Source organism: Helianthus annuus, chromosome 7 (genome assembly GCF_002127325.2).
Source record: "Helianthus annuus cultivar XRQ/B chromosome 7, HanXRQr2.0-SUNRISE, whole genome shotgun sequence".
In the NCBI taxonomy this organism is placed as follows: domain Eukaryota; kingdom Viridiplantae; phylum Streptophyta; class Magnoliopsida; order Asterales; family Asteraceae; genus Helianthus; species Helianthus annuus.
The window spans coordinates 127095304-127167392 of NC_035439.2; the positions used below are offsets into that span (position 1 = coordinate 127095304).

The window sequence follows — 72089 nt, forward strand, 5'->3', positions numbered from 1 at the left end:
CTGGTTGATGCATAAAATTTTGGGTCTATATATGGGTATAGACAGAAGATGGGGGACTAGTAAGTAACAGGATAGAGCCAAAAGGACAAGGCCATGAAATTAGGGTTAGCTGTTGTCTCCCATCATACCACGATACTCCAAAATGCATCAAATTAATATATGTATATTTGCGTGTGTGTATGTATGATCTTTTCACTATTCCTTGGGAAGTAAATACGGTCGCCTTGGCTCCAGCAGTGAACTTTGGATGTAGTGATACGGTCGCATGAGCTCCACTCACACACACACACACACTTAATCAATTATCACCTTCTTAAATTTTCTTCTATTCTTCCATGCGTATTAAGGCTATGTCTTACCATCATCACCCTAACACATATTTATAAATGGTTGTGAATACACTTAGAGCATCAATATTCGTTTTGCGAGGATAGTATATAAGTTCAAGAGTAACAAATTTTGAGCATTTTAACTTAGATTGTCTTAGAAAGAATTAGAGAAGTCATATCCAAATGATGATTTTTTACTATATTTTGGTCTTTTAAAACTATATTGAGGTTATTAGCTTTTAAATATTTTGATAAATCTAACTGGTAAAATTATATAATCCAGTTGAAACTTAATAAGTTATTTTATTTATTTATTTATACATTTATCTTTTTGAGCGGCAAAGGATTATTACTTTTATAGAAAAACCCATGCTAGCAAGTTTCTAAAACATGGATACCAAATGATTTTTGTTAAGGGGTAGAGTGTTAAGAAGATTTTACAAATGTAAAATAAAGCTACACCAATCATTCCAATCAACCAAACTATAATTTGCTCTAAATTTTGTTCAAGCAAAAGAGCTCGCCTTGATCTCCTCCGAGATTTTATCCGGCCTCCTTTTGATGTTGTTGAAAATCATGTCGTCTCTCGCCCTCCATAAAAACCATAACGTAACTAATGTGATGTTTTGTCTCATTTTCTTGTAAGCCTTGCTTCCATAAGTTTTTCTCCTTAAAATGAATCTTTTCTTTCACCGAATTCCCTATTGCAATTGCCATATTACACCAAGAAGATACAAGCTGCCAAAGCAAGACCACAAGGTCACAATCAATTAGCATGGTTGTAAAAATCTCGACAAGACGCTGATTAATCGCTAGTCTCCACCCCCATCGGCCGACTAGCGATTTCTTCAACCATGTCAATTAGCAAGTGATATGTAGTTTCCAAGGTTGTCCCACATCGGTCATAGATTGTGATTCAACATACACGTTTTGTCTTGCTAGCGCAACGTTGGATTCTTTTTAAATATATAACCCAACAAATGAAACATCATATTAGTCACCTTATGGTGTTTATGGAGCACGCCAAAAGACAGGGTTTTCAACAACCTCAAATGAAACAAACATATTAACCAGAAAATACAATTGTATATAGAAACTAGGTTAGAAACATGTGTATTACAATGATGAATAAAAGACATATAAAATAGTTAATGATGAAGATTTAGGAGTTATAAAATGATATTTCAGAGATAAAATCTGATTTATAAATTCAGCTTTTTTAAATTAAGAAATATAATATTATTGAGTGAAATAAGATAAGCTAGAAAAAGAATCTTAGACTTACAAAATTTTAACACGTAATGCAACCGATTACTTATTTATTAGGTATAGATAATAAGTGAAAAAATACACATAAATATATCTGAATTGCAAGTGAATGTACACATACACGATATGAGGGGCGTAGAAACTTTAAGAACATCTAGAGACGCATAATACACTTATATCTTTTCCTGTAAGTTTGAAACCAAAGGAGGTTACATATATGCTTACCTCATATCTCATTAAATAATCAGTGCAATATGTACAAATGATTTTTGAGGTTCTCATAGCTCTTAACATAAAGTTAACTATTTTGTAATGTAATCAAGTTTTATTTGCTTAATCAATCAAATTGTATATGTGTATGTATGTGTATACATGTAGTAATTAAATATTTTGTAGAAATTTACTACAGCGAGATAACGTATGTATGACTTTTGTCATAGAAATTGACTATGTAGACATTCATAAATGGAGGATGGAACTTGTTTATATGTTAATAATGAGATTTATAGTTTATTGAATTTTGATCATATTAGAAGCCAAAAATATAGTAACAGGAACAGGTTTTATATGTTTATAATGTAATCAAGTTTTCTTTTCTTAATCAATCAATAGTACATTATGTATGTAAGAATTAAAAACTAATTTGAAATTTGAAGAACTTGTAACAGAAAATCTAGTGATAGCATACAAAAACTAGCCGCCACCTAATTTATGTATGACACATCTAAAATGAAGCTAATTAAACTTATAATTATGTCACTACATAATAAATTATATCACACGACAAAAATTGGTTTTTCTAAGTATTTACTGATGATTCAATAAACAAAAGTGAATTGTGCTCTAAACAATGTCATATGATAACGCTCATTCAAAAATTGTTTATAGTCACGCAATATATGTTGTGATCATTCGGTAATCACATCACACAATATACTCCAAGCACTTAGGACAATTACAACGCCCCCTCGTCCTGTTAAAAATAAGGGATATGTGTACTTATATTACTGTATCGCGTAATATACAATTATATAGATATACACACAAAACAAACCAGACTTAATCGTTCAATACTTCAAATCATTCAATCCAAGCCATCGAATGCTGTCAGCAAATGATGACATATATGCCAAAAGTAAGTTTGAGGTATGCACATGAATATCTTGAACTTCTTATGGTAATCTTCTGCGGTGTAAAATAAAATACATTTACTAAAGTACATATGCAAATTATACATTTGAAATAATAATACACTGCCTACAATTTTCTGGAATAAAAATAATAATGCATACTCAATAAAAATCTTAGTTCGCCACCTCTTGAAAGTACAACTATTTGCTTGGAAAAAAGTAGTTGGGTGCCTAATATCAACCATCATATATAAGCGGAGGATTGGAGATGAAACGTAAGGGTAGCTTAACGGGGAGTAAAATAACGCAAGGGTTTTGGGTTTCCACTTCCTAATGGTCTCGAAATTCTTATATATATATATATATATATATATATATATATATATATATATATATATATATATATATATATAGGCCGGTTTTTGGACAATAGCCCTAATCGTACCTTATGTACGCTATACCCATAACCGTCGGATCATCCTCATTTAAACCCTGTGCTTAACTAATTTACATAATTAAATTAATCAATTTAAATATATATATATATATATATATATCAAACCGCCAAGGTTAAAATTGTCAATTGCGAAATCATAATCCCTGATAATCAGCAAAGATATTCACAATCATACCGTAAAAACAATTTCGAAAACATTACATTCTTCTTCCCCCAACTTCCGTTCCACTTTTCTGGTGCGATTCAACGAGGATTAATGGGTTTTGAGCAAAGGAGCAAGAACAACAACGATAGACCATAATCAAAGAAGATGAATCCAGGTATTTGCTTAAACATGCGATTTTATAATGTGTTTTTATAAGGGTTTTGTATGACATATGCGATTTTTTATGATTAGCTTTGTTTGGTAAGGGTTTTGTCTGATACATGTGATTTTATAAAGATTAGAGAGTTTTAGTAATGGTTAACTGTGATACATGTGTTTTGGTATGATTAGGGGTTTTGAGTAGGTGAGGTCTTCGTTAGAATCCTTATAGTATGCGAAATAGATAAGAATTAGTTGTGTTTAGTAAGTGATTTGTCTGAATTTGATTATACAATGCATGTAATTGTGTTGTGAAAAACAGGGTTTAAACTATATGCGAAAATAGATGTAAGAATTATTTATGGGTTATTCTAATATGCAAATTCTGTTAATAGATGGTTTTATAACATGCTAAATAGATGGTTCTATAACATGCGAAATACATGTGATTAAGAGTTATTTAAGGTTATTGTAATATGCGAATTCTATTAATATATGGTTTTATAACATGCGAAATAGATGTGATTCTTATAACATGCGAAGTCTTAATTATGTAACATGCGATTTTGTAGAAATTGAGGATGATGATGACTTTGAAATGCCTATATCAACATTGAAGAACATGATAAATTCATCGGTCAATGGGGAAACAACGCGAGAATTACCCATAGCTTAATTGCAACAATAATGGAAAATCAAAGAGAGGGTGGAAGCCTGTTTAGAATCAATTTCCTATTGTATTGGATGACATTTTTTGCAGAGATTACAAAAGCTACAACTGCAAATGATAGATGTTTGCTTGGGCTAGAGGCTGTTGAGGATATACCGCATCTAGATTGGTGCTCATATCTACTGGACACGTTATGTCGTACAAGAGCGGGCTGGAAAAACACAAAAATACAGTACGTGGGACCAGTTGCCTTTCTTACGGTATGCTTTACTACATTTGTTAACATATATATAAGAAAGATAAAATAAATATGTATTCTAAGTAAAAATTACCTCCTTTTTATATTTAAATAGCTTTTATACACACATGAGTACAACAAGAGGCATCAGCTATTCGAGAAAGTCATGGAGATACCGGTTACTCGTTATATCACATCTATGGAGATTGATAAAGTCGAAGAACATATTTCGGATAACGGACCTCTGTGGGTTAATGAAAATGAACAGGGTCATTCAACGAAGGAGTATACAATACGACCCGTTGACAACACAAAAAGCTACAGAAGAAGAACTGCACCTGTAGTAGAAAACGTAGAAACCGAGGAGGACCCTAACGAGCACACTGATGATATGATGGATTTCAGTTTTGACATTCCAGAAACGTCTCAGTTGAACCTTGTGATGGGAGTTGGGACACAAACATAGAAAAAGCTGGACTATTGCAGCACTCCTGTTCCACTTTCACCCACTGTAGTCTACGGTTCAGACCAGCAACAAAATCGAGAGGCTTCGAACATCAATAAAAAGGTAAGCCCATCAAATATTAATTTCATTTTATCCATTTATTTTAACATTTAGATTGATGATATTTTAACTTAAAAATATTACAGAATCTGTTGAAAAGAATGAGGATCAATACAAAAAAAATACATTGAAATGGTTCAAATTGTTCAAGAGATTAACAACTTAGTTTCAGATCCAAAAACCAAGTGTTTTGGGATCCGGAGATTATGGAAGTCTTTAAGCAGTGGGATGACACACTTCGGAATAATCCAGTTTGTGTGCCGCCTGATTCGGTTCAAGAGCCTGAAACTGCACCTTCTGATGTTCATCATGAAGATAAAACAAATGAAGAATGTAGAGAGAATGAAGAAGCTCAACAAGTCATATCCAATGTTGTGGACAGTGTCAGACAAATGGAATCAGAAGGTAAACATGTGATTTCAAATTCACACATGTGATTTTATATAAAACATGGGATTTCATATACACATGCAATTTCTTAAATACCCATGTGATTTCATGCATGCAATTGATTTTATATTCGCATGCCATCTCATATATAACATGCGATTTTGATTCTGAGTTATTAAAATTCAATAATTTGTTTATAGGGATACTACAGCCAGATGATGAAGGATTAACAAAGACAGATGATGGAGGAATAACAAACACTCTTTTTACAGATATTCAAACTGTGGAACCGGGTGTATATGCTTACAAACCACCTGTCCAAGGTAAACACTTTATATTAGAAAATAAAATAAAAGAACAAAATCTTATATTTTTTAACTTAAACTCGCCTGTAGAAAGTGGTGAAACTGAAACTAGGATGGAAGCAGCAGTGAACTTAGCTGAATCTACACAAAAACATCCAGAAAAAGTTCCAGAAAAACATATTTCCACTGGTACAAAAAGTCTACTCAACTCAAAAAGGATAAACTTTTGACATGTTATACTAAAAGCATTCGAAACACACTTGCAGATCCTGGGCCAAACAATGAGGACAAATCTGAAACTGAAGTGGAAGCAGTTAATTTAGGAGAAACTACACAAAAGGAACCACAACAAACTGATTTAGGTATCGAAATTGAAAAGGAGACAGAAATGGTATGCCATCAGGTGACGGTTAAAGAATTGCAATCAGTTGAGTCACTTTTGAGCCTGGCACCCAGCCTGGTAGTACATAAGGGAAGGAACATAGGTAGGGGGAAAAATCTCAAAACCAGCTCAAAAACAACCACCTGCAAAACAAAAAGCCGGTAAAGAAGAAGGTGGAGAACAAAAAAAAGGAGGAACCAAAGGGGTTAAATGAACTCCTTTATAAGACAATAGTAATGGTAAAGATTCAAAATGAGAAAAGGTATGTAGACCTTGGAGATGCATTTTGTTCCCCATTCTGCAACAGAGTCGTTAACATGCATGAAGCACTCCTAGATCGTGAATTGAGTGTGATTTGATACACATTTGCTACATTTAAGGGAACAGAGTAAGTAAACAATTAGATCAACTAAAAACATCTATATATATGCTCAAAATATTTAATTATGTAATGTTTGCCTAGAAGAGAAGTATTTTACCGATCCAAAACTGGGGTTTACACATACAAAATATCTTCGAAAGCTTCTTCAGAGGTCAGTATGTAGCATCAAACGGAATCGATGCATTTGTGGATGTGCTCAACCTTGAAGAGAAGAAGAGGGATAGAAAATCATCACCATACAGACTCTTCTTGTTTAGCACAATGCTGGTATGTTTATGAATTTAGAACAATATGATTTAGCATTTGCATGTTTATCTAAACATTTTTGCATAGCATATCAAACAAAAAATGCATATTCAGTGATTTCGCATACTAATATAAGCAAATCGCATGTAAAACAGTTCAGACATTTTGCATGCACAAAATAAACATTTCTCATGAACAATTAAGCATTTCGCATGTCCAATAAAAAAATGCATACTCAGAGATTTCACATACAAATATAAGCAATTCGCATGTAAAGTATTTTCAGACATTTCGCATGAAACAATTAAGCATTTCGCATGTAAAACATTTTACATGTAATAATTTCGCATGTATACTCATCTTGTAATACATTACTTAACCTTGCTTATAATTACTTAACATACAGCCAGATGCCATGTACAAGGATGGTTAAACTGACAACCAACAGCTAAACGTATTTACCTCAAATTTTGAAGACATGTTACAGAAATATGAGGTAAAAAAACTTGAATCGGTTGACCTCGTGTTTATTCCGGTACTTCAAGGTGACCACTTCTATGTCTTGTGCTTCCACATGAAAACCGACAAAATTGAGTTGATTGACAATTCAACAATTAAACAAGATTTTGAGGAAAGATACAAAGGGCTTCCAGACACCCTTCTTCATATACAGAGAAGGGTGCTGGTTTTATACCTATAAAAGGCCTTAAAACCAACACCAGCTATCAAAGCACTTGAAAAATCAAAGATAGAAAGAAAAGAGATGGAATGGAGAACACTTACTAATGGTATAGATTGAGGGATGTTTACAATGCGTCATATGAAAACATACAAGGGGAAAACACCGTGGTTGTCTGAGAAGCAGTTGAAAACATATGAGAAGCAATTTCCCCTTGCATCCGCCAACTCTTTCAACTGCTTCTCATCCCTCTCACCCAGATCAACCATGAACATAACAGCAATTTCTCGAAGACTACTCACTTGCATCTAAGAGAGCAAGTTCACAATTTCTTGTCTTATCTTCATGTTTTCTATTACACGAGAAATATGGGTTTCCAACATTTCTTGACATGATCGATCCTCTTGAATTTGTTTCTGAATCCTTTTTCTCAAAGCCTGTTTGATACTTGAGTCAGAAGAGGGGTGGGAGGTATGCCATTTTTTATAAGATAAGAAATAAGTGGTTTGAGATTGTGATATAAAGAGAAACTCTATTATTGATATCAATTATTGAACTGAATTATAGAACACTATATGCGAAATTACATGTCATTACTTTTATAGCGTGCGAAATGTTTTATATAAACATGCGAAATTGACATTTTGATCCCATGATTTATATGTGCAATTTTTGGATATAATAAAAACATGCGAAATCACACTAGTAAACTATCTAAAAACATCTTAAGACTTTATAATGCGCGAAATGTTGAACAATGCGAAATTAACCTTTTGATCCAATGTTTTGTGCATGCAATTTATGGATATAATAAACATGCGAAACCGGTATTATGAAAATTCAACACATGTGATTTGTTAAAATCACCAAATACGAGTTGAAACATTTTAAATTCAATCTCATTACAATCTAATAACAGTAAAAACCTTCAAATCAAATATAAATGACGAATTTAGCATTTTCGGAATCGACATATGTGTTTCATCTGATACGAATCAATCAAACCCTACTATCGAACTGATACGAATCATAATTAGAGAGATGGTGGTGTAGCGAACTCGTGATCTGCTTGCTTGTTGACGGAATTCCCTAATTTTCGCTCGTATGATTGAACGGAATGTCTGGATATACCCTTATCTAATAAAAATGAATCAGGGACACGTGTATGGCTCTGGGCATCGTGTACGTAATGTTAGATTAGGGGATTTGTATTCTACACTTCCTCTCTCTCTCTCTCTCTCTCTCTATATATATATATATATATATATATATATATATATATAGGGTAAGGTTCATGCGAGAACCACCTTTATTGCGAGAATCGCGAGAACCAATGTGAACACAACCTAAAATAGCTAAAAAAACCTAAAAAAAATAAAAAATAAAAAAACCTAACCCCCACCCCCCCACCCCAAAAAAAAAAAAAAAACCTAACCCCCCCCCCCCCAAGCTAAAATGCTAAAAACAAAACCCCCAAAAAACCTAAAAAAATAAAAAAAATCTATTTTTTTTTAATATTTTTTATGTTAAAATCGCTACTTTTAGTAGCCAAAGTTTTTTTTTTAAATATTAAAAAAAAAAATTGCTTGTTTTTTAGCTATTTTTAGGCATTTTTGGTTGTGTTCATATTGGTTTTCGCGGTTCTCGCAATAAAGGGTGGTTCCTAACGGATCTTTGTCATATATATATATATATATATATATATATATATAGGATTAGGTTCAAGAGTGAACACTAGTGTAGCTTGCGAACTGAGTGAACTAATCCTGGCCATACACGTGTGTAGATCAATGGCCAGGATTTGATGTTGAAATACACTAGTGTATTTTACGATTTGATGATGAGATCCTGGCCATACACGTGTGTAGATCAATGGCCAGGATTTGTTCACTCAGTCCGCAAATACACTAGTGTTCACTCTAGAACCCCACCCTATATATATATATATATATATAATGCAAACCATCTCGAGTTGTGCAAACCGTGCAAACTCTTGGTTCTGAATGTTTTTTTTTTTTTTTTTGAAAAAAGTAGGGCATGTAATATACATAATTTTAAGCATTTCGAGCCAAAAATATAAAAAAAGCGCAAGTAAAGATAAAAGATAGTGATTTTTAGTGTAATATAGGGTAAAAATGGAGGTTGGATGTGAATGCTCTAAATAAACAATTCTTTTTTTATGAAAATGGACCTATTTTCATTATCCGCAAGCGCATTGGGCCTTGAATAGGTTGAGCCGGTCCTGATGACATGTTTAACCAAACCTCACGGTTTTACAATAGTTGTACATGTTGATACTTGATACTTACATATATGTACATGTCGAACAGTTCACATGCATTGTTTGCTAGTACAATTGTATGGAATGACAATCAATTTGTAGCTGAATATACTCACGAGTTATGTATCTGTGCAATGTGCATAGGTGCAAGATGACAGCCATTGTTGACTGTTCACACACACATATATACGCATTATGTCACATAATAATGCAAAGACACTGATTGTTGACTGTTCATACCGATAGAAGTACGCAATACTTGATTGTACCAATATGCAAAACGACGAGTTGTTGAGCATGGGAAAATAGTGTTGGGTAGGCTCCACCTGAATGTACCCTTTGGGCCTATTCATTTAATTCCACACAAACATTTAACACCTAAACCGCTCCACGATACCCAAATTGAGCTTCCAACATTATTATTTACTACTTTTACATGTTTTTTCTTATAGATATGACATTTATTCATTTTCACAGTCTGTGAAAGTTATTTATTTTTCAAATATAGCTTTTTTAACTGCATATTTCAAATATAGTGTTTTTTAATGGCTAGCACTAGAGCCAAGAACAACAATAATTACACAGAAAAGTTATATTAATTTCTCCATAGGTATAGGGTGAAACCAACATATATATCGTGTGGGTCAATGAGCTTGTGGTGAAGTGGTAAGTGAGAGATTTTGGTTTTTAAGAGACTTAGATTCAATTCCTGCTTCCCCCATTAGTTTTCGGTGGCACCTGGTGATGATGGGAGACTAGGCAAGTAGGCGGCGATTGCTAGTTCGATCCTTGAACTAAACGGGTTTTACCTCACCGCACTGTCATGCCTTCGGGCGAGTGTTCATGAGCTTCTGCCCTAGGTGAGAGTTTTCCCCGGTTGTAAGTGAGAGATTTGGGTTTTCAAGAGACCCAGATTCAATTCCTGCTTCCCCCATTGGTTTTCGGCGGCACATGGTGATTATAGAAGACTAGGTGAGTAGGCGGCGATCGCTAGTTCGATCCTTGAACTGAACGGGTTTTACCTCACCGCACTGTCGTGCCTTCGGGCGAGTGTTCACGAGCTTCTGCCCTAGGTGAGGGTTTTCCCCGGTTCGGATGCGAGTGTATCCCGATATGGTGAATTTCACCAGTAAGCCATTTGGAGTATTCGTTGGTCGTTCAAAAAAAACATATATGGTGTGGTAATGGTTCTCCCCATTCAATTTCTATTTTTTTATTTTTATTATTTAAAATTTATTTAATTTTGATAAACAACAAATAAAACTAATTTTTTATTTAATAACTAAAACAATAAAAGTGTATAATATTAAAATAAAGAAATTTTAATAATACATATTAAAAATATTTAAACTACTTAATTAAAAAAGTACAAAGAAAACTAATTGCTGGTGCTAATACAAACAAACTGGCATATATATTCAATTAAATCTGGATGAAGGTTGTTATGCATAGCATCATAAGAGAGTGATTTTGTAATAAAAAGGTATTGGGTTTATTTGTTTAAATAAATGAAAAATAGGAAAAAAAAATATAAATCGGATCGTTGTCAAACGGTTAAATAATCAAATTCATCAAACTTGTATTGTGGAGAATGTGGGATGAATCACAGTGGCTATATGTGGCTTGGGGAGGGGGGAGGGGGGGTTTCTACAGACACCACGTCTCAAGTGGCCATGCCACACCTCTCACCACTTTCCCCACATCATATGGCTTAAGAGCGATCTAAACGGGTTTCTATTTTTTAAATTTTGAAATGTAGTTAATCGGGTTAATAACATGACTTAAGAGATACGATTTCCTTGAGTATTGCGAGACGCCAATTTCATTTGGCTTGAAACCTCTCTTGCGATAGATCATATCATTGGCATGGTGATACTCTATTTCCTTTTGAAAATGTTCAGGAAACTCTTCAGACAAACTTGATAGGATCAAGTATGGGACCTTTTGAGAGTCCTTGACATGTTGCATCCATTGAGTCTTTGAGTCATTTTCAGAAGGAACTATATCAAAGGGTTGATCCAAGATATACATCTTTTTCTAATTCGAGAACTTTTCTCAAACTCCTTAACCATTCAGGAAAGTTAGGTGGTGTTTGTTTTTTGGCCAGAAGCACTTCTGGCCACTTATGTCTGCGTCGCGCAGACGCGCGCAAACGTTTGATGTCTCCAGCTTGTTTGTTTTCTCGCAGACCTTTCATTAAAAAAGGTCTGTGAGACCTCTTCTTGGCACAGACATGGACCCAAGTCTTCTTGGCGCAGACGTTTACCTCTTCTTGGCACACCCCTGCTTCGCCACCACCTCTGCTCCGCCACCACCTCCACCTCCGACAACCCTGCTCCGCCACCACCTCCACCTCCGACACCCCTGCCCTTACACCATCATCGTCATCATCTGTTATCATCATCATCATCGATGGCAAACAAAACCCCCAAATTGATCGGAAACAAAACCCCCCAAATCGATCACATCTGTTATCATCATCATCATCGATGGCAAACAAAACCCCCAAATCGATCGGAAACAAAACCCCCCAAATCAATCGGAAACAAAACCCCCTAATCGATCACATCTGTTACATCATCATCATCATCGATCTGTTACATCATCATCATCATCATCGATCGGTGTGGTGTATGGTGACGGTGGTGGTTGTGGTGTATGGTGACGGTGGTGGCGGTGGTGGCGGTGGTGGCGGTGGTGGCGGTGGTGTAGTGGTGACGGTGGTGGCTGTGGTGTAGTGGTGATGGTGGTGGCGGTGGTGTAGTGGTGACGGTGGTGGCGGTGGTGTAGTGGTGGCGGTGGTGACGGTGGTGGCGGTGGTGAAAGCAGAGAGAGAATAGTCTGGTGTGTGTATGTGTGTTGTATGTGTAATGTGTGTGTGAAGAGGTTTATGTAGAAAAAAAAAACAAACCCTCTTCTTCTTGCAGACTGCAGACTTTTGGTCCACCTCTTCTCCTGCAGATGCCTGCAGATATGGTCCGCAGACTGCAGACCTTTTCCTGCAGAAAAAACAAACAGCACCTTAATGTTATTGAGTTTGTTTCACTACATTATGCAACGTGGGATATATGGTGGAATAGTTGTGAGATATCTATAAAATAAAGACAAACTTGTTTAGTATTTTATTGTTTTAAAATTTTAATTAACATTATGACCCAATTGCCAAATTGTTATTAGGATATGAGATCCCATTTCATAAATACAAAATGAATGGTTGAGCTTTGTTCACTCGGTATCTATTACGTGGGTAGGTAACGATTTACAATTGTGTCATACACAACTCTTGAGCTTGAGGTCGCATAATACGACGTGTCAAGACATGGTACGTTTAACCCCAACTATGCCCATTTAAAACTATTTCAAGTGATATTGGTCCTCTAATGGGAATGTATGGAAATGGCCTAAGTAACTTAGGAATCGCGAATTAACCTCTCCCAAAAAAACCGTAGGCCCAATGCACGATAATCACTAACAAAGGGGGTTTGGGTAAATTGGTTCGAGTTCCACTTTAGGATGGCATAGCAATATCGATTTAGTTTGAGATTTAACTTTTATATTTTAGTTACCAAAGAGGGTTAAAATATAGTGGACGACTTGTAGCATGAGGCAAGTCAAGCAACTTTAGTAAAAGTCCAATTTTACTTTCATGCTTGTGATTAGTTTGAATGACAGAGTTCAGTTTTAAATACCTTATTTAAAACTATGATGGTCGTTAATTGCGAACTTGATTTTAAATTAAGAGTAAATTGCCATCGTCCCTGAGGTTTGGACATGTTTGCCATTTTCATCCAAAACAACTTTTTTGTACAATATAGTCCTTCACTTTTGTGATTTTTTGCCATTTTCATCCAAACATATAATTTGCTTTATTTTTTCTATCAAACATTTGGATGAAAATGGAAAAAAAATCCCAAATCTCAAGGACGATTTTGGCAAAAAAAAAAAAGGCAGACGTTTGGATGAAAATGGCAAAAAATCCAAAAAATGAAGGACTATATGGTAAAAAAAAAGTTATTTTAGATGAAAATGGCAAACATGCCCAAACTTCAAGAACGATTTTGGCAATTTACTCTTAAATTAATAAGCAAACATTTATTAGTTTATGATTTAATCAATCTAACAACTTTAATTAAAAACCAAATGTTTTATCTTATAAAAAACTCCTTTTTATTATTTACATTTCCAAGTTAAATTAAAATGCCTTTTAATTTATTTAGTCGTTTTATGATTGTGAAAACAGTTTTATCAGTTAAAAGATTATATACACTAAACAATCTATCATAACCACACAAAACAATAAATATAGAATCGAGCCACTAGTGGTAATTAATTCAGTTTCGTTCGAGTTAGTGAACAACAAACTAAACCGATCTAAAAGGGACAAACAACCACACAAGTCTGGTGTTGCTCCTACTTAGTCCAAGATCTCAATCTTCATGAACTTGTTCGTTTCCAACTTCGGTCTTCAATATCTTATCTGGTGCGGTTTTACAATTTTATAGTAAAACTACTTTTAAAATTAACATAACAATTACAAAGGGTTCCAAATAACTCGAAAAAAATACAAATATTGAAAATAACTAAAAACTACAAACAAACCAAAACAACCACAAGTCTCTAGGGCTCGATTCATGAACAATCACAATCACATCCAATTTTATAATAATAATAATAATAATAATAACAACAACAACAACAACAACAACTCTTTATTATTAACTCAAATGCGGAAGCGTGATAAAACGCAAACACGGATAAAACTCCCAACAATGATCTAGTTACAGTCTACTCAGATAATTATATATATTCACAATAAGCGATCTAGTTACAGTCTACTCAGATAATTATATATATTCACAATAATAGCGGGTTTAGAGTTATACATTGATGAAAACTGAAGACTTGCACGATATATGCAAGGAACGGTTCCGCTAGTAAGCTGAATCACAAAATCTCCAAGATCACCACGAGAATCCACACGTGTAACAGATCTGATCTGAATCACCACGACACGGTGGTGGCGTGCGACAATGGTGGTCGCTGGAGGTGGTGGCCGGCAAGATGTGGTGGCGATGGCCGGTGGTGGGTCGATCACGATCAAGAGAGAAAATGGGGTTTTGTGGCTAGGGTTTCACCTTAATCTTTTGTGTCTCTAGGGTTGTGATTAAGGATCTATTTATAGATCCACTAATTACACTTTAACCCATTAACTCTTGATGATCTCTTCAAGTAGTTAATCCTAGATTAACTATTAATACAACTCAACCCTTCGACATTTGTTTTATTATCTAATAATAATCACTCAGCGTTTTCATCGAATAACAATTATTCTTCGCTAATAGCCTAATATTAAACTGTTGATCAAAACCGTTTTGACTTTATTTTAATATTCAATAAAATTAACTTTTAAATTATTATCTAAATAATAAATTACCACTCATTTAACTCTTTAAACCACACCAATTCCACTAAATTAATATCCACTTTTATAATTTATAATATTTAACAATTAAATATTATTCTTTGTCCATTTGTCCATCGCTAAGGCTTAGATAATCGAATTAAACACCAAATCCAACAGTATTAGCAAACCATTAGTCCCTTTATTTTGTACATTATCATTATTTTTAGTAAAAAAAATTGTGACAATAATAAGATGCATGCGTACACCAATAATTACCATTTATCCGAGAAGGCATGTATGTTAGGTTAACTTATAAAATTTTTGTTGAGAATTAAATGATTCATTCCATTTAAAGTAAAATCATGTTTGGGGTCATATTTGGATTATCTGACATATGATAGATTATTCTTGAAATACTGTACGTCTTCTTCATTACAGCATGGAATGCAAACACAGAAAAATCCAATTTAATCAAGGTGTATAAATTTAATTTTTTGTGCTATTTGATAACGTAAATCCTTTTATAAAGTTTCAGAACCTTAACTAAATTAGTTATTTTAACTTTTAGAAACAACTAAAAATATTTTCTCTGCTCTAACTTTGATTGAGGATTTATTGAGTGTGTACCATACTTTAGGTGTAGTGTTTGTAGAAAAATAGTAAGGTAGTGTTTGGTACTATACTTCACTCCCTGTTGCATTCTATTATCCATGCCAAACGGACGTCGATAGACTTTAGTTCTTAAACAATCTATAAATAAAGAAAAAGTATACATGAACAAATAGTCAAATAGCCAACCAAATAAGGTCATCGAGTCTCATGGCCCGTTTAAGAATTTGTTCATTTCATTATCATGGAATAAGGTAAAATAATAAACACCTTAAGTTGTGAGAACTTAGAACTATGAGAACTATGATTTCCAAAAGATATTTTTGAAAAAAAAAAAATCTTGAAAATCTTTAAAAATATCACTTGTTTCAGCAAAAAAAATGTCCTATACAAAAATTTACATCGATGTAAAAGAATTTTATTGGCAATGTCATCATTCCGTAAACAAAATTTACATTAGGCATAGCTACCGACTTGGCAACATTTTTTTTTTTTTTTTTACAAATGTGTCTATAGCATTTTCATTTACGTTTGTCCAAAAAAATGTCGACCCAACTCGCACGGGAAGAAAGAATTCTCATAGTTCTCACAATTCATAGTGTTCTTATTTGAACCGAATCCTAATTATCATTGTAATAATTATCTTGGTTATTCAGCTTTAGCTACAGAAAGTTCATTTATATAAAAACCTCTCGTTCGTTTATGTCTGATTCGTTTATTCGTTTAAAGAAAAACGGTAAAAACAAATATGTAATAGTGAAGTTTCCAAATTGAACAAGATGTTAAAAACAAAAGTTTACTTTTCGTTCTTTTCAATGGCTACTTTTTCCCACCTTCTTTTAAATGACTACGTGTGTATTAAATAGCATTGATGATTTTATTTTTATTTTTTCTTTGCCAACAGGAAATGTTATCTCCATAAATATCACAAAAATTAAATACTAGGATTATATATACTATGTTTTTAAGGCATTCTCATATATGGATACAATACATAGAAAATATTATAGTCACGTAGATATAATATTATCAATTATGTGTGTTTCTTTAGCTCCAACTATAATTTAGTATTATTCTAACTAAACACTCTTATAGTTATGGATGACCATATATTACAACTAATGTTAAATATACCAATATATATATATATATATATATATATATATATATATATATATAGTGTGAGATTCAATAGAGAACCAAGGGCAGACCTACCCACAATGATAGGTGGGCGGCCGCACCCCTTGAAAAAAAAAGTTTTTAGTGCTAATTTTGGTCGAAAATCTCAACCGCACCCCTTTGATTTTTACAACCGCACCCTTTGAAAATTTTTAACCGCCCCTTTAGAAAAAAATATTATGAATTTATATAAAAAATAAACATTGAATATTATGAATATATAAAGTATATAACACAATTTATATAACTATTTTAACCATTTATTTACTTTACTTAACCCAATATACAATCTAATTTATTAACCCAACTACCCAAGCCCAAAAATTTTGAACTAAATAAAATAACCCAAACCAACCCACTAATGACCCATTCGAATTCCAAATCCAGTTCCAAAAAACACGCCCAACGACTACAGTCTACAGCGACTCACGACCGAACAAGCTTTTTGGTCGGAAAATGGTTACTAATCAACATTTAAAACTAGGGCTTAAATGTTTGAAAATTATGGACTATGGTATTGGTTGAACATGATTGTTTATTTTGTTTAAGTGTTTAGTGTTGTTTTATGAACTTATGAAGCGATTTATACGTGATAAGAACCATGAGTAGGGAAGTTATAACGCGATTTCTCAAGAGGAAAAGGGTTTAACCACTTTTTTTCGTCGGATTCTTCTAATTAAAGATCAAACTATGTTTTAGATAAGTTTTTTTTGTTGTTTTATTTAATGATTAGCAAAAATAGAAGTAGGGAGGGCTTGAACTTTGAAGGTTTTTTATTGTTACTTTACTTACTTATAATGGGTTTTTATGTTGTTTACTATTTTACTTGAAACTTTGTTTGTTAATGTGATAGAAAGTTAGGAAATAGGGTTTGATTGTTTGAAAATTGAAATTGACCCAACCCGACCTGATCTAATCCGACCTGCTCTGAAACGTTGTTTGTTTATGTTTACTTGTTTTACTTGACCTGACATGATCCGACCCGCTATAAACCGAATTTTTTTTATATAGTTAGAGGCCTAAAATCTTTAAAAATATTTCGCACCCTTAGGAAAAAATTCTTGGGTCTGCCACTGTAGAGAGCACTAAAAAGGTGAAAAACCGAGGAACAATCTATTTAACATATTAAATATATCTTAAAATTTCAATTTAAAATGCTATAATTTATTTTTTTCAAAAACAATTAAGAGGTTGCACATAAAAATGTGTAGAAAATATTCCAATAAATATTTTTTTTTACCTTTTTTACTGTTTTTTAAGAATTTTTTTTTAATTTTTTCCATTAAAAAGCTTCTATATGTATTTATATGTAAAAGCTTTGAAGTTTTTTTCTTTTAAAAAAAATTGACTTTTAACATGTTAAATTGAATTTTTAACATGCGATTTTCCATCTTTTTAGTGTTCTCAAATGAACTTTCCCTATGCGATTTTCCATCTTTTTAGTGTTCTCAAATGAACTTTCCCTATGTGTGTAAATATTTAAAGATATACAAATAAAACACCCCAACTCACATGTACTGTATATGCATAACGACCATCAAGATATATAACAGAATTATTTATAGTTGTGAGGTTAGTTGCTAGTATTAACTATAGTAACTATAGCTGAAAAATGCATAGTATATTAACGAGACGCGCAATATAGTTAAGAGTATAAAAGGCTAATAATATGCTTTCTTAGTAGTCGGGAACGTGGTTAGCTTGGTCAATTTTAAAATCATGTGTTTAGGTAATTTTCAAAATTTGATCGTAATATATACAAACCTATTTTTATGTTAGAGCTTATTTATTTAAAACAAAAGATAATACTCTTATAAGGTTTTAAGAACTAAGTCAAGCATCCTATACATAATATTTATTTATGATTCAAAATATGTTTGTCGAACGAAAAATAAGTGGATGTTTGAGGAAATTAACTAAAGGTATAAAGTAGAGTTTTTTCTTTTAACAGCAATTTTTTTATTCCATGCTTTTATCGAGCGAAAAATAAGTTGATGTTTGAGGAAATTAACTAAAGGTATAAATAAGAGTTTTTTTTTTTTCTTTTAACAATAAATTTCTTTTATTCCCTGTTGTTTATACGACTTGAATCTAAAACCTCCCCCTATCAAGGTGTTTAATGGTTTTGTCTTTGCTAATAGACCACCACCTCATTGGCTGTATATAAACTAGAATTAAAAGTTGTAATATGTGAGACAAGTTGGAAGCATAATAAGTTAATAATCTTTGTTTTAAAAACATGCAAAATGACAAACAAACACACATAAGATTTGCGATTTGCGTAATTATTGTAATTCGAGTAACTGTTAATCGTAATTTTGTGACACTTATTTTTTGTCTTACTAAAATGTAAGTCAAGGCTATCATCTAAACAAATTTCTTTTTCCACTATAAACTTATTAATTTTATGTAAAGAAAAGTTTAATTTGTTTAAACTTTTAGAAACATTGTCAGTATATATCTTAAATAAATCAAAACCTACAAAAGTTTGTTGAAAACTGTAAATAATGTGATACAACTCACAATGTACCAACTTATTGAATATATGTCCTATTTTAGAAGGAAGAGACATACGGACATGTGCGTTTTAAAAATATACATACAAGAGATGCAACATCATTTTGTGGTTTCATAAGTTGAAAGGTACATAAGCTAGACTAGATTGTTTCAACACTCATGGGGATTGAAGCCAAGAAAAAATATCAATACAAGAATAAAATATAAATCAGCTAAGTCCTTTGGGCATGCATGAGACTTTGAACACATCTATCAAGACCATAAACACACGTACAAGCGACCCAAAAGTCACGTGCGCCCTTGAGATTTGCACATCCTAAAACTGAAATTACAACTTTTCCCTTTTTTGTGCTTCCCCTTGACCTTGTTTCCAACAACTGTTTGTTTTAAAAAACAAGTAAACAAAAACAAGAAAACAAGAAAACAAGAAAACAAGAAAACAAAAACATGTGTTGTAGAGCAAACTCCACATATTTGCATTGCAATGTTCTGTGCAGCCATCTGTCTCCTGGACTAAATCAATGGGAAAAGAGATTTACTTTCACATTTAAATTCTTGAATTAAATCTTACTGAAACCTGAAAAAAAAAATCTTACTGCACGTAGAAAACTGTGCATTTATTTTAAGATTTTTTAGGGTTTTCTTTTAGATGTTATAAAAAGAAAACAATGATTACTACGAATTTAAAGAATAACTAATTCACTGTGTTGTTACACCAATAACAAATAAGTTTTAAATGTCAAGAAATTAAACCCAATACTCAAAAGTCGTAAATGCATATATACGAATGATTGGGAACCATATTTGTTGGTGAACCATCATTTATTTATAGGATTTAGTTCATGCAACTTTTAAAGCATTGCATGGAGTATGAGTCACCACATGCATTTGCTAGCTTTGATTCGAAATTAGGTATGTCATTTAAAGCATACCAAGTCGCACGCAAGTTGTCCTGAAAATACCAAAGTAGCACGCAAGTTGCTTTGCTATTAGCTATTGTTTCAATGATTATTAATTCACACGTAAATTTTATTATGTGTCCTTGTTGTTCGACAAATGATCGGTTCAAATGACAACAGTTAAATATACAAAAAACAACTATATACCATTTTATTCACTAAACAGTATATGTATCAACTATTGAATACATTAAATTTATTACCTATTCTATAAATCATTAGCATATATATAGGAAGGATCAAATGAGAATAAAATTATTGAAAGAATAAAAAAAAAGAATATATTGGTAAAATACTAATTTATTTTTAATTATCTCATTAATTTTTCTCTCCTTAATTAATTAGTCAACTAATCATTAGTTATCCTACATATAATACATAAAACCTACACATATCAAAATTTTCCTACATATACCCTACACATTATAGAATGTTATCATACACACGTCGAAATTTATCCTACATGCTTCGAAATATATCCTACATACCTCGTAGTTTATCTTACATACATTGTAATTTATTCTACACTTTAAATTAAGTTGTTTTTAATTTAAAAAAAGTATATATTTTGAAAAGGAGTTATAAATTTAATTTATATATATATATTTTGAAAAGGAGTTACAAATTTAATTTACTTGGTTATTAAAGAAAAAAATACAAATTAATGATCTATGTAAATATACCAATATACCTTTAGAATAAAATTTAATATAAATATTAAATTAAGTAAAATGAAACATTTTTATTGGTTGAAACTTTTTTTTTCTTCTTATAAATAATTTCTTCTCATTTGAACTTTCCAATAGATATATATATATATATATATATACACACACACATATATATAGGGTAAGGTTATTGTTAAAAAGGTTAAAAGTATGAGAAATATTGTGGAGATGACATGTGTCCTCAATCTAAATTAATTCAAAAGGGTAAACAAGTAATTTTATCATTGATTCAATTAATTCAAAACCTTTCATAATCGCCACCTTATTTATAGAAACATGATTTTTTTAAAAGATCTCTATAAAAACACTATGACTAACACTGCAACCACCATTCAACACATATATAACACCATTCAATAATTATATAACACCATTCAATAAGTATATAACACCATTTTAAAGATCTGTATAAAAACACTACGAATAACACTGAAAATCACCATTCCAGCATATATATAACACCACTCAATAATTATATAACACCATTCAATAAGTATATAACACCACTCAATAATTATATAACACAATTCAATAAGTATATAACATCATTCAATAAGTATATAACACTATTAAAGACACTGCAAAACATCATTCAACAGTTCATAACACTGTAATAAGTACATAACACTATAAAACAAGATATAACACTACAAATCACTATAAATCATTATGAATAATATATAACACCATATTACCCTATTATAACTTTGTATAACACTACAACCCTGTCGTTCCACTGCCAGCACCACCACTGCCGCCCGTCGTCATGGGGAGGTGGCCAACACCGCCTCTCTATAGTCTCTGATTCAGAGGTGTCGATGATTCAGAGCGGTGGAGATGTCGATGATTCGGAGCCAAGGAAGAGAACGGCGGAGACGTCACTCTATCGATGATGATGATGATGATGATGATGATGATGATGATGATGATGATGATGATGATGATGAAGGAATGATGAAGCTGCTGTATCGATGATGATGATGATGATGATGATTCGAGATGTAAACTGATGATGACGATGATTCGAGGTGGATTGATGATAATGATAATGATTCGAGATCTTTGATCTATAAAATAAGGAGGATTCGAATTCACAGATCTGGAAGAAGAAAGAGGATTCGAAATTGTAGGGATTTGATTTACAGTTTTCTATTTTCAAGTGGATATAAAAGACTCTGTTGCCCCTACAATTTTCAAATCAGTCCAAAATAATAAAACGCATTTTACAATTTGGTCCCTATTGATCTAATGATGTAGATTCTTTCTTACCTTTCTCACAAAAAACCACTTTTTTACAAGAACCTCTACATATATATATATATATATATATATATATATATATATATATATATATATATATATATATATATATATATATATATATATATATATATATATATATATAATATGGTTAAGTTCATTTGTAAACAACCCCCTTGATTGTGAATACTTTAGCCCTTGATTATCAATACACAAGTGTAAACACAAATGTAAATCAATGGTCAGGATTGGATTTGATGATAAAAATACATTAATGTGTGTGTGTGTGTATATAGGGCAAGGATCCGTTAGTAACCACCCTTTATTGCGAGAACCACAAGAACCAATGTGAACACAACCAAAACTACTAAAAAAAACTTAAAAACACAAATTTTTTTTTGCTAAGGTCGTGATTTATCTGAAAAAAAACCTTTTTAGCATTTAGTTCTGGGTTTTAGCTTTAGGATTTACTTTTTATCATTTAGCTTGGGTGGGGGTTTTAGATTATTGGGTGGGGGTTTAGGTTTTTGTGGGTAGGAGTTTAGGTTTTTGGGGGTGGGGTTGTTAGGTTTTTGGTGAGGTATATATATATAGAAACGAGATCAGGAGAAAACGCCTAATAGTGTGAGAACGGTGAGAATGGATCATGGCTCCACATGTGGCACGCGATATAATGAAAGGCAGAGGGACTTTTTTGTCCTTTTACGTTCTTTTTTTCAATGCATCTTACAACACCACTTCATTTTTTTGGCGTGTAAGATTTTTTTGGCGTTTAGTTAGATTCAATAACTACCTGGCGTTTTATTGTTTTTTAGATCGGCCTCGATGAATTAATCGTTTTTGTATTACATAGTAAATATTTTGGCGTTTATGGCATCCCCAAATTCATTAAAATCAATTAGTAATTATAACTTCTTTTCGTCCATGGCGTTACCAAATTCATTAGGCATTTTTGTAGATTTCAACAGTTCAATAAACCCCATATATGTTATAAAGGTAAATTTCTTGGCGTTCATGGCGTTTTTAAATTCATTAGTAATTTAAAAGAGTACAACTAAGACGAAATCAAACAAAAACTAATAGTCTTCTGTGGATGGTATTACATCAGAGATGTAACCATCGCTTTATTCATCACTCTCATCAGACTCATCATCATCATCTTGTGCATTGGCATATAATGCCATAATCTCGTCTCGTATTTGTTGCATCCTATACTTAAATATCATCACAACGCTGGATCTTGCATCATTCGAAGGTGCTAAATCACAGAGTTGTTCAAGAAGATGTAGTCTATCTGTGTTCAGCACTTCGTCCATTGTCAATGAATAATCCACCCCGTGTTGATAGCTCACGTTCACCGTTCTTGATTGTTCATCCAAACTCCAACTGGTAACTTTTGGTAGATCAGTATCGTCATCATCATCATCATCATCATCATCATCATCTTCTGGAAATTTTCACTTTAATCTTCTTATTACCGTTCGAGTCCTTTCACAATCGTAGGCCACTGGAATCCCAAGGGCTAGAATATCCTCTTAACGGCTTCATCCATACTAAGTATGGTCTTGATTGTCTTGACTTTCACCCTTCTCCTGTCAGAGAACTTTAGGACGAAACGTCTCTCTGACCTCTCAAACCTCCATGCAATAACCTGAGCCATTTTTTTAAGTTGTATGGTGTTTAGACAATGTGTGGCATGTTTCGTAAATGTGTGGAGTGTTAAGCTTTGTTTACTTGTTGTACTTATATAATGAGCTTTTTTTGGCGGCAGGTAGATATATGTTTTTGGAGTTAAAAAACATTAGTAATTTTTTTAATGTGCATTTTGTGTATCAATAGTCGTGACATATAGGATGCAGGGCTATAATGTGACAAGTAATTATGACATTTTGAAAAGATAAAAAAATTCAATTAGGATAGCGTGGCTTTTAATATAATAAATGTTAGTAATAAATTTTTCCGTCGTTTCAGTTACTGTTTGCAGTTACTATTTTGTTCAGCTTCATCTGTTAAGGCTGTAACACGTCCCATCTTTTCAGGGTTTGGCGTTTTGTATTTAAGGCGTTTAGATAAAGATGACACATTGTTTTATACATTGTTTTAATGGCGTTTAGTTAATTTTTGGAGTTTTTCATAATAATTGGTTAAAGTAATTTCATTATAAGTTTTGGCATTTTTGACGTTTTATATAGCAACAACGTGTTTGGCCAGTATCCGTTCTCATAGTTTTCATACTATTAGGCGTTCGGTGTTTGTAGTATTATGGCGTTTTATAAACATTTTTTTACAGATATAATGTATTTTATCAGTGGAGAATTAGATAACAAGCAACAGAAAATGATCCCCCAAAAATAAAAAAAATAGAAAATGCAAAAAAATAAAAATAAAAATGCTAATCCAATTTCTCATCCAAATCTTCACTGTCATCAGTCTCTTCTTGTTGAAGTTTTTGTGCCTTGAACCTTTGAATACCTAAGCTAGATACTGATTTTCTTACATAATGCTCGTCCTTTAGACGAAGCTGATCAGTAGCATCCTGTATCTTGGTGTGATCTATTGTTGTTTGGTGATGGGTTGTTGTATATCAAAGCCTGTGCGGATGCTATTATGATCATGGAGTCCAAAAAGCATTTACACTGCGATCGATCCCTTCATGCCATCCATATATTCATCAAGAACAAAGCACACAAAATGACATATCACTGTTATCAGTCTCTTTTTCTTGAATATTTGTCCATCTCATTCAGCAAAAACTTATAAAGATACCCACCGCAGGTAAGAATCCATTCAGTGAAACTTCATGCAGAACAGTACTTAATATCCAAGAAACGAGGTTTGCATCTGTGTTTTTTTTAACTATTTGTTGGCGTTTTAAAGTGAGTGGTTTTTAGGAAACATGGCGTTGTTTTTTGGTGTGATCAATGGATTGTGTAGAGACGTTTCTCTTTATAGGATGTTTTTGGCGTGTAGTTTAAGCAGGATTTTATTATAATAAATGCTAGTAATAAAGTAACCGTCCTTTCAGTTACTGTCTGTATTTACTGTTTTGTTCAGCTTTATCTGTTAAGGCTGTAAGACGTCCCATCTTCCAAGTTTGACGTTTTTATATTTAATGGCGTTTTGTAGACCAAGATGATAAAATACACTAACATAGAAAAAATTACATAGGAAAATAGTTTTTATTATTTGCGTTTTGTATTCAATGGCTTTTGTGGTACTTTTTGGCATTTTGTAACTAATGAGAGAAATATAGAATTTTATTATCTGAAAAAAAATTACACAACAGAAAAAAAAAAAAAAAAAAATAAAACTCCTCGTCAGAAGGGACTTTGTCTGAGAAGTATCCATCAGTTCTTTTATCTTCTTCTTCGGAGTCTTCTTCTAGTCTCTAATCTAAGTCATCACTTTCACTTTCATTGGCTTCTTGTTCTTGAAGATTTTGAAGCCTCCATTTGAACATGTCCTGCATCAACGCCATTTTTATGTTCATGTCTGTGTTCAAACATGTGGCGATGTGTAACTCCTCCATGAACCCAACCCCCTGCTTGGTCATGATGTCTTCAAGCATGTAGTCTTCCTGCGCTCCGTTGTCACATATAACGGTGACCATGTCTGTATCTTCATCAAAACGCCATGATGTGATAATTGGGTCCATTTTGCATTTGCTTTGCTTGGTCCAAATTATCTGGTTAATCTTCTCATAACCTTATTTGTTTCATCACATTCGTTATCAAGAGGGATGCCAAGCGATAGGATACCCCTTTGTACCTCTTCTTCCATTTTCAAGATTGCTTTGATTGTTTTAACGAACACTCATCTTCTCTTGTCAAAACGTATGACGAATCTTTTTATTCTCAAGGCGTATCTCCATGAAACGATGGTTGCCATTTTGGTGTTTTGGTTAAATATGGTGTTTTTGTAAAAGATGGAGTTTTTAGTATGATCAATGGAAGTGATTATGGAAGCGATGTTAACATCATTTATATAATGATGTTTTTGGCGCATAGTTTAGGAGGGAATTTCTTATAATAAATGTTAATAATTGACTTTCAGTTACTGTTTATTTCTTCTACATGTAAGTCTGCAACGCATTTTATCATTAAGCTTTGGCGTTTTTGTATTAATGGTGTTTTATTCGTTTTGAATGGCGTGTTTCTCATTTTAGTTTGGCGTTTTGAATTTGAGCAGTAAAAGACCTTTTTGCCCTTAATGAAGCGCGCCACGTAATAAATTGATGTTATTTACGAAAACGTCACCGCGCCAATCTAGTTCATAGATTGTTTTGGTCGGACGATCCATAAGCGTTCTCAATGTTCTCACACTTTTCATTATTTTCCATAAATCCTATATATATATATATATATATATATATATTTATTTATTGGGGGTGTTTAGGTTTTTGGGTTGGAGTGGATAGGGGTGGGTGTTTGGGTTTTTGGGTGGGGTGGGTGGGTATTTAGGTTTCTGGGTGGTGGTGGGTGGGTTTATTTTGTTGTGTTCACATTGGTTCTCGTGGTTCTCACAATAAGAGTGGTTCTCGCATGAACCCTATATGTATACTCGTATTTTGACCCGCCGTGCGTTGCGGCGGCGTTGAAACTTAAAGTAACTCGAACTTACACCGTCAAATATTTGACCCGACTTTTTTCGAACAAAATTTACGTCCAAACGTAGACCAACTGAAAACACACATGAAAATAAGCACGAAAACGTATAATATTTGATTTGACTCCTTACCAAGAAAATTTACGTTGAGACGTAATCCTACTTGGATTTATGATGAAACGAGCTTAAAAATAAGCACATAAGAAAGTAGTGTTTTTTTACGTTAAAGAATGGTACCATGTGTTGCGGCGGAGTCGAAACGTAAAGTAACTCAATTTATAATGCTTTGTGAAAACGCATTATATTTGACCTGTCTCGTTTCCGAGCAAAATGTAGACCAACCAAAAAACGTACATAAAAAAGGGTCAAAATGACATTTTACAAAGTTTTTAGAAAGCGGAAGGGGTGTAAGTGGCAATGTTAAAAGTTGAACGGTTGAATACACAAAAAGAAAAAAAAAACATGGGTTAGATGGCATTGTTGTAAATTTAATGAAGAAAAATAATAAAGAAATAAAGAACATATTTGTAAAATACTAATTCAATTATAACTCATCTCATTAATTTTTCTCTTTAATTAATTAGACAACTAATCATTAATTATCCTATATATAATCTACAAAACCTACACATATCAAAATTTTCCTACATATTCCCGACACATTATAGAATTTTATACTACACACGTCGAAATTTATCCCACACACGTCGAAATTTATCCTACACACCTCGAAATATATCATACAAACCTCATAATTTATCTTACACACATTGTAATTTATTCTACACTTTAAATTAAGTTGTTTTTTAATTTGAAGCAAGTATACGTTTTGAAAAGAACTTACAAATTTTAATTTACTTAGTTATTAAAGAGGAAGAATACACATTAATGATCTATGTAAGTTTACCAATATATCCCCTTAAAATAAAATTAAATACAAATATTAAATGAAGTAAAATGGAACATTCTTATTGGTTAAAACTTCTTCTTTTTTCTTTTTAAAAAGAATTTCTTCTCATTTGAACCCTCCACTATAAGGTAGGGATCTTAAGATAAGAGAACCCTATTTGAGAAACTTGAGAAGCATTTGAACCATATATTTCCCTAAGTTTTTCGTAATATATACATATGTATAGTTTAAAATTAACTATATACATATATGTATATTGTGAAATTCTGAATTATACACATATGTATATAGTCAATTTTAAACTATACATACGTGCATATTACGAAAAAATTTGAAAAATGTGTGGTCCAGAATGTTTCTCAAGTTTCTCAATTAGCCTAGTGCTTTTCATACGATTCTAACCCTATATGTATATAGGGTCAGGATTTAGAGAAAATGGTGAAAAGTGTGAGAACGGTGAGAACGCTTATGGATCGTCCGATCAAAACAATCCATGGACTAGATTGCGCGGTGGCATTTTCGTAAATAACATCAATTTTATTATATGGGACGCGCTTCATTAAGGGTAAAAGGGTCTTTTACCGCTCATATTCAAAACGCTATCAAATGATAAAACACCATACAAAAAATTAAATCGCCATTAAAAACAAAACGCCAAAAATTAGTAACAAAACGCGTTGAATATTACAGGAAGATGAAACAACACAAATAACTGAATTTCAGTTATTAACAATTATTAGAAGCAATCCCTCCTAAATTACGCGCCAAAACATCATTATATAAACAAAGGTAAAACATAGCTTCCATAATCACTTCAATCTATCCATTTTCTGCAAAAAAAAAAAAAAAAAATCGTTAACCAAAAACGCTAACTTAAACAAAACGCCAAAAATGGCAACAATCGTTTCGTGGAGATACACTCTGGGAATCAGGCGATACGTCCTCCACTTTGACAACAGAAGGAGGGTGTATATTAAGACGGTCAGGGCAATTCTGAAGATGGAAGAAGAGATACAGAGGCAAATCTTATCCATTGGCATCGCTCTAGACAACGAATGCCATGAGGGGCATATGCTTATGAAAGCATTAACCAGCAAATTTGGACCAATCAAAGGAGATGTGAAGCCAGACCCTGTCATGACATCATGGCGTTTTGATGATGCAACAGACATGGTGACGGTTACATACGACAGCGGAGAGCAGGAAGTCTACTGGCTAGAGAACATCATGACAAAGCAGCGACTGGGTTTCATGGAAGAATTGCATAACGCTACTTGTACCAACACAGAAATAGACTCAAAATTGGAGTTAATGCAAGACATGTTCAGGTGGAGGCTTCAGAATCTTCAGGAACAAGAAGCTGATGAAGGTGAGTGTGATGACATGGACGAAGATCCACATGAAGACTCTGAGGAGGAAGAAGATGACACAAGTGATGGATACTATTCAGATAAAGTACCTTCTGACCAAGGATTTTAATTTTTCTTCCTCTTTTTTTTTTCTTCTATGTTTATTAGCAAAACGCCAAAAAAATACTAAAAATGGTTAACCCTAACAAAACGCTAAAAATAACAAAAAAATATATTTCCTGCTTAATATTTTATTTACTTCGTTATTGTATTTTGTCATGTTGGTCTGCATAACGCCATTTAAAAATACGCCAAAATTAGAAGATGGGACGTCTATAACCTATAAAGCTGACAAAAGCTGATCAACACAGTTAATACAAAAACAGTAACTGAAAAGACAATTACTTTATTACAATCATTTATTACAATAAAAAGTCCCGCCTAAACTACGCGCCAAAAAAAACTCCTATAAGAGAGGGGTCTATACACAATGAAATTAATCACACCCAGAAAACGCAAAAACGCCATATCCTCTAGAAAACAATCCCTTTAAAACGCCACAGATAACAAAGCTTTCACTGAAATGGATCCTTTTTCTGAGGGGGTTAACTCACTAATATTTTGCTGAATGAGATGGATAAATATTCAAGAAAAAGAGACTGATGACAGTGATATGCCATCATGTGAGCTTTGTTCTTGATGATTATATGGATGGAATAAAGGGTTCAACATAAGTGTAAAATTCTATTTTGGACTCCATCATTACAAATAGCATTAAGCAAGAGTTGATCTTTAATGACATGCCACCAAACAAGAATATTGACGGGTGGTCCATAGAACAACCCTTAATGATGTTAAAAGATGAATTTATCCTTCACTTAATCATGTAATTATCTTGAATTAGATCACTACAGTTGCATATGTTTCAGGTATGTTTTGGGAGCTAAAAGTGGATAGAACGCTGCTTAGGATGGAACGGAGTGGAACGGGGCATGCAAGGAAGGAAAGAAGGAAAGAAACAAGAAGATCAGGGCTCCACCGTAATTTACGGTGGGTACCGTAAATTACGGTAGACCCTGAAGTTGCCCAGATCCCACCGTAATAAAGTAGCAAACCATCGTAACAATCTGAAGTCCACCGTAATTTACGGTGGAGACCGTAAATTACGGTGGAAGCGACGGGAAAAAGTGTAACTGCTCATTAAAACCGTTTTTGATGGTGTCTTTTGGGATTATTCATCATTGGACAGTTTCTCTGCACTTTAGGGGCGATTTTGCTTGGCTCTAAACAATTTCTAAACATTCGGTTTGTATTTTCGATTCGTATGAACTTGGATATTGAAGTTATGATGATCAACCGAACAATGTCTGGCTGAATTTGTGGTGATCATCTTAGGTGAAGGTTTTTATGCCTTTTGTGTGATGAATCTTTATTTCTAGAATAATAGACTTGGTATGTTTGCTATGTTTATTATGGTGCATAAATGTTTGATTGTAAATTGTTAATTAGTATTGCAATTATAGTCTAAATCGTACGTTCTTGGTGTCGTTGACAATCGAGATATCACGGGAAGGGTTAGGGTTGGATATTAGTTAATTGATCATCGGGTAACAACCTCGCGTTTATATAATCCGAGTACTTCGTTCCCTTTTATCACAACAAATGTTTATGCATGAGTTATGTCTATGTAACTCTTTCTAGTTGGATTTATGCACAATTGTTCATGGAAACCGAAACCTGAGATGGTCATTTTCTCCTAATTTGATAAACAACCAATTCTTGATTTGCAATTAACTAGTAATTTAGTTCTTAAAACCAAACAAACCAAACTATTGATTTTTATTTCTGCATATTAGGTTAATTGTAGTTCAATCACAAAGCTATAGATTAAACACATTTTCCACATACTCCCTGAGTTCAATACCCATTTACCACTATCAATTAGTTGTTATTTGGATTAAATTTGCGTGTACCATGACAAACACGTCAAATTTGGGCGCCGTTGCCGGGGAGTAGTGCGCAACGTGTGTTAATTTAGTAGTTTTGTTTTTTGTTATTTTCGGGTTTACGCTGGTTGTGTTTAGTGTCCAGGTACTTTCAGGTGTATGCATACTAGAGGCTCTCACAAGTCGTCACCACTATCGTTTGATCTGGAAATTGAAAGAACATTGAGGCAAAACAGAGTTTTATTACGAGATAACAGAATTGTTGGTTCACCTACTTCACCTATTACACCAAGAAACATCATGCAAGAATCTCAAGTACCACCCACAACGGGTCAAACGACCTCATCATTCATACCGACTTCCACACAAGCTTCACCAAACACCGCCATACCTAATACCACCATTGAACCTACTCCACCATTTGAAGTTACACCAACCAACACCACGCAATCGATCACTACTCAAGTTGAAACCAATCTTACCTTTAGCCCTTCCGTTACAATTCCACCATTGTCACACTTCTTTCCTCCAACTACGGGACAATCATCCTCTAACTTCACAATCGCACCAAATTCAACTATTGTGCATGCTACTTCATCCTTTAGACCACAAAACCAATCGGGTTTTCAATATTCAACTCTTCCCTTTGGGTAATCTTTGGAGATTCAAGGGGATGGATACGACGATGGGTATGAAGAGGATTTTAGGGGGTATGAAGAGGAAAATTTTTACTATGGGGGTGATGGAGGATATTTGGGACTACAAGGGGAAGCGGGTCAACAAAGTCAACCAATTCAACAATTTCAAAATATGGGTAGACTACCGGTTGGAGTGCAACACATTGGACCGCAAGGGCCACAATTGCAACGCCCTACACCGCTACATCAAGTGCGGCCTCAAAACATGCAACCTCAATTTCAAAGGCCGATTCAACAACAACCAATGCATCAACATCAATATCAACCACCGTTTGCTCCTTAAGGGCCTATGCAAGGGCAAATAGGTCAACCAAGAGCACCATTAGGTGCCCCTCAAAGACATCAACGGGAAGTAGTACGGGGAATTGAAGCTCACTTCAGGCCGATTATCACTAACAACCCTTCACCGGTAGTGATTCCTTATCGTGCGGATGGAAGAACTTTTGAAATTAGAATAACCGCCCTCCAAAGTTTACCAAAGTTCAAGGGGTTCGCAACGGGAGAACCCTACTTTCATTTGGAAACATACGACTCCATTTGCAACACTATTGGAGGTCAAGGGTTTTCTGCGGATGATGTCAAGTTGGTCCTTCTCCAATTTTCCCTAGAAGATAAAGCAAAGAGATGGTTTCACACTTTGCCCTCCGCGTCCCTTTTTACATGGGCCGACATGCAGCAAATATTCTTGGATGAGTATTATACTTCTCAAAAGACCAATGATGCTAGAAGAGGTTTGAGAAGTTTCCAACAACAATCGGGGGAGATGTTTCATGAAGCCTTCGAAAGGTTTAATATGATGTTATGGAATTGCCCTCATCACGATATCCAACTTTGGGAATTGTTGAATGCGTTTCATGAAGGGTCGAGTTCGGAGGATGCACGAGATTAATGTCGATCACTAATGGTACATTTGGTACGAATTACGAACATGTTGATTGGGCATTTTCAGAGCAAATGGCAGTGAATTCCAACAGGAAGGCGCAATCTTCAAGGCGGGCAAGGCATGTAACACAAAGGCCACAAGTGCATGGAGTAGAGAGTGGCAATGTTCAAACCACAAACCAAGTGTACAACGTGTGCACTAATTGCAATGAAATAGGCCACACGGCGGAAGTTTGTGTAGTGGGGGTGGTTGATGAGCAAGTAGAGGAAGTGAATGCAATTCAAGGGGGGTGGTCGAAATTTCAATTTGAACTCCAACACATACCACCCGGGGTTACGAAACCATCCTAATTTCCGTTATGGGAATGCGGCGAACCAAGCTAACCCAAACTTTCAAGGAGCTCAAGGTAACTTTGCACCTCGTCAACAATACAATCAAGGCAATTATCGGGGTGGAAACAACTACGGTTATCAAGGGCAATTTAAACAAACGGGTCAAGGTGGTTCGGGTAAAAGTTCATCAAGCGGGAATGAAGTCATGGATATGCTTCGGGCTATGCAACAAGATATGCAAAAGCGGAATCAACTTGATGAAGTCCGGATGCAAAAGGATGAGGTTCGTGACAAGAGCATTCAATCACTAACAACCCAAATGGGTCAATTGGCGACCGACGTGGTGGAGTTGAAGAAGATGATCACCACAAATTCAGCCAGACATTGTTCGGTTGATCATCGTTGGAAAGTTGTCGGTGCATTGCACAAGCCAAATGGCATTCGCCGGCAAAGGTACCATATGGACAAGTGAAGGTGGTCTTGTGTTGGTCATGTGATCTCGGAGTGGGGCATGGAGGTGGACAAGGCAAAAATATGAGTAATATCATCTTTGCCACCACCGAAAAATGTTAAAGGAGTAAGATCATTTTTGGGATACGCGGGATTTTATAGACGTTTCATAAAAGGGTTTAGTGTTATCACCAAACCTTTATGTAACTTATTATTAAAAGATGTTCCATTTGATTTTACTAATGAGTGTATGCAAGCCTTTAATGTTTTGAAGGAACAGTTGGTCAAAGCTCCTATCTTGCAGCCACCGGATTGGTCAAAGCCATTCGAGATCATGTGTGACGCAAGCGACACTACAATTGGTGCAGTTTTGGGTCAACGGGTTGATAAGAAGCCGGTGGTCATTTATTATGCAAGCAAGACTTTATCCGAAGCACAACTGAATTACACCACAACCGAAAAAGAGTTATTAACGGTGGTGTATGCTTTGGATAAGTTTCGCTCGTATATTTAGGGGAGCAAAGTTGTGGTATACTCGGATCATAGTGCGGTTCGATACTTGATGGAGAAAAAAAGACGTGAAGCCCCGTTTGATTTGATGGGTGTTATTGTTACAAGAGTTCGATTTAGAGATCCAAGACAAAAAGGGAAGTGAGAATGTAGTGGCGGATCACTTGTCTCGGATCCCGGTGGAAGGAATTGATGATATGAGCGAAATAAATGAAAGTTTTCCCGATGAGCAACTCCTAGCTGTTTCCACTTTTGTTACACCGTGGTACGCTCACTACGTAAATTACTTAGCCATGGGTGCCATCCCAAATCATTGGACCAAGAAGCGAAGACAACAATTTATGGTCCAAGTGAAGCAATATATTTGGGATGAACCGGATCTTTTCAAGATCGGGCCGGATCAAGTCATTAGGAGGTGTGTACCCGAAACGGAGGTGTTGGAAATTTTGACCCATGCTCATTCATCCGCATGTGGAGGTCATTTTAGTGGGCATAAAACGGGTTACCGGGTTCTCTCATGTGGGTTTTATTGGCCCACAATTTTCAAGGATGCTTGTGAGTTTGCAAGGAATTGTGTGAATTGTCAAAAGATGGGAAGCATTTCGAAGAGGGATGTGATGCCATTACAACCAATCTTGGTTGTAGAAATATTTGATGTATGGGGCATTGACTTTATGGGCCCCTTTCCGAATTCGAATGGTTTTCTATATATTTTGGTGGCGGTGGATTACGTATCTAAGTGGATTGAAGCCATTGCAACAAGGACAAATGATCACTCGGTTGTTTGTAAGTTTGTTCAATCCAACATCTTCTCCCGTTTTGGCATTCCGAGAGTTATCATAAGTGATGGCGGTTCGCATTTCAAAAACTTTAATTTTGGGAAATTGTTGAAGAGGTATAGTGTAAATCACCGGATTGCTACACCTTACCGTCCGCAAACGAGTGGTCAAGTCGAAGTGTCCAACCGTCAAATAAAAGAAATCCTCATGAAGACGGTGAGAACGGATAGGAAGGATTGGTCTAGCAAGTTAGACGATGCATTGTGGGCATACCGAACGGCCTACAAGACTCCGATTGGCACAACACCTTACCGGATGGTTTATGGAAAGGGTTGTCACTTGCCAATGGAGTTAGCGCATCGGGCATATTGGGCAATCACACCGGTAAACGCAGATTATAATGAAGCGGGAAAGATGAGAAAGTTGCAATTGTGTGAAATCGAAGAACTTAGAGATGAGGCATATGAGTGTGCATCGGCTTACAAAGACAAACTCAAGAAAGTACACGATGCAAAATTGAGGAAGAAAACCTTTGAAGTGGGTCAAAAGGTTTGGTTGTACAACTCAAGACTCAAGATGTTTGCGAGAAAGCTCAAAAGTAAATGGATGGGCCCATATGTCGTTCGGCGAGTTGGGAGGTTTGGTGATGTAGATATCCAAGATGAGCAAACGAACAAACAACAAACGGTGAACGGTCATTGGTTGAAGCCGTACTTGGAGGGGAACGACATTAACAACTTGGAACTTGACAAAGTGGGCTACATTCTATGCCCGGTCGATGAAGAACAACCATAAAAGGCCCAGGTTTGGTAGTGTAAATAGTTAGCATTGTTATTTTATTCGTTTTGTAAAGTTTGCACAATTGTCGTATTTGCTTGAAGTCCGTGTTTAAAATAAGTGTGGGGATATTCGGGTCACGAATTGCTCTAGCATTGTGTTGAGGACAACACGGGACTTTCGAGGGGGTAGGGTAATTTTTATATGTTTTTGAAAAATTTTAAAAATACAAAAAAATTGAAAAAAACCAAAAAAAAAAAAAATATAAAAAGAACACTTGAAAACTGCATTTTTAAACAAACCAGGAATGCCCAGGTACCACCGTAATTTACGGTGGTACCGTAATTTACGGTGGAGGTCAAAGTGTTGGGGCTTTACGGCAAGAACCTACTGAGTTACGGTGCAAGTTTTGTGCCAAGTGACACCGTAATTTACGGTGTCCACCGTAAATTACGGTGGACCTGGCGAACTGAAGGGTTGAGTAGGGTATCGTATCCTCCTCAATTCTTGACCAAATCAAGTGAAATCTAGGTCTATCTTGACTAATTTTTCACGTAGTTGCTGATTTTGCCAAGAGATTTGCGAGAAAACGAAGTTTTCTGGTCCGAATCCCAAACCCTAGGTCCGAAAATTTTGGGGGTTTTTGAAGTTCTTGCTTCACTTGTGTTTCTAGCATCTTCAAACAAAGGTATGGAAGTTTATTTGCTATGTTTTGATGATGCATTGTGAAAAAGAAGGTTCACTAACATCAACAACCATAGTTACAAGATTTATAAACTCTTGGTTCACTAACATCTACAACCATAGTTACAAGCAAGTGTGGGGATGTTTTGGAGAAAAGGATCTAATTTTTTTGTGTTTGGTTGTGTTGTTTACTTTAATGTGTGTAGGAAAATGGTACGAACGAAGGAAAGAGCGGGAGCTAGTTCATCTTCTTCGTCGAAAGGCAAGGGCAAACAGTCGGAAGAGTAACCGAAGAAAAGACAATATTTGGGTAGAGTTAGTGAAAGTGAAAGCGAAGATGAAGAAATGGTAGAATTGGATCCGGCTAACAAGCCAAAATGGGAGTCGGGTCCGTTGGATGAGCAACCGGATGAATGGCAGCCAACTATATACCATGATAGTATAAACCGATTGAAAAATAAGGCAGCTGCATTCATCTGTGAAAAGGAGGTGAGAGAGGTTGAATTTGGGCCATTCAACGTGTTTGCCCAATTCCGCACCCTAGGATGGGAGGCGGCTCTAAGTTGCTATGACAAGGATAACAAGAATTTATTCATGGATGAAATTCAAGAATGGAAGGCAACTCTCAAATGCAATAAATATGATAAGCCATCGCAAATGAAGTTAACGGGTGAGGTGAATGGGATTCCGGTAGAGATGTCTTTCGATACACTAAAGAAATTGGGGAAATATGATAGTTTTCCGGCTCGTGACTACAGGATTCCTAGTCTTGATGACCTTCTGATAAAACCGGAGAAGCATCCTCGTTGGAATGATATGTTAGCGGCGTTGTTCTTGCCCGGTACTTATAGTGGAGTCTTGTACCGGAAGAACTTGAAAATTGAAGCGAAGTTGTTGTTAGCCATTTGCATTTTGAATGTCATCCCGAGAAGAGGAGATAATGAAACGCCCAACTTTTACTCATTTGTCTAACAACATAAAATTCTTTCTATTTTACGAAAATTTGACATGACCCGTTTGAACTTAGAACTTTTCCTCCTGTTTTTACAATATTCATTTAACCAAACCCTACGACACTTTTCAAATAACAAAGTGGTGGTCATATAAGGTCCACCGATAACATTTTGTACAATCAAAACCAAAAGTTTAGGAACCAAATTTCATGCTAACAAACTAGACACTTACTAATTGACATTAACTACACAAAATGTTAAATTGACCCATTCAAAATAAACAACTTGGACCGGAAGCGCATAAGGTTGGCGTTGCGTGTGCGTGTGATCGGTCCGAGTGCGCCACATTTAAACTTGAGATTTACCTATCATTCATAACAACAAAACATTTATTAGTCGTAATACATAACAACTCAAATTCTTTAATTACCTTTCTCTATTCGACCCATTAACATGACATATTTCCTTTCAACATGTTTACTTCCATTCGCAAACGTCCAACCTACTACTTTCCGACTCGTTAGTAATAAGTCACTACATACCATGCACTTCAACACACATACATCAATTAACCCGTTATGAACAAGTCAATATATAAACATTTCAAGAACCATTTCACTTATCCTTTCAACCTATTTAGACGGGTCGTTTCGCATTCACTACAACATAACTTCTAACACCTTTTTCGACATAAACTCTTACATCTAATCAATCTTTATCCATAAAGGAATTTTCATGAATCGTATTATCAAATATCATTCAATATCATTCGTAAATCTACTAGTAGAGTAAATAAAGTTCAAAAGAACTTACCGCGATCTTGAGATACTTGTGCCTTCGAGTGACTTGCGCCTTCTTCCTTCTTCGTGCCTATATGTCATAATCCCATGCTTTAGCTTTCATAAACAATACTTTCACAACCCTTATAATACGCTATGGCGTCTACTATTCACATACATCATTATCATAAAGAAGTTGCATCAATCTTAACAAGCATTCATGTAAGAACCATAATTAAACTCACTTAGGCATTTCGTCGAACACATTGTGTGCGTATCACTAGTTTAGCACAATGTACAAGCACCCTAAGCACAATTTCCATAGTTCTTCTCATTGATTAACATAAACATCCTACTATTTTGAAATCTACCATTCAAATCATGAGCACATAGTTCTAAATCAATTATTCATAACAATTTCCTGAATCAATAACCAAATTAACATACAAAACTTCACAATTGCTAAACATTACTTGACATGTAAGTGGGTTTTGCCCTAATCATGTTCATATTCGAATTTTAGCATCTAATGATGTCTAGAACTTCATAGCAACCAATAATCATACTGAATTTTGAATTACATTCACGAATCATACAAAACCCACATAATCAAACATCATCAAATCACAAAATTTAACTTACTTGAGATCAAGAACACTTAGATAATCAGGATTCTTAGGTCATGCATTCGATTCTTCAATAATCTGGCTTTCAATTGATGGAATCTAGTGATTTAGGGTTTTGTGAGGGAAGGGGTTCCCCCTGGTTTCTCACGATCGCACCTAGGTCCCAGGTTTCTTTCTTTGTTTTTTTATCATGTATTATAACAACATTTACACATCTGGTCCCTCATCATTAAATCCCTATTCACTTTAGTACTTTACCTTCTAACTTAACCATCTTTCTTTTACTAACTTTTAATTTTTGACATAATATTATATATATATATATATAAATATATATATTTTATTAAACATCACTACACATTATACTTTTAGGTCATATGAGAATTGGGGTGTTACAAGTCTACCCCCCTTAAAAGAGGTTTCGTCCCCGAAACCTTTCTCGTTCCAACTAGACCAATTCTACCATTACTTTTTCATCTATTCATTCACGATGCTTACTACGACCTAGATGCATTCGGGACCTTGGCAAAAGGTTTCTTTTATGCACACATATTTGTACACATTGTCCCTCCGTTCTTAAATTAAGTAAATTACTTTCATAATCGCATATAAGTCAGAATCTGATCCAGAGCTCTTATTAGTGTCGTTTTCACCTTATAATGTTAGTTCCCAGCATACATCATTACTAGCGGTTCGTTCATTGAAATTTATTTCAAGTGTATACTATTGGTCGTACAAGCCTATGTTTACGGCTTGTTTCTATCTTTCTAACTCAGCATAACATATTCATACATTTGCTAACAAAATAATTTGATTTATTTCATTCCACTTAAGTATCCTACACGATATAATTCATTACTGTATCCATGAGAAAACCCTATCATCCCATTACTAACATTCTTCTAATTACTTTCTTATTCATATGAGGGCTTAGCATATCATTATATGCATACTATAAATATTTAATGACTTAGTAGTATTAAAACAAAACTACCCTCTTCCTAATTACTTTTTCATGCTTACTATGAGCATAAAGTATCGTTCTATGGTTACTACTGTTACTTGAACTAATTAAAACTTTTGAGTTTAGCCTCAAATTTAATCCTTCGCAACACTTTATTATTAGCTCTTTGCATGAACTACTTATTATACTAACCTCGACTTTATTGCATAAATCAGTTATCCGTGAGCCGAATCGATCCACTTCTTTATATGTACCTTCCGTACCAGAGTTGGTCTCATCCATTCATGAAATATGCTCTCACTCGTGAGCATCCTTCCACTAGCTTTATTACTATCACCTCACTAAGAATTCCTTCATATTTATCTATAAATAAATAGTTAGCCCATAACCCTTCATAATTGCGTCCTACATGGTGTTTGTTCGCCTATTGTCTCTTTCACAATTCTCTCACGTACATGCTAAAATATATCATACATTCCATTTCTTATATACTATCCCTTCATTTTATTGGTCACTTTGCCAACTTTCGCAGTTTGACCTTTCAAGGTCAGCCTAACACCCCTTACTTATTGTGGTTGTATCGAGGTACACATTCGTACTTTATACTTGCATACTTGCAAGGACTTCATTCACTTCGTTTGACTTTTAGGAAGTCTAACTGTAAATACATTCTTACTTATGTGAATCAGTTATCCTATTCCGACACGTCATTCTCTAGTTGAGCCCTAAGCTCGTATTAAAAAATATGATCTTTTATACATACCTGTCGTGGGTCAAATCCCTTGACTCGTTATTCATACTTTACGACGGTTAATACTTTCCAAACTGTGACAATGCATGCCCATACATTATGCTCACCTATAAGTAACAAACTTGATAAATCGAACATTAAATACCGAGTTCAAATGGCGATCGCCATTTGACCCGTATGACTCATTTGAGTTTTGTTCTTAGTTTTTATTCTTACCGGTTTAATTCATTTACGGATTCGAACTTTTAATTCATTACCTTTCGTTCTTACTGGTTTGATCCGTGCTTGCTTACGGATTCAACCTTTCATTCCTTACATGGTCGAATCCATTTCTCAGATTCAAACATTTTCCTACGTACCTTCCTTTCTTCTGCCGTATCATTTACCATGTCATTTCTTACGAAACTTTTTCATATTAATCTTCTACATTCAACTCCGAGTGTTGGGTCCTAACACTTAATTCCATGTCCTATTTCATGTAGCGCGTCTCGACGCGACACTTTACATCCTATTTCTAGTGGTGTTCCCACCCTTCTTTCTTAAGTTTGTCTTACATTCAACCGTAGGCTTATACTTTTCATTCTTATCTTTCTTTCTTTCTTTCTTATATTGATCCGTTCCTTTAAGAATCGTTAGACCCCTTTTTGCTAGCTTGACCGGACATAAGTGAGATGATTCTCACGTTTTTATACATGACCATCCCTTAATATACCACTTCCATTCGTTTTTTCACCGTATTAGGTGTTAATTCACCTACGTTCTCTAACATGTCTTTTACTAATGAGTATTCTACCTTACACGTTGTATTTCTTACGTAATAATTCCAGCATTTGTAAGTAATTATTATTCACTGACTTCTACAATATAACCTTTTTAAAGTCAACCACCACCCAATACTTTTTGTATATAAGTATTGGTTGTTCTTACTTTCAATTCGAACATACTTACAAACGCCTTTAGCTAACATCGGAACTATTTTCCTTTCCATACCTTTCATTAACATTACCAAGTTCTCATTTATTTATACGTTCCACTTAATTTCAAATATTCAAACACGCATACATCTTCATGTGAATAAATTCGAAGTGATTGTGAATTCACCTTCCGTTAGCGTCCATGTTCGCGCTTACTTTATTACTTCCTCTTTACCCTTTTTGCCATCCATGCTCAAGTAAAATTGACAGTATTCCCATCCTTACATATCATTATGTTCGTAATATCATTAGCTTATGCGAGCATACATACGACTGTTCTCTTTCTCTTTATTCATATGTTAATCGACTTTCGTTAGTAGAATTTCATATAAATGAGACGTTCATTAATAGTTATCTCATTTCGAATTCATACAACTAAACTATCATCAATCATAACACGTAATTCATCTAGGATGTAACACATTAACTCTTTACTTAAACAATTGTGTCTAATGACCATCCCATGATATCCCTATACTGTTGACTTTTAGAAAGTCAACTATCTCGTTTACACACTTTAAACTTTTGAACACGTATTCATCTAAATATAGTGGGTCATAATAATAATACCCTACGTATTTCATATTCGTATTGTACGACATGTACAATTTACGTGATCCTCTAAACAATACACATATACATTCACATACATGTACTTTCACATGCTAATGCTCCATGATTCTACAATTAACAAATTTCATTCGGAGCAACTATATAACATAATTTCAACATATCATTTACTAATTAGTTCGGATGATTCACATTTAGCACATATTTGCCTCTTAATCATACTAAAGCAAATCATAAATACACATGAGGTACAAGCCCCTAATGCGTAATTCTATCAAAGCATGCACTCATCCGAATTTTTATACGAATTCCATCTAACTCACATTCTACAAATTATTTTCACCACTAATCTCATCATTTTTTTATATTCATTTATCAACAATTCTGGTTCTTTCATATAACTTTAGTCTATATTTACTTCCTTCATTATTCATTATCATACGTTTCCAACCCCACTTTATACATTCGTCCTTCATTTCATGCCATTCCATATGTTACATTCGACTTTTATAAATTCTTACTTTATCGCCAACGATCTACATAACTTTACATAACTCATTATACCTTCTTATAACTTGACAGGAACATAAAACGGGCATTTCTGAGAAGTATGGGAACTTAAATCATAATTTACAAGCTTCAATACATCATAGTTCATTAGTCCGTAATCACTTCATTCGCATTCTTATATTTTAAACTTTACTTGCTTTTTCAGCTTTCATCATTCATTTGTATCATTCGACTCATTACTTTCGATTTTTTTATGAGCCCGTCTATCTTACCCACTAATCGTGGTCATGTAAATCTTACTAGGCCTTATATAGAACCTATACGAGCATTCATTAGGCTTTTGAGCAACTTAGAAGCTCGAAATACAAAAACAAAACAAATCAAAAACTTTTCAGCGGATTTGATTTCCGCTAGCCGTCGACGACGGCTTCATGCCCTGTTGGCGACGGGCTCTGAAAACTTGCGTCGCCCACAAAAGCCCGTAGACAGCCACTTAAGCCGTCGGCATACATAAGGGCGTCGGCGACGGCATCATAGCCCGTCGGCGACGGCCCTTCCTTTGCTGAATTGCTGAAAAGATTTTGCCCAGACACAGCTGTGTTGATTATCTGAGTACAATGTCACACAGCTGTGTCAGCCTCGCTACACACCCTGATCCCAGCAACAAGCATCAGTGGTCCACACAGCTGTGTCACTTAACGACACAACTGTGTGCGACGCCAGATATGATATAACTCAATGTTTAACTCCCATTATTACTATTTCACATGCTTACTTAAATATTTATCATAACACACTATACATACTTATATTAAACAAAAACTTAAAGTCTTACCTCATTGGCAACCTCGGAGCGAACACACACCCCTTCTTGAGCTTTCGGTTTGAGTCCGAGTACCCTATCCCGTGCTCGAATCCCTCAAACCTCGGCTCTGATACCAACTTGAAATGCCCAACTTTTACTCATTCGTTTAACAACATAAAATTCTTTCTATTTTACGAAAATTTGACATGACCCGTTTGAACTTAGAACTTTTCCTCCTGTTTTTACAATATTCATTTAACCAAACCCTACGACACTTTTCAAATAACAAAGTGGTGGTCATATAAGGTCCACCGATAACATTTTGTACAATCAAAACCAAAAGTTTAGGAACCAAATTTCATGCTATCAAACTAGACACTTACTAATTGACATTAACTACACAAAATGTTAAATTGACCCATTCAAAATAAACAACTTGGACCAGAAGCGCATAAGGTCGGCGTTGCATGTGCGTGTGATCGGTCCGAGTGCGCCACATTTAAACTTGAGATTTACCTATCATTCATAACAACAAAACATTTATTAGTCGTAATACATAACAACTCAAATTCTTTAATTACCTTTCTCTATTCGACCCATTAACATGACATATTTCCTTTCAACATGTTTACTTCCATTCGCAAACGTCCAACCTACTACTTTCCGACTCGTTAGTAATAAGTCACTACATACCATGCACTTCAACACACATACATCAATTAACCCGTTATGAACAAGTCAATATATAAACATTTCAAGAACCATTTCACTTATCCTTTCAACCCATTTAGACGGGTCGTTTCGCATTCACTACAACATAACTTCTAACACATTTTTCGACATAAACTCTTACATCTAATCAATCTTTATCCATAAAGGAATTTGCACGAATCGTATTATCAAATAATATCATTCAATATCATTCGTAAATCTACTAGTAGAGTAAATAAAGTTCAAAAGAACTTACCGCGATCTTGAGATACTTGTGCCTTCGAGTGACTTGTGCCTTCTTCCTTCTTCGTGCCTATATGTCATAATCCCATGCTTTAGCTTTCATAAACAATACTTTCACAACCCTTATAATACGCTATGGCGTCTACTATTCACATACATCATTATCATAAAGAAGTTGCATCAATCTTAACAAGCATTCATGTAAGAACCATAATTAAACTCACTTAGGCATTTCGTCGAACACATTGTGTGCGTATCACTAGTTTAGCACAATGTACAAGCATCCTAAGCACAATTTCCATAGTTCTTCTCATTGATTAACATAAACATCCTACTATTTTGAAATCTACCATTCAAATCATGAGCACATAGTTCTAAATCAATTATTCATAACAATTTCATGAATCAATAACCAAATTAACATACAAAACTTCACAATTGCTAAACATTACTTGACATGCAAGTGGGTTTTGCCCTAATCATGTTCATATTCGAATTTTAGCATCTAATGATTTCTAGAACTTCATAGCAACCAATAATCATACTGAATTTTGAATTACATTCACGAATCATACAAAACCCACATAATCAAACATTATCAAATCACAAAATTTAACTTACTTGAGATCAAGAACACTTAGATAATCAGGATTCTTAGGTCATGCATTCGATTCTTCAATAATCTGGCTTTCAATTGATGGAATCTAGCGATTTAGGGTTTTGTGAGGGAAGGGGTTCCCCCTGGCTTCTCACGATCGCACCTAGGTCCTAGGTTTCTTTCTTTGTTTTTTTTTATCATGTATTATAACAACATTTACACATCTGGTCCCTCATCATTAAATCCCTATTCACTTTAGTACTTTTCCTTCTAACTTAACCATCTTTCTTTTACTAACTTTTAATTTTTGACATAATATTATATATATATATATATATTTATTAAACATCACTACACATTATACTTTTAGGTCATATGAGAATTTGGGGTGTTACAGATAAGGAGCAAGTGAGATACCCGGAAGTACCCGTTCTCTATTCGTTACTCAATGGGTTGACGGGTGGTCCGTAGGACAACCCTTAAAAGGCTTAACATAACGCACATTCTACATTTTATCCGGTTATTTGCTTGAATTAGGTAATCACAAGTTGATGATGATGCAGGTGTTAAAGTGTGCAAAATGCGGGTTTTAGGAAGTTTGAATGGATGCTAGAAGCTGGTTTGATCAAGATGTGTGGGAACCAAGGGAAATGAAGGAGATTAGAGCAAAAGATCACTCAGCACCGTAAGCTACGCCAGTTGCCGTAGCTTACGGCACCCATAACATGTCAAAAATATCCCGCCGTAGGACAGGAAGCTGAGGGCGTAAAGAAAACTGATCGCCGTAAGCTACGGCATGGTGCCGTAGCGTGGGGCGATATGCTGAAACCCGGGAAGCCACTGGTCACTGTAAGCTACGGTAACTGGCGTAGCTTACGGCGACGATTGATCTAGAAAACGTAACCCCTGCATTTAAAAGCTTTTTTATTGAATATTATGGGTTCTCATCATGGGTTTCGGTTACAAGTTGGTAGGGGACAATTTGGGAGCTTTAAATGAGAGACTTGAAGGCTTGGGAACATCATCTCTTGAATAATCTTTCACTAGAATCATCTTGGAACTATCTTTTTACTAAATTCTTGTCTTGTCTTTGTTGGTGGAACTTGTGAACATTGTTTTCTTTCTATTTTGTCATGATGTTAGCTAAAGCCATGAGTGGCTAGGTATTTTGATGACTATCTTGTGGTAAAGGTTTGTGTTAGACTTTTGTGTTCTTATTTACATTTCTAGAATAACAATCCCTTTTCATTTGAATTGATTGTTATGGTGTGTAATTGATTGTTAGTAACAGGTTGATTCTTATTTTGAACTAATTAGAAACCATACGTTCTTGGTGCCGTTGGCAATCGAGATATCATGGGTATAGTTAGGTTTGGGTAAGGGTTGATTGATCATCGGGTGATAACCTCACGTTCTCGGAATCTGAGTACTTAGTCCCCTTTCATCACTGCAATTGTTTATACATGAACTATGTCTATGTAGTTCTTTCTAGTTGAATGATTAACACAAAAGTTGGAAACAAACCGGATACACAAGATAGTCATTTATCTCTCAATTGTTTACACCTCAAATTTTCATTTTGCAAATTAGTTAAATAATCTTAGTTATTAAAACCAAACAAATCAAACCAACTCTTGAATTTTACTTTTCTTGCAATTAGTTTAATTTTAGTTAACTTAGATACACTTCTAAATAGCACATTTTCCACAAACTCCCTGTGTTCGATACCCACTTGCCACTATCTATATAGTTGTTATTGGGATTAAATTTGCGTGTACTACGACAAACACGTCAAATTTTGGCGTTTGATCCGGAAATCGAGCGAACTTTGCGAGCAAACAGAATTTTGCTAAGGGAAAATACAATCAGTAGTTCACCAACAACACCAATTACACCGATTACACCACTTCGATACATTATGGATCCACCACCACCACCACCACCCACTACGGGTGAATTCACCTCATCATTCATACCAACATCCACTCAACCTTCACCTAATACTACTATTCCACCAAATACTACCGAACCCACCATACTTCAACAGGTTACACCAACCAACACCACACAGCCCATTACTACCCAAGAAGAACCAACCGTCACCTTTAACCCTTCCACTACTATACCACCATTATCCCATTTTTTCCCGGGTGCGGGTCCGTCATATTCGAGCCATACTATGGCACCAATTTCGTCTATTGTCCATGCTACACCGTATCGACCACCAAATCAATCGGGTTTTCAATACTCGACCATTCCATTTGGGCAATCATCGGGAATTCAAGGAGATGGGTATGATGAAGGTTATGAGGAATTTGAAGGTTTTGATGAAGAAGGGTATGGTTATGGGGGTGATGGAGAGCAAGGGGAGTACGGTTATACGCAAGGCCAAGTGCAAGTGATTCCAAATGTTGGTGGGGTGCAACAACAACAACTCATTCCTCAACATATTCGGCCAAGGCCACAAGGGCCGCAATTGCAACGTCCGGTTCCTTTACAACAAGTTCGACCACAAAATGTGCAACCACAATTCCAAAGGCCAATTCAACACCCACCGGTGCCACAACAACAAGTTCAACAACCAATTGCACCACAAGGGCCTATGCAAAGACCAATGGGTCAAGTTCGTCCAAGGGGTCGATTTGGTGTGCCAAGGAGGCATCTTAGGGAAAATGCAAGGGGAATTGAGGCGCATTTTAGACCGGTGATTACTCACAATCCTTCACCGGTGGTTATTCCTCATAACAATCAAGGAAGAACCTTTGAAGTGAGGACCAATTCCTTACAAAGTTTGCCGAAATACAAGGGTCAAGCAACGGAAGAACCTTATTTCCATTTAGAGGCCTATGACTCAATTTGCAACACTCTTGGGAGTCAAGGGTTTTCGGCCGATGATGTGAAGTTGGTATTATTTCAATTCTCTTTGGAAGATAAGGCAAAGAAGTGGTTTTACACTTTGCCTTCGGCATCTATCTATACATGGGCGGAAATGCAACAAACATTTTTAGATGAATTCTATACCGCCCAAAAGACCAATGATGCGAGAAAAGGGTTGAGAAGTATTCAACAACAACAAGGAGAGATGTTTCATGAAGCGTTCGACCGGTTGAACATGATGATAAAAAATTGTCCACATCATGGAATCGAGCTTTGGGAATTGATGAATGCTTTCCATGAAGGTTTGTGTGCCGAAGATGCACGAGATTTGATGTCTATCACAAATGGAACTTTTGGCACAAATTATGAGCACGAGGATTGGGAATTTTTGGAGCAAATGGCAATCACCTCGAAAAGGAAGGCGCAAGCATCAAGGAGAGCACGACCGGCCGTTACTCGAACACAAGTGCATGCGGTTGATGACGGTAATATACAAACTTCTAATCAAATTTATGACGTTTGTGCATTATGTAATGAAATAGGTCATGCGGCGAAAAATTGCCAAGGAATGGTGGAAGGGCAATTTGAAGAAGTTCATGCCGTTCAAGGTCAAGGAGGGGGTGGTAGAAACTTTAATATGAATTCTAACACTTATCACCCCGGGTTAAGAAATCACCCGAATTTTCGTTATGGGAACCCTTCGAATCAATCAAACCCGAACTTTCAAGGTAGCCAAGGGAACTATGGTTCGCGCCAACCTTATACTAATCAAAGTGGATATCAAGGTGGGAACAACCAAGGATACCAAAGGCAATACCGAACGGGTCAAGAGCAAGGGGGGTCTTCGGGTGGTAACGAAATGATGGAAATGTTGAAGAGTATGCAAGCGGAGATGCAAAAGAGGAACCAAATGGATGACGCTCGCATACAAAAGGATGAGGCGCGAGACAAAGCAATTCAAACTTTGACCACTCAAATGGGTCAACTTGCAACCGAAGTGTCCGAATTGAAGAAGGGTAAAGGTCAATTACCAAGCGACACTAAGGTAAATCCATCCCATGGTACATCAAGAGGTAACAATGTTAATATTCATCATGTGAGTGTTTTGAGAAGTGGGAAAGAGTATAAAACCAATCCTTCACCGGATTTGGTTGAAGGGGTGGTTGAGGATATAACGGGTCAAGAAAGTGAGGAAGAAAACGAACCACCCATTGTTTCTTCTAAAAAACCCAATTTTGAAAAACCCGAAATTATTAAAGAAAAAGAAAAAGTAAATGAGGGTGAGGGGTCTAGTGAAGTACCGTTTCCTTCGGCTTTATTAGACCCGGGTAGAAAAAAATTTATTTCAAAACGGGGTCCTCAAAAAGAGGAAATGTGGGAGGTCTTCAAACAGGTTAAAATTAATCTTCCTTTACTTGAAGCTATTAAACAGGTGCCCGCTTATGCCAAGTTTCTAAAAGAATTGTGTACTCAAAAGAGGCAACAAAAAGTGCCTAAATTGGTAGACTTGACGGAGCGGGTAAGTGCGGTATTAAAGGGGGACCTTCCTCCTAAGTTACAAGATCCGGGAACGCCCCTAATAAACATTCAAGTTGGAAATTTTCAAACCACAAGGGCGTTATTGGATCTTGGAGCCGGAGTAAGTATCCTACCGGGGGGGTTATATGACCAATACGATTTTGGTCCATTGAAGCGGGTTGAGACAACGGTTGTATTAGCCGACTTGTCTCATAAACTTCCCCGGGGTATCGTACGGGATGTTATAGTTAAAGTTGATGAATTTTATTATCCCGTTGATTTCCTTGTGCTAGATTACTCATCCGCGGACCCAATTCAACAACAAAATGTTATTTTGGGTCGGCCATTTTTGAACACCGCACATGCTATTATTGATTGTCGTTATGGCACAGTTGACATGACATTCGGTAATAGAAAAATGAGGTTAAATGTTTTTACTAATGGTACTAATGTGTATGGTGATGAGTGTTTCTTGGCAGATTTTATAGATGGCTACGACCCGAAGGTGTTCGAAGAAGAAATTTTGGGTTCTTGTGTTTGTGATATGTCTTTGCAGGTTCACACATGCGAGTTAGAAGTTGAAGAGAAGGAACAAGAAGCTCTTGCGGTGAAGGAAGGAAGTCCACCATGGACTTACCAAACGAATACATTACCGGTGGAAATCAATTCGGGCACCAAGCCTTCTTTGGAAAGTCCACCAAGTGTGGAGTTGAAGGAGCTACCAAAGCACTTAAAATATGCATTTTGGGGGAGAATGACACCTTACCGGTAATTATTGCTTCCAACTTGGAGGTAGCTCAAGAAGAAGAATTGATGCGGGTATTAAAGGCTCATAAGGCGGCGATTGGGTGGACGATAGCCGATTTAAAAGGCATTAGTCCATCCATTGTGATGCACAAGATTATTACAAGCGAGGATGCAAAGCCGACCCGTGAAACACAAAGAAGATTAAATCCGAACTTGAGAGAGGTGGTGAAGAAAGAGGTTATCAAGTGGTTGGATGCGGGGATCATTTATCCCATTTCGGATAGTGCATGGGTAAGTCCAACGCAGGTAGTGCCTAAAAAATCCGTCATCCAAGTAGTGAAAGATGAACAAGGTGAGCAAATCGCCACCCGCCCGGTAACCGGGTGGCGAGTGTGTATTGATTATCGAAAATTAAACGCGGCTACCTCAAAAGACCATTTCCCGTTACCCTTCATTGACCAAATAATTGAAAAACTTTCCGGTCAAAAATATTATTGCTTTTTGGATGGGTATTCGGGATATAACCAAATTGCTATTCACCCGGACGACCAACACAAAACCACGTTTACATGTCCATATGGTACATTTGCTTTTCGGCGAATGCCATTTGGACTATGTAATGCCCCCGCCACGTTCCAAAGATGTATGATGAGTATATTTTCGGACATGGTTGGGGAATCTCTTGAAGTGTTTATGGACGATTTTTCCATTTTTGGTCCAAGTTTTGACTCTTGTCTTAATGAATTAGAAAAAGTTTTAAAAAGGTGTGTTGAGACAAACTTGGTACTAAGTTGGGAAAAGAGCCATTTTATGGTTCAAGAGGGTATTGTTTTGGGGCATGTCATTTCGGACCGGGGAATGGAGGTAGATAAAGCAAAAATTCGGGTAATTTCATCTTTACCCCCACCAAAGAATGTTAAGGGGGTGAGATCTTTTTTGGGACATGCGGGATTTTATCGAAGGTTTATTAAAGGTTTTAGTGTAATTACAAAACCTTTATGTAACTTGTTATTAAAAGATGTTCCTTTTGATTTTACTGACGAATGTTTGCAAGCGTTTCATGTTTTGAAGGAACAGTTGGTGAAGGCTCCTATTTTGCAACCACCGGATTGGTCAAAGCCGTTCGAGATTATGTGTGATGCAAGTGACACGACCATTGGAGCGGTTTTGGGTCAAAGGGTCGATAAGAAGCCGGTGGTGATATACTATGCAAGCAAAACTTTGTCCGAGGCGCAACTCAACTACACCACAACCGAAAAAGAATTATTAGCGGTGGTGTATGCCTTGGACAAGTTTAGATCTTACATTTGGGGGAGCAAGGTGATAGTGTATTCGGATCATAGCGCGGTCCGATATTTGATGGAAAAGAAGGATGCGAAGCCCCGGTTGATTCGTTGGGTGCTTTTGCTACAAGAATTCGATCTTGAGATTCGGGACAAAAAGGGATGTGAAAATGTTGTTGCGGATCATTTGTCCCGAATCCCGTTAGAAGGTGTCGATGACCCAAGTGAAATCAATGAACGGTTCCCCGATGAAGACTTGTTGGCCGTCTCCACTTACGTTGCACCTTGGTATGCCCATTACGTTAATTATTTGGCTAAGGGTGCAATTCCAAGTCATTGGACTAGAAAGAGACGACAACAATTTCATAGCCAAGTGAAGCAATATATATGGGATGAACCCGACTTGTTTAAAATCGGGGCCGATCAAATGATACGAAGATGTGTTCCCGAAACGGAAGTTTTAGAGATCTTGATTCATGCTCATTCATCGGCGTGTGGTGGGCATTTTAGTGGGAACAAGACGGGGTATCGGGTGTTATCTAGTGGGTTTTATTGGCCTACGATTTTCAAGGATTCTTGTGAATATGCCCGGAATTGCATTAATTGTCAAAGAATGGGAAGTATTTCGAAACGTGATGAAATGCCGTTAAATCCGATTTTGGTAGTAGAAGTATTTGATGTTTGGGGAATTGACTTCATGGGTCCTTTCCCAAACTCAAATGGGTTTTTATACATTTTGGTGGTCACAATCAAATTTAATCCCAAGAACAACTATATAGATAGTGGCAAGTGGGTATCGAACACAGGGAGTTTGTGGAATATGTGTTATTTGAAAGTTTGTCTAATTTAACTAAATTAATCTAATTGCAAAAGAAATAAAATTCGAGAGTTTATGTGAGTGAATTGGTTTTAGACTAAATTAAACTAAGTAAATTGCAAGAGAAAAGTTTGGTTGTAAGCAAATTAAAGACAAATGACCATCCTAGATTTCCGGTTTGTTTCGACATTCATATTATCATTCCACTAGAAAGAACTACATAGACATAGCTCATGTGTGATTACTTGCAGTGATGAAAGGGAACTAAGTACTCAGATTCCTAGAACGTGAGGTTGTTACCCGATGATCAATCAACCCTTACCCAATCCTAATTCTACCCATGATATCTCGATTGCCAACGGCACCAAGAACGTATGGTTTCAAACTAGATTAACATAAGAATTAACAAGCTACTAACAAACAATCACACACCATAACAAACCAACCATAAAGATAAGGATTGCTATTCTAGAAATTAAGAAATCAAATACAAAATGTCTCAAGCAAACCTTCAACCTAGGACGATCATAAAGTGTTTAGCCACGCATGGCTTGACGCAACATCATAACAAAAGTTTCAATGTTCAAAGGAATCACCAACATAAAAACCAAAGATTACTATTGTTCTTCAAGCTCCAAAATCTCCAAAAATCTTCCAAAATTCGTTCCCAAGTGTTATGTAACCGAAACATATGATGAGACACACTTAAACCCCATGAAAATGACAATTAAATGCATAAGTTACGATTTTGGATCAGTCGGCGCCGTAAGCTACGCCAGAGGGCCGTAGCTTACGGCGAGCAGCCAAGTCATACGGTCCTTGTCTTCTGTCTTACGGCAGACAATGCTGAAAACTTGTTTTCAGCATAACTTTTTCGTTTCAACTCCGTTTTCTTCACCGTTTTCGCCTACGTTCTCGTAATTTCATCCTCTATCATGCTATCCTCTTAATTCTTCAATTCCAAAAATTGATTTTTTATTGATGCTCCAAATTCTTTCCCTTTTATGCTCCATTTGCACCTGCACGTCCAAACAACTAATAGTTACCAAGTTCAAACAATTAAACGTGTAAAGCATGGGATTTTAATCTTTTTAAGGCACTTAAGGGTTGTCCTACGGACCACCCGTTACATCCCCACACTTACCCGTTGCTTGTCCCAAGCAACTCATTCACTAACCAATTCAAAACCACAAGCGATCAACATGCAAACCAAGCTAAAATGTACCGTCCTTTTACTAACTTTTTATCATACCACAAGACACACCCCTCACAACAACTCTCGGTGACAAGTAATATTAGCAACATTATGCTAACACGCTCAATGCAAGTGTGTGATTGTGCGACAATAAGCTTGTATACAAATCAAGTTTCCTCCTATCAAATACCTAGCATGCTTATGAATCAAAAGGACTTACGGGTTATAACGGGGCTATGTGTAAAGGTAGGAAAATGGTGGGATATATATGCAAGAGCTAATTGATTTGACCCGGTTTTTATTTCTACTACTAAACAAAGCAAACATCAACTATATACACAACTTCTTCAACATTCTCAACTACTATTGCAACTAAATACTTCTTTTTTTTTTTGTATTTTTCTCTTTCTTTTTTTTCTTTTCTTTCTTCTTTTTTTTCATTTTCTTCATAACACATAAAACTCAACAATATATACAAGAACATCAACAATCACAAACTAAATTCCTAAACCGGGTCGTTTCAATAGGTAAAGTTTTTTTTTTGTAAGAAGTAGGTTTGGGTCACAACCGAATAGTATAAGGCTCAAACATGGCTTTCTAAAGACCAAACCCTCACCCCTCACAATCCAAGCTCATATATGTAACGTATGAGGTCCAACCCCCAATTCCCACACTCTCACACATTCGGACGAGGCTACCTAAAAATCCCTATCATTTTCACAAGCATGCTAATCCTAGGCTTCAACAAGAATTCGTACACAAGTTCTATTAACACAATACAAACACCGCCACTCAAAACAAAGAAATATTCTCTAATAATCATATGTGGCTCAAACACTCACCAAGAAATGACTAGAAAGGGGTGTCGGTGTGTCAAATGGAACAATATCAAGTTTTCAAATTTTTGACACTTTTACTTGGTTTCACAAAAAATATTAACTTCTCAAAAATTTCCCCCCATCCCCACACTTGGGATACATTGTCCCAATGTATGGTTTTGAGGGAAAGATCGCTTTCAATAAAAACACCAACATTTGCTTTACATCTCGAACCCCAAATTTCTTTTTTTTTAATTTTTTATTTTATCAACTAATACCAATATTTTAATACTAAAGAACATAACAAGACTAAGGAAAGAGTACATTGACCAAAAAAAAAAAAAGAATGTGAAGTTTGACACAACAGATGTTGTAGATAATCCGACTTCCTATCATCACCTTCACACAACTCTCCGCACATCTTCCCCACACTTATCTAAAAACACCTTGGGTTGCCTCCCAAGCAGCGCTAAAGTTTAGGTCTTCAGCCCGACCGTACCTGATATGTCTCAAGGTGGTCTCAATGCACATTTACCTTTTTCGTTGCTGATGTAAGCACGGTGTTTGATTCTTCTATTGTGTGTGTGCTTTGTCACGTCCCATCTTTCTTTGCAAAATTCTTTAAATCCACATTTTCCTACCGAATTTCCAACAAATGCTCGGTAGTTTACTCTACACTTCACTACTTCGTTTTCTGTGCCCAACAAATCCAAACTCTCCCATAAACATAACTTATGAATGAAATCTCCCACATCATGAAGTGCCACCTTCCTAGTTTCTAAACATGCATCCTTAACACTCTTGGTTTCCATAACCACCACAGCCGAAGAGTTGTAATCAACTTTGATTGGTTCATCAAGTAAAAGGCCCTCAACTTTGCTCTCCATAGGTGGTTCCTCCACAATAATTTCAATTGTATATTCCTCATTTGGCCCTAATAATTCAGTTTCAAGTTCGGGAGGACTCACAACCTTTTCTTCTACATCACCCATAGGTGTCATTTGTTCAATCTGCACATATATCCAGTGTTGTTTTGCTTGACGTTTTTCCAATATCGACGTCCCTGGCCTCATATCTTTCACCTCTTTTGGTAACAAATCATATTTCCATTCCAAAAGTTCTACTCGTTCTTCCATTGACAAATGAGGTTTTATTAATTCTTTTTCAACATGAACCATGTGTCTCTTTCTCATCATCTCGTCAAGACTTTCAGATTTATGTGACTGATAGTGCAAAGTAGGTTCTTGGGTTACCCATTCATAACCATACTGATCAAATGTATACTGAGCATGATAATAGTCTTGATCGTACATCTGAGGGCCTTCGTATGAAAGTTGGGAATATTCATAATAATCACCGTAATCATACTTCTCTTGGTAACTCATTTTTTTAATCCCCTTAATGTTCGCTCAATTTCCGGATCAAACGCCAATGGTGATAGCTTGTGAGAGCTCCTAGTACGCATGCACCTGTCAATACCTGCACACTAACACACCCAGCGTAAACCAGAAAAATAACAAACTTAAAAAGAAAAAAAAATAACACACGTTGCGCACTACTCCCCGGCAACGGCGCCAAAATTTGACGTGATGTCGTGGTCACAATCAAATTTAATCCCAAGAACAACTATATAGATAGTGGCAAGTGGGTATCGAACACAGGGAGTTTGTGGAATATGTGTTATTTGAAAGTTTGTCTAATTTAACTAAATTAATCTAATTGCAAAAGAAATAAAATTCGAGAGTTTATGTGAGTGAATTGGTTTTAGACTAAATTAAACTAAGTAAATTGCAAGAGAAAAGTTTGGTTGTAAGCAAATTAAAGACAAATGACCATCCTAGATTTCCGGTTTGTTTCGACATTCATATTATCATTCCACTAGAAAGAACTACATAGACATAGCTCATGTGTGATTACTTGCAGTGATGAAAGGGAACTAAGTACTCAGATTCCTAGAACGTGAGGTTGTTACCCGATGATCAATCAACCCTTACCCAATCCTAATTCTACCCATGATATCTCGATTGCCAACGGCACCAAGAACGTATGGTTTCAAACTAGATTAACATAAGAATTAACAAGCTACTAACAAACAATCACACACCATAACAAACCAACCATAAAGATAAGGATTGCTATTCTAGAAATTAAGAAATCAAATACAAAATGTCTCAAGCAAACCTTCAACCAAGGACGATCATAAAGTGTTTAGCCACGCATGGCTTGACGCAACATCATAACAAAAGTTTCAATGTTCAAAGGAATCACCAACATAAAAACCAAAGATTACTATTGTTCTTCAAGCTCCAAAATCTCCAAAAATCTTCCAAAATTCGTTCCCAAGTGTTATGTAACCGAAACATATGATGAGACACACTTAAACCCCATGAAAATGACAATTAAATGCATAAGTTACGATTTTGGATCAGTCGGCGCCGTAAGCTACGCCAGAGGGCCGTAGCTTACGGCGAGCAGCCAAGTCATACGGTCCTTGTCTTCTGTCTTACGGCAGACAATGCTGAAAACTTGTTTTCAGCATAACTTTTTCGTTTCAACTCCGTTTTCTTCACCGTTTTCGCCTACGTTCTCGTAATTTCATCCTCTATCATGCTATCCTCTTAATTCTTCAATTCCAAAAATTGATTTTTTATTGATGCTCCAAATTCTTTCCCTTTTATGCTCCATTTGCACCTGCACGTCCAAACAACTAATAGTTACCAAGTTCAAACAATTAAACGTGTAAAGCATGGGATTTTAATCTTTTTAAGGCACTTAAGGGTTGTCCTACGGACCACCCGTTATGGGTCTCCGCGTTTTCCAATCCGATATTTGATTATGAACCATCTCTGGATTTGCTGAAACAAGTTGGGGAGAGATATTGTCCCGTATTGCCGGATTATCACGGGATCGATGAAGCAATTTAAGGCAATTACGTCGGAGGATAGGGGACACCCGAAAAGGCATCAGCCTTTTACTTTACAGAAGATGGATATCGGGTTGACCTACACCCAATCGGAAAGGTATCATAAACTCAAGTCGGAGGGTCAGTGATGGCGAGCACTGACAGTTGATGGAAGAGCTCTTCTACCGGGAGAGGAGGACGAACCAGAAAGTGATGCGGAACCTCCATGTGGTGATGAAGATTATGTGGACGAACCTCATGGTGGTGAGAATGTGAATGTGGGCCAAGGGGGCCCAAGTAGAGGACACGGTGGTGCTTTTTATGATTACACGGAGCGTTCATACGAGCCAAATTGGGCTTATGATGGCACGATGCAAGAGGTTATCGAGAACCAACGTCCTCCGGCACCCATTTTTGAGTCATGGTCGGGTTCGGAGCGTACGTTATTTGATCAACACACGATGATCAGTGCCAGTATGGAGCGAGCTCTAAAGCATAATCTTGATCCTCATGAATCATGGAACCGAGCACATGCGTACTCTCACGAGCTAGAGATGAACAACCGGTATGAAGATGACCAAGCAAGAAGGATGCATGCGGATTGGCATGCGGGGCGGCCTGTGGTTGTGGATCCACCTCCGGTGGACTATGCGTCTCTACCACCATACGATGGTAGTGTATCATATCCAACCCCGCCGCTCTATCATTCACAATGGCTTGATCCGCGTCAACAACAACAAGGAGCTCCACAACAAGGTGGAATTGGTAGCGGTGCATTCGCTTCTGGAGAATGGAACGAGATGATGTCGTCCATTTTCGGACCGCCTCAACCACGCTACTACTAGTCAGGTCGTGCTCCTTCTTGTATATTTTGTGAATATATGTTGTTTTGTTATGTCTTCGGTCGGGTGGATGGGTGGTGTTAGTTTGTTTTGTTATGATTTGGGTTTGGTAGAGTTGGTGGTGTTATGTCTTTAAAAGAAGAAAACATAAAAAAATATAAAATGAAAAATACCAAAAAGAAATTTGTGGTTTGAGTGTTGAGATTTCATTTGGTGTTGTAAAGTTTAAGCGATCAAAGCCTCTCAAAACCATACATTGGGGTCAATGTATCCCAAGTGTGGGGATGAGGGGAATTTTTGGGATTTTTGAAAAAAAAATTTAAATCAAGCGAAATAATGTGAAAATTTGAAACAACTTGGATTAACCCCAAATGATGCACCGGCAACCCTTAATACCTTTTATTCTTGGTGAGAGTTGAAGCCACACATGTAAATAAATAATACTTGTCTTTGATGAGAGTGGTAACGGGTGGGGGTGCATTAGAACTTGTGCCTTGATACGGTTTGAGTCCTTAGTTGGATATGAATGTGAAAAGGATAAGGGCATCTAGGTAGCCTCGTCATTGGTTTGTGCGAGTGTGGGATTTGGGGGGTTGGACCTCATAAATTATATATATGAGCTTGGTTGCGAGAGGGGCGGGGGTTTGGACATTTAGTTGCCCATTTTGTGCCTTAAAGCCTATCGGTTGTTGCCCCTCAGCTTGTTCCTAAAAGTTACCCAACTTAATCCGGTCTTATAGTGTTAGTAGTAGTTGTAGTGTTTTGCAGATACATTTGATGTTATGATGAAGTATGTTAAAAAAAATGAAAGAAAAGAAAAAAAATGGAAAAAGCAAAGGAAAAAGGAAAAAAATTGATGTTGCATTGTCTTGTACATAGTAGTTTAAGTTTGCTCTTTGTTAGTTTGTTTCATTGTGTAATAAAAGACCGGGTTAAGTTTTCGCTACTTCATATATATTCCATTTCCTACCCATTCGCCTAGCTTTGTTACAACCTTTAAGCCCCTTTGATTTGCATTCATATTTGACACTTATAGGAGGAGGGCCGATTTAGGTACAAGCTTATAGTTGTGACCCACTCGTTTGCCTTTTGTGTGTCTAGCTTATAGTTGCTAGTGCTTACTTGTTGCCGAGAAGAGATACATAGCGAGGAGTGCATTATTTTGGGTGTTAAGAAAAGGGATAGTAAAAGGATTGCATGTTTGCGCTTGATTTATGTTGATCGCTTGTTTTAAAAATGGTTTAGTGAGTTGCTTGGGACAAGCAACGGTTAAGTGTGGGGATGTGACGGGTGGTCCATAGGACAACCCTTAATGATGTTAAAAGATGAATTTATCCTTCACTTAATCATGTAATTATCTTGAATTAGATCACTACAGTTGCATATGTTTCAGGTATGTTTTGGGACCTAAAAGTGGAAAGAACGCTGCTTAGGATGGAACGAAGTGGAACGGGTCATGCATGGAAGGAAAGAAGGAAAGAAACAAGAAGATCAGGGCTCCACCATAATTTACGGTGGGTACCGTAAATTACGGTAGACCCTGAAGTTGCCCAGATCCCACCGTAATACAGTAGCGAACCACCGTAACAATCTGAAGTCCACCGTGGAGACCGTAAATTACGGTGGAAGCGACGGGAAAAAGTGTAACTGCTCATTAAAACCGTTTTTGATGGTGTCTTTTGGGATTATTCATCATTGAACAATTTCTCTGCACTTTGGGGGCGATTTTGCTTGGTTCTTGTTGGTTCTAAACAATTTCTAAACATTCGGTTTGTATTTTCGATTCGTATGAACTTGGATATTGAAGTTATGATGATCAACCGAACAATGTCTGGCTGAATTTGTGGTGATCATCTTAGGTGAAGGTTTTTATGACTTTTGTGTGATGAATCTTTATTTCTAGAATAATAGACTTGGTATGTTTGCTATGTTTATTATGGTGCATGAATGTTTGAATGTAAATTGTTAATTAGTATTGCAATTCTAGTCTAAATCGTACGTTCTTGGTGTCGTTGACAATCAAGATATCAAGGGAAGGGTTAGGGTTGGATATTAGTTGATTGATCATTGGGTAACAACCTCGCGTTTATATAATCCGAGTACTTCGTTCCCTTTTATCACAACAAACGTTTATGCATGAGTTATGTCTATGTAACTCTTTCTAGTTGGATTTATGCACAATTGTTCATGGAAACCGAAACCTGAGATGGTCATTTTCTCCTAATCTGATAAACAACCAATTTTTGATTTGCAGTTAACTCGTAATTTAGTTCTTAAAACCATCAAACCAAACTATTGAGTTTTATTTCTGCATATTAGATTAATTGTAGTTCAATCACAAAGCTATAGATTAAAGACATTTTCCACATACTCCCTGAGTTCGATACCCATTTACCTCTATCTATTAGTTGTTATTTGGATTAAATTTGCGTGTACCACGACAAACACGTCAAATATCACACCAAAAAACAGGATGTCACTAAGCAGCTTCTTCTGAAAAAGACGGGGTTTATGAAGGAAAGTTGGCATCTAGCTAAATTATTCAAAAAAGGTTCAAAACGCCAAAAACAAATTCAAGAAGGAAGAGGCTGATGACATTGAAGATTGGAAAGAAAAATTAGATTACCATTTTTAATTATTTTTGCTTTCATTTTATATTGTATTGATATCAAGTTATATGTTGTTTTGTTATCTAATTCTCTAAAAATAAAATACATTATTATATAAAACGCCAAAAACTACAAACACCAAAACGCTAGTTGATGCGTGTGTGGTGTACTATATTTTTATGTATATTTTTAGCCCTTTTTAACCACTTTAGTCAAGTTTTAAATTTATAAAACACGATAATTACTAACACCAAACACACATATGGGCAAGTGCACCCATCGTGAGCGTAGTATAGTATTAGTAAGATACCGAGGTCGTCCAAGGACACAAGAGCTTTTAATACCGGTTTATCCTCAACGTCTAATCAAATCAAAAATTTAGGAAAAAGGTTTTAAACTAGAAAATAAAAACTAAAATGCTGAAAATAAAAATAAAAATAAAAACAGATAGACAAGATGAATCACTTGGATCCGACTCACCTTTAGTGTAACCTTTGAATATTTCGCACTTTTGCACTTTTTAATAGATTATCTTAGTTATTGTATTAGGCCCCTCTTTTGAAGGTGACGTTACCCTCAACCCAGTAGTTTGAGTCAGCAAAGATACAATCCTAAAGGGTCGGATTATTGAAAGATAATTAATTAAGTTATTAATGCGTAATGTGGTAGGCCCCTCTTTTGAAGGTGACGTTACCCTCGGCTAAGTAGTCTGAGTCAGCAGGGATACAGTCCTAAGTAGCCGGGTTAAAGTTTTAATAGTAGCTTACATATGAGGGGATCAAAAAGTTTGGACCCCCGCCATCCAATACCATTGGGTATTGAAGGAGATCCTACTAAATTTGACCCAGGTCCTTGCAGGATCTATACACTGAACAAGGCAAGACTCTTACCAAACCATTCCTTTAACTCCCGACCAGGTAGCCAACATATCTCCATATAGACCGTGGAGATATGAATGGTGAAAATCTTTTATTTTATATAGACAGTAAAATAATGCCAAGACACCACTGACAAATGATAAGGAAGATTCACCTTCAACATAAGAAACTAGTTATTAAAGTCTTTAATACATAACCAAATAAAAAGTGTGAAAAAATTAAAAATAAAAAGTATTACACTAAACGCTTGTCTTCACCAAGTGATGTAAGAGACTTAGGCAAACATGGCCTTTGATTGTCAAGAACTCTTACGATCAATCTTGGATCCCGAGACTACTCACACACTCTATGATGGATGATGGATGATGGTGGTGGATGATGGTGTTGTGGTGGTGGTGGAGTGTGGGTGAAGTGTGAGAGAGGTGGTGTGCCAAGGGATGGTTTGCAAATGAGCCAAGCACCCCTATTTATAGCCTGAACAGAAGCTCGGGCACGGCCCCGTGTCCATCCCTCTTCTCTTTCTTCATTAATTGCAGTTTGTTTGTATTAGTTGACCACGCCCCCATGTTCGCTGAGCACGACCCCGTGTGCAGAAGCGTATCTGTACTATCAAGATTTCCTCAGATTCTGAAAATCTTAGAGTTGACCACGACCCCGTGTCCGCTGGGCACGCCCCCGTGGTGGGTGATAGAAGCTTCTACAACTTTGTCTTTTCTGCTGACACTTGGGCACGCCCCCGTGTTCATTGAGCACGGGGCGTGTTCAGCCTTCTGTTCTCTTGTTTTTGCTTGGGAAGATGCTGTCGGGGGGTCGGGCATGCCATGTTTGTTCCTTTTCTTGTATTTATGTTAGATTTAGCTGCCTTTTTGCTTCTTTTGTTCATTTGAGCTCATTTAATCCTGAAAATACAAAAGGAAGACAAAAACACACTTTTTCCAACATTAGTACTAAAAAAGTGTTAGTTTTATGCCACAATTGATGTAATTTATATGTTGCATTTTATACACATCACTAGTAGAATGAAAACTGAGAGAACAGCTGCTGGTAAAGCACCTTGTAAAGGGTATTAAAACGCCAAAAATTTCACAAAACGCCAAAAGAAAAATTGGTCTTATTTTAACCTTATGCAAATATTAATTACTCGTAGTGAATTATTATACAAAACGCCACGAACGCCAAAAAAAATTAACCAGAAAACGATATAACGCCAAAAAATTTTATATGTGACACAAAAACAATTAATTCAACGCCAAAAAGTTAAATAAATACAATTAACGCCAAAAAAACTTAGACGCCAGAAAATATTATACCGCGTTGTGAAAATAAAAGAAGAATGAAAAGACAAAAAAGCCCCTCCGCCCTTCTCTATGCCGTGGGACACGTGTTGGGCCAGGATGCGTTCTCACCGTTCTCACACTTTTGAGCGTTTTCTCCCGAACCCGTTTCTGTATATATATATATATATATATACCCGTATAGATATTGAATATACATAGTGTATTCATTTATACTAAACTGTAACACCTCGCAAAAATCATGTCCAATATAATATCGACACGTGTCATGGACTTTAAACGAGTAACAAATTGATTACGAGGGACTAAAGTTGACAAACAGAGAAAGTATGTGTGTAAAAGGATTCAAAGTGCCAACATTTGATAATTTTGCCTTTCAACAACCCTACACGATGTTTATACCCTTAAATGAATGAATCATGAATCGTATGAAACCGTTTGTGGAAGAAAGTGAAAGTTTACAAGCCGCAAGGGTTAAATGTGTCAACATGTTTAATTTATACCTCTGAGTGACCTTTTAATGAATCCGAAGCTTTGTAACGATTAATTATGCTCCCGAGAATAAGTGATAAAAATTTCACAAGGTTTCGATATCATACGGGGAAAATACGCTAACATTCGTAAATAAGGGGTTAAAAGCATCAATGTTGAAATTCAGGACTTTTCGAGTGATTGTATAACTAACCGGGAGCATAACGGAATTTGTTTATGACTTAGAGTCCTTAAAAGTCAAGTTTGGGGGTTAAAAGTGCAATAAACACAAGTTAGAACAAGTTTTGAAGGACCAGGGACCAAAAATTCAAAGTCTGAAAACTTGTTAACCGGATCTGGCCTCCATACCTACCGCGTAAGCCTTGGCCAGACCTTATGCGGGCCGCGTAGAACCTTCAGGTGCAGAAAAACTGCACAGATGCCTGTACAACAGGTTACACCGCCTTTGCATGCCTTGTTTTCGATTCAAGGGACTGAGCCAACAGTTTTTCATGCAAAGAGACACCTGGAATCATCAGAAATCATTTGTAGGCTTGTGTGTTATGATCTTGTGAAATTTAATTGGATATATAAGAACTTGTTGGCTTGCTAGTTCATTGTTCACTCACAAAAATCATTCTAACTCTTTCTCTGGAGCTCTCTGGACTTCAAGCAAGTTTTCTCAAGCTCCTAATTCGTGCTAAGCCTTTGTAAGCATTCTTAGCTCCTCTAGTTCATGTTTTGTCACAGCCCCCAGCCCGGTGTGACCGGGTCCAGAGGCCGCGGGACAAAGACCCGTGGTATTGATTATTTAATTTGGCAGCGGAAATATTTGACAGGATCTTTTAAACTGAAAATGCCCAATTATTCCATTTCACAATTTGGGACAAACCCCATAATTTACAATAAAGGGAATTTCACGAGGAAATCCCTTGTTTTACAAAACATGTTTATTTATTTTATTGAGCCACCTCTTCAAGCTTTTTAGTGCTACCTAGCACTTTTTCCTGGATTCATAATAAGTCATCTGAAACATGTTTAAAAAGATTTTATAAGGGGGGAAATACTGGCGAGTAATTCAATTTGCACAAAAGACACATTGTTATAAATTTACAGCATTAAGAGTTTTTATATTTGCCCCTATCATATAATTAACTGGTTCAGTTGTCACTCGACCGAATCTATGACCGTGGACATATCACTAATTAGGCTCGCCCACCTAAAGTGATAAATCGTTAGTAGTAATGTGCACAAAATCCCCACATACTGCCAGTAATTAAAGGTTAGCAAAGACTTAATCACTGCAAAATATAACTGGAAAACATTTAGGGTTTTGTAAAGCAATTTGATAAAAAGAGAATGACTCACATTGCAACTTTAGTTGAATAGAACTTTGCCTACTGATTTAGTCTCGTAACCTAGGTAAATAACAATGCACACGAAACTAGGTCAGTAACTTAATACAACTTTTTACGATAACTCACGAAATCAAAACCCTCACGACGAATGACAAAGTATAGCCCGGATTTGGGCAGCACTTAAACATCCATCGGATCGGTTTCAATCGATCGGACATTGTATCGTAGCAGTGATCGAGTTATTACCCTGTAATCGCAGCAGAGATATGTGCCTGTGTGTGTTTTTTTGCTTGAAACAGTGGATAACTCAACGCACAAAACGAATTTGAACGTCGAAACAACAGCACCATGCAAGTGCCAAACCCCTGCCTTTTATACTGAAAAATGGTCTCCCCCGTGTGGCGTGCCAGACCCACCAGGTCCTGGCGCGTGGCGCGACGGGTACACTTTTAGGCTAGGGTAGCCTCGTGTCCACATAGCCTAGGTGAGTCAAAATTTCGACGAAATTCATTTTGTACAACAAATTGTGAAGATAATTATCAATTAGGGGATACCCCCCTGAGTTTTATGGGCCCTCATCCTAGTTCCAATTGTTTTAAAAATTTTATGGGTCATGCTATATTACTTGGGGGTCTCAATTAGGGTTTCCTAATGAATATTAATCAAATAAGAAATAATAATTTTGGCGAGAGTTGGTAGAACAAAGTATTTATAAAAGTTGGCAGAACGAAGTATTTATAAAACTTTGGTTTGCACCAGAGTCAAATAATACTTTCGCATAAACGTTGTGAACTAAGAACATACCCGCTATTACATCCGGAATCTGATCGGCTTCTTGGGTTGTCAGCTGAAAGGCTCTTGCGTTCTTCTTATTAGTTCCTTCAGCAGGTTTGGCCTTATTATCCACTGGCTTGATAAATTTAGGGCATTCTGGTCTGAAATGCTCAGCTTCCCCACAGTTGTAGCAGACCTTTAATTTCTTCTTGCATTCCTCCTCCCGATGGCCTGGAATTTTGCAGAAATTACAATTTTCTCTACATTTTCCAAAATGTTTCTTTTTGCAATTTCCGCAAAATGGCGGGGTGGAAGAGTACCCAGTTCCCTTTTTCTTGAAGTTGCTATTATTACCCACACGAAATCCTTGGGTAATCTTTTGGGCTAACTGCTTTTTCCTGTTTTCTTCTCGCGTACGCACCAGCCCGTCAGTCAGAGTGTTGGCTAATTCACCGCATCGTCAATTGTTCGAGGTCTCACGGCTTTGACGATATCCTGAATCTCGTTAATTAAACCCCAAATATAGCGAGATATAAGTACCGGTTCTGGCGAAGCCAGAGTTGGTACGATTCGGGCATATTCGAAAAACTTCGAAGTATACCCTCGACAGTCAACATCTACCATCCGGTGGCTCAGGAATTTATTCGCCATTTGTTCCTTTTCATATTCTGGGCAGAATTTCCTTTCCACCACTTGCTTAAATTCTTCCAAATGGCATAAGCCATGTCACTTCCTTTGGCTTGCAACACCGTGTTCCACCATTCTAATGCCTCTTCCTTGAAAAGGTGAGAAGCATACATGACTTTATCTTCCTTGGCACATTTACTTATTTTAATTACTGCTTCAGTTTTCTCTAACCAACGCAGTGTAGCAGCCGCCCCTTCATTGCCTGCAAATTCGACTGGTTTACAGGCAAGAAATTCCTTATAAGTGCAACCAGGTGTTGCAACTTTCATTTTCTTGAGGATTAGGGCTTGGATCACATTATTATCATTGTTGTCGCCTCCATTTACACTGTTACTAAAATTATCGTCGCGCGTGCGTTTACTGGGGTTGGCTTGTGAAGGTTCAACAGGACTTTTAATAGCAGCGACGATTGCCGGGATAGCATTGGCTATTCCCTGAGCGGCGATGTTTTCTATATCTTGCTGATTTAGAAAGTGATCCTCATTATTGTGTTCCTATTGATTAACTTCATAAACTGGTTCATTAACAGCGTTTTCCATCTGATAATTAACAATATATACAAGTTATTGGCACAAATAAATAACAACCAAACACAATAAAGTAATCGCATAAAATCACGTCAACACGTATAGCCAAAATTGTCGATTTTGCAACTTTCATATTTTATATATTTTAGTATGCATCCGTACACACCGGTTATTTTACAAAAGTTTTATTTTAAGTTATTTTACATGATTATATTTTTATTATTATTAAACACATAACCACACAACACAACCACAGTCCGCTGGCATTTCAGAAACGATGCTCCCTCTCGTCGTATTTCCAGGAGATCTGTTCTCCCACTGCCCGGATTCGATTTCCTGCATCCACTAGTTCTTCGCCATAGTGACGGAGTTCAGCCAAGTTTTCTCTGCTCATAGGTGGGTTTGCTGCAGGCTCAGGGTCAAACTGGGGGAAATAGGTGTTAGGGTTATTCAAGAGATTCTGAAATTGTCAGTCAGTTGTCCACCATTCTTCCAGCTCTCCTTGTAGAGGTCGGGGGTTGACAATAGGATCTGGGATAGCAGGCTCTAAATTAACTGGAAGTTGTGATTCAGCTGGGTAATTGAAGAGGTTTTCATCGGCAGGTCCGATGAGGTCGTTATTTGCCAGTTTGCGATCCAGCTCCTCCCATGGTGGCATTTCCTGGGCTTGCCCGGAACTTTCCCCAATCTCTTTTCCTTTCCCTTTATCCTTCGGATCCTCAGTCTTTTTAACCTTTTGTACAGTTGGTTTCTTCCTACGCCCACGCTTCTAGTCCAAGATTCTCCTCCTCCTTTTCGGCTTTGGTTTCTCCTGCGGTTGGGCCTGGAACACCATTGGTTCTTTAGTATCAGCCTGGTAGCCAGTGAAGGAGCCGGTAGTATCCATATCGGTGCTATGGTTAGTAAAGTTTCGGAGTGCCTCCAACAGTTCATTCATACTGTTAGCACACATGAAGACACACACAAATTTAAGTTAAAATTTTTATTTAATATAAATTAAGTTTTCATAAAATCACAGAATGGCAATCCGAAAAATTAAGTATTTCTAAATACTTAATTGGCTTAAATCAGTGGCTCTGATACCACATTTTTCTGTCACGGCCCCCAGCCCGGTGTGACCCAGTCTAGAGGCCGCGGGACAGAAACCCGTGGTATTGATTATTTAATTTGGCAGCGTAAATATTTGACAGGATCTTTTAAACTGAAAATGCACAATTATTCCATTTCACAATTTGGGACAAACCCCATAATTTACAATAAAGGGAATTTCACGAGGAAATCCCTTGTTTTACAAAACATGTTTATTTATTTTATTGAGCCATCTCTTCAAGCTTTTTAGTGCTACCTAGAACTTTTTTCCTTGATTCATAGTAAGTCACCTGAAACACGTTTAAAAAGATTTTATCAGTGGGGAAATACTGGCGAGTCATTCAATTTGCACAAAAGACACATTGTTATAAATTTACAGCATTAAGAGTTTTTATATTTGCCCCTATCATATAATTAACTGGTTCAGTTATCACTCGACCGAATCTATGACCGTGGACATATCACTAATTAGGCTCGCCCACCTAAAGTGATAAATCGTTAGTAGTAATGTGCACAAAACCCCCACATATTGCCAGTAATTAAAGATTAGCAAAGACTTAATCATTGCAAAATATAACTGGAAAACATTTAGGGTTTTGTAAAGCAATTTGATAAAAAGAGAATGACTCATTGCAAGTTTAGTTGAATAGAACTTTGCCTACTAACTTAGTCTCGTAACCTAGGTAAATAACAATGCACACGAAACTAGGTCAGTAACTTAATACAACTTTTTAGGATAACTCATGAAATCAAAACCCTCACGACGAATGAAAAGTATAGCCCAGATTTGGGCAACACTTAAACATCCATCGGATCGGTTTCAATCGATCGGACATTGTATCGTAGCAGTGATCGAGTTATTACCCTGTAATCGCAGTAGAGATTTGTGCCTGTGTGTGTTTTTTTTGCATCAAACAGTGAATAACTCAACGCACAAAACAAATTTGAATGTCGAAACAACAGCGCCATGCAAGTGCCAAACCCCTGCCTTTTATACTGAAAAATGGTCTACCCCACGTGGCGCGCCAGACCCACCTGGTCCTGGCACGTGGCGCGACGGGTACACTTTTAGGCTAGGGTAGCATCGTGTCCACATAGCCTAGGTGAGTCAAAATTTCGACGAAATTCGTTTTGTACAACAGACTGTGAAGATAATTATCAATTAGGGGATACTCCCCCCCCCCCTGAGTTTTAGGGGCCCTGATCCTAGTTCCAATTATTCTAAAAATTTTATGGGTCATGCTATACCACTTGGGGGTCTCAATTACGGTTTCCTAATGAACATTAATAAAATAAGAAATAATAATTTTGGCGAGAGTTGTCACATGTTTTATTAGCTTAATGACCAAAAGTCAAAGCCGTCGTAATTAAGCTTTGACTTAGTTATTAATCACTAATGGTCCAGTCATTTTTCGAATTGAAAGTGGCTATGAGTTGGTAATTATCTGGGTAATAAACCCTTAAAAGGTCACCCCCTGATTATCACTCTAACTTGGTCAATTGTCGGGTCAAACTTAATATTAAAAAGTCAACAGAAAGCTATTTTGCAAATAAATTCATAATTAGCAATGTAGAAGCTATGGAACCTGTTTTAACACTAAAATGACTTGGTAATTAATGCAAGAACATGTCTAAGCATGTTCAACCTGATAATTCTGAGTTTAGGCTCGGTTCGGAACCGAAAGTTGCAAAAAAAGACTTATACTTTGACTTTCAGTTCTGACCCGATTTAGCTTAGTTTAGATATGCCTTAAGGTTCCTTTAGGACCATATTATAAGTTAGTAAAACCCTTTAAGGTTATACTACATGGTTCCTTAATTATCTGATTCATTTGCTTGTTTCCGTTAATTGCTTAAATATTGACCATTATGCCCTTTTAATACTAAAACGAGATTTTTGAAAATGTGAGAGGACAAAACCTTTGTTACTGATTTATAAACATGTACTTAAATTTTTACATTAGTTCGTGTTCTAAAATGGGAGTTATGCTCAATATCGTAATCTGAAAGCTTTTTATTAATTAAACGACATTTTTAGCATAAAGCCTATTTAAACCCAAATTTCGGAACCAAACTTTTTACCCACTGATGTAATATAATATTTTGGGATTTTTGAAGATTTTTATTTATTTTTTAAACTGATCATAACATAGGGTTCTTGCTTTGATTCGGTAATTGACGGTTATACCCTTTTTTCTAATAAAATGAGTTTTACATAACATTTTGATACCAAACCTTTTGCTACTGATTTTATATGTTAAATAAAATATTTTAATCCTTTTGGACTGATAAAAATCTCAGCTTTCCTTATATAACCTAAAAATCGCTTAAAACCGACTTTTTACGCGTTTTAAACGCATAGTATGGATTAAAACTATTTTTAACATATAAGACTAATACCTACTAATGTTTTACGTAAATTTTTATACTTTAACAGTAAGCAAAAGTTTTGAACTCAGATTTCCAAATTTGACCTTTAAAGCTTATGTGAAATTACCAAAATGCCCCTACGGTGTATAGTTTGGTTATAAATGATAAATTTCTCATATATGCAAATACCCTACTGTTTACTGATCATTTCAGACCAGAACCTCATATTATTATTTAATCTCCTTTATAACCTTTAAAAAGACCAAAATACCCCTACGGGGCTTAAGTTGAGTTTAAATCCGTTTTGAGCATAATGGAAGGTATCCTACTGATATCACAACATATTTAAGGCATATTAACTTAGGAAACCTGTTCATGACTCATTTGTTTACCCGTTATGCATTTTTTTCACATTCGGTGCGGTTTATGTAACTTGTTTGCATAAATTAACCGAAACGGGTCAAACCTTATCATTTTTTTTATCTCAAAATCCAGAATGTGTTTAATTTACCCATATTATACAAGTCTTCAAACTTTTCGGGTTTAAATCACATTCTAATCTGGTCTTCGTTTAATCTTGCGTTTTGAACCGTATACCTTTCTTTAAAACTAACCGGTCTAAGTTTAAACTTAAGTAAGACCCATTAGGAATCTAATAGGTTATTAAAACCTTCGTTCCAGATTTAGGAGCCCAGTAGAAGATACTTGCACTTGCTGATTGATATACATATTTGCTCAGGTAAATACTTTTAATTTATTTTCACTTATACGGGCTTGGGGTCCGGTATATAAAATACCGCTTGGTCGGGTATTGAATTTTTAATCATATGAAGGTTAAATCATTGAGATAACCCATTTAGTCTGTTTTGTTTGTTCTAAGCCTTTGGGGGGTTAATGACTATGTCTTGGATATCCTTGGCTCATTCATTGAAATGGCCATAACTTAAGCACGGGGTGTAGGCATACACCTGCCGGTGCGTATGTAAAATAATATGCCCGCTTGTTTGAGAATAACTCGCCGTGGGTTTATTTATGTGGTGTGTCTATTAATCTTTAACCCGGTATTCAGCCCAGGCCACTGAACGTATAACGAACATGTAAGTTTTTTGCAAGCTTATTTTTAAATAATTATCCCAAGTTATGAAAGATTATTTGTGCCTTGTGCATTCAAATCAATTTTCTTAAAACATTTTCAAAATTGTATTTACCAGTGTAAACTGACGTATTTCCAAAAGGTTAAGTGCAGGTACTAGGCGGAATAGGCTGGTTTTTCCTGAGTGACTTAAATAAAGAATTATGCAAGCTTTATCGCTTGAAAATCTATTGAACATTATCTCTTTTGTTTGATCCGCCTGTGGATCCTTCACATTCCGTTGTAATACTTTGTCACTTTCATTTCGGTTTGTAATATTTTACTTTTAGACTTCCGCTGTACATTAAACTGTGATTATTGACTATGATGATATCAACTACGTCACGATATGCCCCACCGGTAATTCGTGGGAATTTCGGGGTGTGACAGGTTGGTATCAGAGCCAACATGGAGTGAATTAAACACTAGCCTTTTGTGTTTAATCTCAATGACACAGTTGCACATTCCTTGACTTCCGACTCATGGCAAAAGTACTTAGGACTAATCTTAATCTCTTATTTGTCCTTTATTGTTTTCTTGGTTGTTTCCTTTGTTGTTTAACAGGAACAGAAGATGCCACCACGTATTCGAGGATGAGGAAGAGGCAGCAAGTCCCCAATCTTCACCAGCCACGACCATGAAGCCGGGCCATCACACCGACGAACTCCATCAGTGACGATGAGCACGAGCCCCCAAGAAGATTGGAGGACATACCTGCGAGGCGTTCTGTCTCCCTCAGCTCCTCACCTTCGTACGATCACTCTTTTGGGCCGCAGTCCGAGAACGAGCCCAACGATTCTCGCCATTCCTTCCTTCCACTTCAACGGTCAAGTTCACACCATGCCTTCAAGGACCCAACCCCGTACTTTCAGAGCCAGTTCAATCCGGCAAATCAGGTGCAAGAACCAGTGGGTTTTAACCCATTGGGATCAGAAGACCACTTCTCTGGTGACCACGCTATGGATATGCACGATAACCCGAATCCGGAGAGGCCGCCGAGTGGGACGCCGACGCATCCCATCGAAATTTCAGATGGATCATCCTTTCACGGTTCACCATACCGAGGCCCAGACAGCTATGAAGCAAGGTTTTCCTTGTATCCTTGGGAGTTTACTCCCCCTTTCCAGCCACAGTTTCAGCATCAGCAGAAGGATCCCTCTGAGGATTCTCGTTTTCATGCGGTTACTCCACCACTGCCACCGCCGCCAGA

The 72089-nt window shown here is 36.3% G+C and overlaps 1 protein-coding gene and 1 long non-coding RNA gene across 2 annotated transcripts in view; one reads left to right on the top strand and one right to left on the bottom strand.

The window, feature by feature from the left end:
• Positions 1 to 37328: 37328 nt before the first annotated feature.
• LOC110902798 lies at positions 37329 to 38693 on the bottom strand. The gene is made up of 3 exons (XR_002571424.2): positions 38581 to 38693; positions 37973 to 38029; positions 37329 to 37524 (listed from the first exon to the last, which is right to left on the bottom strand). It is a non-coding gene; the product is annotated as an uncharacterized LOC110902798 (long non-coding RNA).
• Positions 38694 to 71838: 33145 nt separating this feature from the next.
• Positions 71839 to 72089, top strand: part of LOC110887878 (cAMP-binding protein 1-like) — a 696-nt gene continuing 445 nt past the window's right edge. The window contains exon 1 of the mRNA XM_022135442.1: positions 71839 to 71966. Within this exon, the coding sequence (XP_021991134.1) occupies positions 71839 to 71966 (128 nt within the window). The remainder of the gene's footprint in view (positions 71967 to 72089) is intronic.